This window comes from Monodon monoceros, unplaced genomic scaffold (genome assembly GCF_005190385.1).
Source record: "Monodon monoceros isolate NGI ecotype Baffin Bay Population unplaced genomic scaffold, NGI_Narwhal_1 Super_Scaffold_13, whole genome shotgun sequence".
NCBI classification, from domain to species: Eukaryota; Metazoa; Chordata; class Mammalia; order Artiodactyla; family Monodontidae; genus Monodon; species Monodon monoceros.
Window position 1 is genome coordinate 85,920,776 of NW_021703769.1, and position 69,535 is coordinate 85,990,310.

At 58.1% G+C, this 69,535-nt stretch overlaps 2 protein-coding genes across 2 annotated transcripts in view; both read right to left on the reverse strand.

The window, feature by feature from the left end:
* The window catches only part of LOC114894354 (forkhead box protein C1-like), a 6,614-nt gene extending 5,092 nt beyond the window's left edge, over positions 1 to 1,522 (reverse strand). Inside the window, exons 1-3 of the mRNA XM_029220887.1 lie at positions 1,416 to 1,522; positions 953 to 1,121; positions 291 to 697 (exon numbers count right to left, since the gene is read on the reverse strand). Of these exons, the coding sequence (XP_029076720.1) occupies positions 291 to 697; positions 953 to 1,121; positions 1,416 to 1,522 (683 nt within the window). The remainder of the gene's footprint in view (positions 1 to 290; positions 698 to 952; positions 1,122 to 1,415) is intronic.
* Positions 1,523 to 9,386: 7,864 nt separating this feature from the next.
* On the reverse strand, positions 9,387 to 46,691 carry FAM20C (FAM20C golgi associated secretory pathway kinase). The gene is made up of 10 exons (XM_029220164.1): positions 45,985 to 46,691; positions 44,109 to 44,284; positions 38,366 to 38,444; positions 18,407 to 18,499; positions 17,882 to 17,997; positions 12,394 to 12,574; positions 11,743 to 11,852; positions 11,505 to 11,586; positions 10,848 to 10,907; positions 9,387 to 10,301 (listed from the first exon to the last, which is right to left on the reverse strand). Exons 1-10 carry the CDS (start codon positions 46,593 to 46,595, stop codon positions 10,052 to 10,054), a joined length of 1,758 nt encoding a protein of 585 aa, XP_029075997.1. The 5' UTR covers positions 46,596 to 46,691; the 3' UTR covers positions 9,387 to 10,051.
* Between the last annotated feature and the right edge of the window lie 22,844 nt (positions 46,692 to 69,535).

Genomic DNA, 69,535 nt, shown 5'->3' on the forward strand with positions numbered 1-69,535 from the left:
TCAAGCAGGATCACCCGGTGAGTCTAGAGCAAACCCTTAAGTCGACAAACGGGAACCCGATGGGTTTCATCTGAAGGGATAAAGCCACAATATGGAAATGAGTGCCTTTCATCAGATCGCCTTCTTTCCCTCCAACCTAGGCTGGTTTCAGCGTTGAGCCTGAGTCTGTGGAAGTTTGTGGGATGTGGCAGAACCTCACTTCTCCACTTGAGGTGGGCCAAAACCACCCAGAAGACCCCAGACTGATTGGCTGCCAGCCCCGGAGGCGGAGCAGCCTCAGCCCCTCTCACATCGTCCAAAGGTGAAGGTTCATTTGCTGGGCCTCCAGCCGGGGGTATCTGCCCTCCTGCGCGTAGGGCGACCTGAGCCCGGGAAAGGGGTCAGGGGTGGAGAGGATGTAGTCGATGCTGAACTTGATGTCCCTGTGTGCCTCCCTCCCCAGGGCGGCGGGGCTGGCTGGAGTTGGGGCCTCGCGGCGGGGGACGGGGTTCCCCCTCGCAGTGGCCGGCTCAGGGGGACCCCGGGGCGCTTCCGCTTCTGCCGCGCGCGTCCCCCTCGCCTCCTCGAGTTTGAGGCCGCGCCGCCGCCGCCTCCGCCTGTAGTTGCCGTTCTCGAAAAGGTCCAGTAGCGACTCGCAGCCGCCGGCGAAGGTCCAGTAGTTGCCTTTGCCCTTCTCGTGGCCGTGGGTCCGCGGCACCTGTGCGAGCGAGGGGCTCAGCGCCCGGCTGGCTCCCAGGTGCGACCCGCCCGCCGCGAGCGCTCATTCAGGGCCGCTTAGGGTGAGCCCTGGGCAGCCCTGGAACGACGCGCCCGGACCTGGGGCTTGGGGGTGTCGCCCGGTGAGCCGGTACACCCCCGCTCCCCCCGCCAATCAGGGATGACTTGGTCCAGGTGTCGCAAGACCTGGGACCCTCAGGGGCCGCTCGGGGGCGGGGGAGGCGAAGGGGCTCACCTTGACGAAGCAGCTGTTGAGGGACAGGTTGTGGCGGATGGAGTTCTGCCAGGCGCGCTGGTTGGCGCGGTAATAGGGGAACTTGCGCATGATGAAGTCGTAGATGCCCGACAGGGTCACCTTGCCTGTCGGGCTCTGCTGAATGGCCATGGCGATCAGCGCGATGTAGCTGCAAACAGGGGCGCTCAGGCCAGGCGGGCACCGGAGGCGGGACCCCGGAGCGAGTCTGGAGCCTCCCCCGCCTGCCCTTCCCGGCCGGACCCGCTCTGCTCTGCCTTCCCCCAGGGCGCTGAGAACTCCCAGCGCCGCTCTGCGCAGACCCCAGAAGCTCTGCCTCACACCTGGGGGTTCCCCGGGGAGGGTGGAGAACCTTCTCGGCTACCTCCAGACGTGCGGACGAGAAGAGACCCCTCCCTCATCCCAGGCGGGTCTTGGCCCCCTCGCGGAGGAAGGCCGCGGTCACCTGTACGCCGGCCTCGTGAGCCGCTTCTCCTCGTCCGAGCTGCCCGCGGGGTAGTCGTCGGCGTCGTAATTGAAGCAATTGTAGGGATACTGCGAGCTGTCAAACATCGTGGTGCGCCGGACGCCTGCGGGGCCGCCGCTGCTGCCACCTCCTCCGCGCCGCCCGCCGGCGCTCCAGGTCTGCGCGGAGGTTCTCGCTGGCGCGGCGCAGCAGCGTCTGAACTGCCGGCTGCTCTCCTCCTGAGCTGGGAACCCGGGTTTCTGGGGTCCCCCCGCCCGCCCCCACCCCGTCCTCTCGCATCCAATCCCGGAGCGGGGGAGGCCCCAGTCACCGGTAGAGCGTCCGAGGGGAGCGGAGCGGGCTCGCGGTGGGCCTCTGACCGGCGGCAGGAGGAGGGAGCCGCGCGCTGGGTGGATCGACGGGCGGGGCGCCCACCGTCACCACTCTGGCCTGATGCACCTCGCACTTCCTGCGCCGGCCCCAGACTTCAGGGCAGAGCTCGCTGGGTCCCCCAAGCCTGGGCGCACCCCGAGACATGTAGGTTCTTCCCTGGCTCCTGGATCCCCATAGTGGGCTCCTGCGCTGCCAGGAGCCAGGCCACAGAGAGGGCGGGGCTACCGCCCCTCCCCACCAGGCTCTGCACCTCCGGCCTGCAGCCCCAGAGCAGCGGTGGTCCAGGGTGTGTCCTGCCTGGACACTGGATCAGAGCCAGGCCAGAGACACAGGGTCCAACACATCCTCCAGCGCCCTGTGTCCCCGATGCACTGTCTCTCACTGTCCCCTCCTCCAGTGGCCCGGTGCGGGGCTCTGAGCCCAGTGGCCACCTGCCCTGTACCCGGCACCTGCGGCCTGGGGTGAAGAGCTTGCTCTTCTCATCAGCCAAGCCACTGCTTCACCGGCCCCTTCTGGTGGGAGTGGGCCACTGGTGGGGGCACGCGGGAGAGCAGACAGGGGGAGGACGCTTTAGGAAGAAGTGAGGTGGGATCTTAAGGGGGCCCCTTTGTTTCAAGTTGGACGTGCCACCCAAAGGCATTTCCGTGAATAATCTACAGAATTCCGGCCATGAGCCCTGTCTGTGAGTCTGCCCAAGGCCAGGACACCTGGATCGTCTTCCAGAAGATTTCGCCTTCAAAGCTGCACCTGTAGCTCTGAAATGACCTGTGCTCAGTCCAGCCCATTGGCCCAGGAGGGCCTGCTGCTGCCCACCTTGCTGAAGAAGAGTGGTCGCCTGCTGGGGTGGGGCGTGTCCAGGACCCGGGGCCACCGGGGCAGCTACGCCCACGCCCTTCCTGCTCTGGCTCCTGTCCGGGTGGGATCTGAGGTGCACTCGGGCTCAGATGCATTCATTGGCTCCAGCTTCCTCTCTGCCAGGTGTCAAAATTTAAAATGCTGGAACGTGGGAACGTAAACCGGTACAGCCCTTGGGAAGACATTTTGGTTGTTTCTTTAAAACTAAACTTGCAACTACCATGTGACCCAGCAGTTGCACTCTTGGGCGTTTATCCCAAGTGAAGACTCAACTTCACACAAGCACTTGTGACACATGTGCATAGTGGCTTTATCCCTCTTTTCCCCAAACTGGAATCAGCCCAGATGTCCTTCAACAGGGAAGCATTGGACAAGCTGCCGTCCAGCCACATCACGGACACCACCAGCAGCACAGAGGGACCAGCGGCTGATACAGCTGAGACCTGGGTGAAGCTCTGACAGAGGCAGGTCTGCACAGTGAAAGTAGCAGGACTCCTGCCCTCACAGCAGTAAAACCAGAGCTCTGCACAATCATGACTCTTCTTGAATCTGTCAGAGAACTAAGGTTTCAGGGCAACCGGCTCAAGCCCAGGGGAACAGGCCCGTCAGAGGAGAGTGGGTCTGAACGCCCACTTACCTGCAGCAGGTGGGGGGACAGGATGGTGAGTTGCTGAAGCCATGCGACTGCTGGCGGGAGAGCCCAGAGCCCTGGACAGGACAGGTGGAAGCACGTTCTGCTCTCTCGCGGACCTCACTGGATGCACGGGAGGAAGAGAGAGAGCAGGGGACCGTCTGGAAAGGTCTCCTGTGGGCCAGGCCTGGGGGTGTGGAATCGCACAGCTCCCTCTCGGAACAAAACAGAGTCTGCCCAGGGAAGGTGGCAGCCAGCTGTCGCCCTGTCCCAGAGGTGCTGCAGGTCCTGAGACAGGGAGGGGCCTCTGAAGCATTAAAGAGCGGATGGTGGAGGAAACAGCTCCATTTGTTCACTGGTTTAATTGAATAGAAAATGAAGTCTGGTTGGTTAGAAAACCTTCCGAATGTGTTTTGGTTTCTCAGGCTTCTGAAGCCTGCTTGACTTACTTCTGAAAATAACATTAATTTGGGGCCCGGCAGTGAGAAGGAAGGTTTCTCTGGTCTTTAAGCCAAAAATTCCCTCCCAATACCACTAATACTGGCGGCACCAGCTGCAGTCATAGGCCAGCGGTGTTCTAAGGTTCTTTTCGCTTTTTATGCTCACTCACTTCTCAGGACCATCCTGTGAGTCAGGCCTTTTGTTTAGTCCCCTTTACCCGGACGGAGAGGGCAAACAGCTCACCCGAAATCACAGCACTCGTGTGGGGGTAGAGCAGGATTTGAACCCAGGCCCTTCAGGAAAGGATGTGACTGCAGTTCCAGGGCTCGGGAGGTGGCCTGCGGGAGCTTGCACGCCTGTCCACCGGGAGGCCTATACGCAGACGTGGGAGACCAGCCAGAGGGGGCTGCAGCCTCTTTGGGGACAGTCCTGGACCCCAGCAGCCCTCACCCAGCATGTCTGACGCAGAAACGTCACAAACGGTACAAGAGGAGGGTGTGGGGGAAGACAGGACTCACGTGATCGCTATAGTGTCTTATAAGTTACTCATACGCTTTTTTTTTTTACATCTTTATTGGCGTATAATTGCTTTACAATGGTGTGTTAGTTTCTGCTTTATAACAAAGTGAATCAGTTATACATATACGTATGTTCCCATATCTCTTCCCTCTTGCGTCTCCCTCCCTCCCAACTCATACGCTTTTGTGTTTTGTAGTTAAAAGCTGTGTTTGTTACAGAAAGTTTATAAAGTAGGGAAAGGTGAAAAAATAAAAATCCTCACACGTGGCCGCTCTCCCCCTTCACAATAGGTCCAGAGAGAGGGGCAGGAGCCCGGGGTGTCCTGTAGCCCAGGTTTGGCCGTGACCGGCTACCACCCACGTATCCTATTGGCCTCAAAGACAATTTGGGCACCAGGCGGCGGGGGCGCACCTGGCGTGAATAGCAGGAGGTGTGGACCCCTGGGGGCCTGCCTGGGGGCTGCTACCACACACGGAGAATTGGGAACCCTCGACCCCAACGGCGGGGACTGCGTGGGGTCTGCAGAGGTTCAGAAAGGCTGGAACGATGGACCGGGCCAGCATGGATGCAGGGCTGGGAGGGCTGTGCCTCTGTGGAAGCTGACCGTTTCCGTGGCAGGGGAGCAGGCCAGGGCGGAGGGGGCCGAACCAGGCCGAGCTGCCGGCCCGTACGTGCTGGAGCTGTGCTCCTTTTTGTCCTCACGTGGCTCCCAGTCTAGTGAGAAGTGGACACTGGCCAGATGACCTCAGAAACACATGATCTGACATGGGGGGGGGTGTCCATGGGATAATGCACTTCAGTCACCCAGGCTAAAGGCTAGGAAACCTTCCAGGATGAGATGTTTCAGCAGCACTTGGAATAAGAATGAATGAAATAAGGGTGGAGCGGGGGCAGACAGCTCCAGGGTGGAAGGCTACGCCAAGACCCAGGGGCACCATGGAGATGGTGCTTCTAGAAGCTTCCGGAAGGCCAGAGCACTTCAACCCTCCAGATGAATTCCATATTCTTCTTCTTCTTTGGTGTTGGAAGTATGTATCAGTGTACAGAACTTGTATTCAGCACTCACTGAAGAACGACCCACTGACTCTACAGGTATTTTTGGGCCCAGGCACTGTGCTAGGTCCTGGAAAACAGGGGACCAAGGTCGACAGCCCCCTCACCCGGGCTCCGAGCCTGGCCTGGGGGGCTGGTGGGGCCACCCTGAGCCCCTGGACACTGAAAGGACAGGCTGGCCTGGTTGGGGCCTGGGTAGCCACTGGCAGGCCTTGCTGATGGTCTCGCTGGCTGAGGGACCCATCTGCCAGGAAGCTGAGGGTCTTTGTACCCCCTCTGCTTCTGAGGTGTTGGATTCTGATCCTGAGGACCTAGGGGACTTCTGAGGCCAGACTGGTCATCTCTGCCCTGGGGAGGCTGGTCTTGCTTTTCTCAGGTTCTCCTCTAGATGGTGCAAGGGGACCAGACATGGGCTGTGTCCCCAGAGCAGGCCTCCCAGGGGCCCCCAGGACGGCAGTGACCACAGGAATACATCCAGCTTAGTGTAGCTGGGGTGCTGCGACCTGCAGCAGGGATGGGACAGAGCACAGGCCTTGGGCAGGGCTGGTTGCCTGGAGCCGCCACAGCAGCCTAGCGGGGCTGCCCTGGGCCTGGTGTGCACCCCACAGACCCCGCACTGCAGCCGGCCCCGAGGCCCCCTCATCCGGTGTCCTCTCCCCGCTTATCCCATCAAAGCCAAGAGGCCAGGAGCTGCCCCTCCCCTTGGAGATGGGATGGACACTGTTCCCAGGCCCTGGCCAGCCCACACCCCGGTTCCCAAAAGCCAGCTCCGAGAAGAGTAAGAAAGACCCCTCTGTGCGGGTGGGGACCCCTCCCACAGGGGCTTTGGAACTCTGCTCTCCTGATGAAGGTGAGGTTCATTCAAGCCCCCTCCGGTCCCCCAGGCCAAGGCTCCTGAGGCGTCTCTGCTCACCTGCTTTTGTCATGGTCCCTTTGGGTGGGGGGGACATTGACTTGAGGGAGAGTTTCCTGTGAGGGCTGAGCAGGACCTCAGAGGGTGCCTGGGGGCCGCTGCGTCCGGCCTCCTGGGGAGCCTGCACCTCTGGGCATGGCGTCTGGGGAACTGGCCCCAGGAATGTGCACATTTGATTTGCTCCCAGGTTGGGAGGCAGCGGGGAGGGCCAGGGCCCTCTGCCAGCCCCCTCCTCGGGCCTCCCTGCCCTTCATCCGTCTCAGGCTTGTGGGTGGGGCCCGGGAGTGAGGGTGAGCCCACCACCTGAATGCCCAGAGCCCCACTGACACACTCCGTCCCTCAGGCCCACAGGGCAGGGTCGTGCACGCGCCCCCATCTATATAGTGATTTATTTGTTCATTTACTTGTTTGAATTCAGGAAGTGGTCTCTGCCCTCAGAGGGGTTGCCTCCTGCCTCTTGATTCTCCACAACCAGGCCCCAGGCCGACTGAAGGAGGGTTTTTGTTTTGATTTCCCCCCAGTCTGTCTTTTTAATCATGTTTGAATTCTTAACCCTTTCTCCTCAGCCCTGTGGCAGGTGCTGTCCTACTGTGGACCAAGCAGGCTGCCTAACTCTTGTGGGGAAGCAGCCTTTCACCTGGAGGAATTTAACCTAAAACCTTTTCTTTCGTCCTGTTCCAGGCTTCCTCCACCACCCTCGCCCCCTCAGCCCCTCCCTCTGCAGATCTGGGTCCCGAACACCACACGCTCCTGCGTTCATTCAGGAAAGTCCCTTTACCTGTCTGGGCCTCGGTTTAGATGGTGAAAATGGGCACAATGGAATTCGGATTTTACCTGCACAGCTGTCATGAGTAGCACACGGGACAAGGCAGGAGGGCCCTGGGCTGGTGGCGTGTGGTCTCGCAGGGCTCACAGCTCAGGCCCTGCCCCCATCTCTCCTCCCATCCAGCCCCTTTACCTGCTGTTTGAATTTGTATCAAAGTAATAGATAAACACAGTTTTAAAAGTCAAACAACACTACAGGTCAGATCATGGACAAGAGCAGACCCCTGCCCACCTCACCCCTGTTCCCGAAGCAAAGACCCAGAGAAATCACTTTCTGTAGGTCTCCCTGGCTGTGCTGTCTTTGGTCTCGTTTGCGCATCACCTCCATGTTTCTAAATGACAGGCTTTTTAAGTTTTACAAAATACCTACTAACTTCCTACCTGAGAGAGGACCAGCCCCTCCCAATTCAGTTGCATCACATTTTCCTTTGGGGAAACATGCTGACTGCTGACAGGGCCATGTCTGTGAACCTCATCACGGCCGAGCCAGACTGTCCTGGACTGCGCTTCCTTCCTTGTGTGACTGTCTCCCGGAGGTAGCCTATCTCACAGCTGCCGCTCTAGGCCTGTCCTCACCCTGACGAGGCCACGGCCTTCCCCACAGGAGGACCGGCTCCTCTTGGCTTCCGTTTTCCTGGGGACTCTGTACTCCGAGCCGTTTGGCAACTTTCAGCATCACGCCAGGGGTCCCACCCCTCCTCCCGTTTTCCCTTTTCTGGACTCATTCCTGGTCCCACACCCCGCGGCAGCGTCCTTGAGGCCTCGAGGTGTGCGTGCACAGTCTGTTTGCTTCATGTCTGTCTGTCTCTCCCAGGCTCACCTCCCGGCTTCCCACTGGTGTCTCAGCCGCTGCCCCAGCTCTGGAGCCTCTGAGAGCACTGCTTGCTGTGTGCTAAGGGGACGAGACCCTGTGCTACCCGAGAGGTGTCAGTCAGGCTTCTCCGAAGCCCCTCCCAGCGAGGCCTCGACTCCCGTGTCTGGCTTTGCATCACCCAATTTTAGCAAGAATCCTGTTAGCTCAGTTGGACGAGAGACCCCTGGCCCGCCATTACCGAGAACCCTGGTTTAGCCAGAACCCTGATGCAGTGATTTCCCATCCCCCACCTCACCTGTTCCTTGGCTGTCAATCCCTACCTTCCAGGCTGCATTGGGAATTTGGCCAGTTCTGTACTGAGGCCTTTTTTTGTCCCCATTGCAATGGTGCTGAACGAACCTGTCTCCATGGCTTTAACTGCTGTCCAGCTCTGGGCCTCTTGGGCAGCTCTGCAGAGCTCGGAACCTCCTTTGTGACACTGCTTGGCCTTTGAGGGGAAGCCGATGTCACCTAACGTGTGCCTCTTTGGCGTAACGATTATTTTGAGCTGATTATTTTGAGAAACAATGGAGCAGAAATTGCCCTTTTGGGAGGGACGTTCGCACTGTTAAGGAAATCTCCCCCTGTACGTGTCTCTCTCTCTGTACCTGAATGGGGGTGGCTCTGGATCAGGAGAGACTCTTACTGGGGAGAAGCCCAGATTGAAATCCACGTAACCACCACACCCCCCTTTCTGCTCTTCTTTGTCACCCCCATAACTGGCTTCCCCCACACCCTTCTTCTTTTGTCTTTAGCTCAGGGAATTCTGAGGGACTGAGAAGCTTTGTGTCAGCAACACGGGGCAAAGACCACATGTGTTTCTAATCATGCCCTGGGTGCCGCACCAGGACGCCACAGAGGGCGCAGCTGAAACACAGACTCTTCTCTCTGTTCTGGGGTTGTTTCTGGTGAGGCCTCTCTCCCGGATTGCAGACGGCCGTGTCCTCCCCGCATCCGCACGTGGTCTCCCCTCCCGTGCGCACGGGGAGACCTGTGGGGTGACAGCTGAGGGAACCCCCAGTAAAAGGCACAGGGGCTGTGATTTCTCTGCTTCATGAACCGGGGTTCACGCGAGTCCTCACGTGAGTCCTCAGGGTTGGGCCCCGCCCACAAGCCCCAGCCTCCGGGCCAGGAGGAGGCCAGTGTCCCCTCCCTCCAGCAGGGCGTTGGGGAGCTGGCTCTCCCAGGCCACCCCTGGCTCAGCCCCTCCCTCGCCGTCCCCGTGGCCAGTCCAGCCACCACTGTCCTGGCTCCTGCTGGGTAAACACGGTGCCCACGTGTTGCCAGGCCTGTAGAGACTCTGGGGCGCACCTTCAGGGATCTCCACTCAGCTCCCCGGGAGCAGCTGCAGCAACAGTGGGACAGGCCGTCTCCGCCACACCAAGGCCCACCTCAGGCCTTGCGTCAAGCCCCTCCTTCCAGCCCGGACACTGGGCCACACCTGGTTCTAGGACTCACTCTTTTGGTGGGCGGGTGGACAGGCAGCTAAGCACCACGGAGTGAGGGACCCAGACCCCAGCGAGGCCCCAGCACACACTTGCTGAATCTTTATTGCACCTTTACCACATTGCAAACTATTCCACGAAAATGCCGTGAAAGTAACCAGCTGCCCGGCCACATGACTGTGTCACACACGTGCACAGGCTTGCGAAGCAAGTCAGCAGGTGCTCCGAGGCAGCCTGGGCAGCCAGGTAACGACTGGTCCTTCACGTCGCCCAAAAGCTACGCGGTGTTCATCTGTCGACGGGAGTCCGTGACAGCCTCAGGAGCCTCCTGCAGCCCCAGACACCTCAGCCCCGGGCAGGGAGGAGAGTTTTTACTGTACGTTCGGTCCAGAGGGGGAGCCCTTCGCAGGGGCACTTGGCCCTGCCGGGTGGCCCTCCGTGTGACTTGCTGGGTGGTCGGGGTCTGCATAGACGTCTCTATTTATGTACATTTACACCAGGTATAAATACAAAATAGTAAGTAAAGCCTTCCTTTCCATACAAAAGGGTGGTGGGCCGCCGCCAGGCCGCCTCTGTCCACGGGGGCGGAGTGCGCTCCCGCCGGCCCGCCCTGGTCTGGAAAGTGAGGACACGCGTCCCCGGGCAGCCCGTCCGCTCTTGCGTTGGCCCGTGTGCCCCGGCAGCTGGCCTGGCCACGGCTCGCGGTCACTACCTCCCGGCAGAGGCTCTGTGCTCGGGGCTGAGGTCGTCCTCCACGACAGCGGGCAGCCCGTTCTTCTCCACGCAGTCCCTGACCGCCTGCAGCACGACGCGCAGCCGCCGGTCCAGAGCCTCCAGGTGCGGCCGGTACAGGACGGGGGCCACGCGGTCCCTACGCAGGGACTCGGCCATCAGCAGACTCAGCTTGTACTCCTCCTTGGCCAGGAGCTGCAGCCGCAGGTGCGTGGACCTCCTGACCCTGCGGGGAGAATGGCGTCAGGCCGGCACTGGGAGGAAGAGCCTGGCCGTCGCTGCAGCCGCCCGGAGCGCGGTGCCGGCCCAGCCCTTGGCCCACTCCAGCCCCGGCCTCTCAGAAGCACGCGGTGAGGGTCCTGCCTCCAGGAGGGGCCCGGGTGGGCCCAGCGGTGTCCAACGGGCCCCTGTTACTCCCGGCAGACGGTAGCGGGGAGGGAGGCAGCCCCGGCTTGGCTTGCTCGTTGTCTGGGCCAGGCGACACGGAGCTGCCCCGGGGCCGAGCAGATGTTTAGCCCCACAGCCTGTTTCCCCAACTGCTAAAGGAGGGGCCGGGCTGGGAGCCCCGAGAAAGGTGGCAGAGTGGGAGCCGGGGCTTCGGTGTCTCCTGCTGCAAGGTGGGCTGTTGCGGTGACAAGGAGCTGGGTCCCGGAGGAGCTCTGGGAACTGCCGGGGTGGGACAGGAAGGCCGCGGCTGCAGCAGCATCCGGCCTCCTGTGCAGTGACAGGGCCAGCCCAGGGGTGGGGCCCTCGGGGAGGGGCAGAGCCGCACCTGCAGCACTGCTGTAAAGGCACCAGGATGGAAAGCTCGTCGTGGGAGTATTTTCCAAACCTACGGGAAGAAGAACAGAGCTATGGAGAGGCCACTCGCAGGGGGACACCGTGCGCAGAGCCCGGGCACTGGGACGGGAGCATCAGAGCAGGCGGTGCCCGCGTGGGCCCTGCCTGGCGTTGCGGGGGCCTGGCCCCTGCTCTCCAGCCTTGGGTGCAGGGCCTGGGACGAGGCAGGTGCCTGAAAGCGGCCTGACCTTCTGGCCACTGGACTGAGCAGAGGTTCGAAGGGGTGAGTCCTGGGCAGGCTGAGTGGAGAAGGCTCGAGGGCGGGTCAGCCGAGAGTCTAGCTGCAGGGCTGTCTTCTACAGCTGGGAACGAGTGACCCACAGACGTAACTGCCCAGGTGCCCAGAGCTGATTCCCCTGAGGCGTCTGAGAACTTGCAGCTCTGACCGCTGGAGTGGTCTGTCCCCTGCACACACACCCACTGCAGGCCTCAGTCTCCCCAGCTCACAGGCTCACAGGAGTCCTGGCCAGAACCCTGCGTCACATAGGGGGGCCTTTGGGGGCTGTGCCGTCCCTCCCCACAGAGCGCCTGCTCCCCCAGGTCTGGGTGGGGACACGGCCAGCCCTTCGCTGCGTCTGGAAGGACTCACCCTCTCCCATTGTCCAAGTGAATGATAAACGTTTTGTTCCCAAACTTCTCGAAGGTCTCGTAGTGATGGCGGTCCATGTTTCCTGTAGGGACAAGCCTGCTGGGAGCCTGTGCAGCTCAGAGGCGTCCCCTCCCTCCCCCGTCTGGCCTCCAAGCTGGCAGAACCGAGTACAAGCAGGACCACGGTGGCTGGATCTGTGTCAGGCGTTCCCAGGGCAGGCCGGTGGCCCCGGACATACCCATGAGGAAGTCGAAGATGGTCATGTCCATGATGTCCAGGATGCGGTGGCTGCTGTCGTAGGGGGGCGTCTGCTTCACCTCCTCGCAGTAGTCAGGGTCTACTTCCCACCTGCAGGGGAGCTGGCATGAGAAGAGCGGGCTCCCCTGTAGACAGGAGGACCCAACCAACCTCTGGGGCTGCCCAGCTCAGTACACCGGGTTCACGGGGCAGCAAGAGGCACCGGGTGAGAAAAGGTGTCACCGCAGAACAGACTGTGGGAAGATGATACTGACCAGCGGTGGGCTGAGGCTGCATTAACAGGAGCATGGGGCTGGGAGGTGATGGAGCCACAGCACGCGGATGCCACGTATTTGGGGGGGGGCCTGGACAGCACACTTGCAAGGACGTCTCCGTGGCTGGAGGGACTGTGTCTCTCTTGCAAGAAGAGCAGAGGTCTGAAGCCTCGTCTTAACACGGACAGATCCCAGCGGCCAGTGAGCACCCAGTTCCCAAGTGAGGGGCCCTTTCTGGTCATCTGCTCCCACACACTTGGCCCTGCCACTCCTCACACCGAGCTTGTTCCCTGCTGCAGGTCGGGCAGAAGCCAGCCCTCCGGAGACCCCGGGGAGTCAGGATCCTGGAGTCCCCGCCCAACGTGCCCCCGACTCACTCTGCCTTCTTGCGCTTGTGGTATGAGCGTCGCCAGGGGTTCCGCCAGGTCTTCCTCTTGGCCAGGGCCAGGTCAGGCAGAAAGGCGGCCAGCGAGCCCTCGATCTGGTCTGGCCGCCCGCACAGGGCATGCTCCGTGGAGCAGTAGTAAGAGCATTCCCCGTAGAAGCAGATGTTGTTGGCTGTGGGTGGGGGACACGCAGGCAGTGGGGCCACTCGGGCAGCGTCCCCGTGCCGGCCCCTCCCGGACATCCACCCTGGGCCAGCATGTCTGCGCCACATCCGACTCGTCCCTCCCCTGGGCAGGGCTCACCCACACTCTCACGCCTGACCTCAGCCGCCTGCTCCAACCCCGCATCACAGACCCTGGGGCCACACAGCTCGGGACTCAGAGCTCGGACCTGAACCCGGGCTCTTCCTCGTTACCCTCGAAACTAAGTCTGGAGTCTGTGGGGATTCTGTCCAGTGGCTTGAAAAAGGCCCTCATACCAAGAAAAAAAAGTGACTCAGCCGGGGGGGAGAGGCTTGCAAACTGTAAGCTAATAAGCATCCAGTATTTGCACACAGAAGAGCTCTTACGTCTCAGTAATGAGGAGATGAACAACCCAGTCAATAAATGGGCAAAGGAATTCAAAGGGTATTTCTCCAAAGAAAATATAGAAATGGCCAACAAGGACACGAAAAGATGCTCGACAGCGTTAGTTACCAGGGAAATGCAAACCAAATCCACAATTTCTCAACCAGTAGGATAGTTTTGATCAAAAGAACAGATAATAACTAGTGTGTTGAGGGTGTGGAGAAGTTGGATCCCTAACACAGTGCTGGTGGGAATGTCAAATGGTGCAGCCGCTGCGAAAAACAGTCAGTAAGTTGGACCCAGAACTACCACATGACCCGGCCATCCCACTCCCAGGCGCACGCCCGAGAGGAATGGAGACACATCCACACACACACTTGCACACAGATGTTCACAGCAGGCCATTCCGGCAGTCAGAGTGGAACCAACCCACGTGCTCGTCAAGGGATGGGCAGATAAACACAGCGCGGTTCATCCATAAAGTGGAACAGTATTAAACCACAGAAGGAATGAAGTGTAACACCTGCTACCACGTGGATGAACCGTGAGCATTACGCCCAGTGGATGAAGCCAGACACCGCTCACGTGAAACACCGGGAACAGGCAAACCCATGGGGAGACAATGGCAGCTGCCGGGCAGAGCGGGGGTGACTTTGAATAGGGGAGGGGTTTCTGTGGGGTGAGCAAATGTCCTGGAACCAGATAGTAGTGACTTGCACAGCACTGAGGATGTACTAAAAACCACTGAGCGGCACACTTCAAATGTTGGCTTGACGACGTGTGGATTATACCCCCACAGAGAAGAGTGATTTGAGAAGCACTGGGCGGGGAGCAGGCCGCAGCCACACCTCAGTGCTGGGCGCTGTGGGTCTGTCCGTGCAGTTACCAACCGAACCATGTCCTCAGGGTCAACCACTTCCTTCCTTTGCTGGGGAAACAAACCCCAAGCCTGGGGTGTGCAGAAATACAGGGCCAGGGCCCCAGGCACCACTGCAGGCCCCCTTCCCTCCCTGTGCGAACAGCTGGTTCCAGGGCCAGGGGTCCCCCCTCCTGCTGCACAGCCTGCCCGAGTGACACTTGTGACCTTCTCTGGCTACAGACAGCAGTCACACCCCCTGGAATGGAAGCGCAGGCTCGGTGGCTCCTCTGAACACGCAGAGTCTCAGCCAGGTCGGGACACGGGGATGGGAGCAGCTCCCACACACCCCCTGCCCCCCCCCCCCCCCCCCCCCCCCCCCCCCCCCCCCCCCCCCCCCCCCACCTCAGGATCTCGCAGCTGCTGCTGAGTGATGACTGTCAGGCGATCAAAGAAAGATCAGCCTGAGGTCTCGTCTGTGGAGACACAGTTCAATCTCAGCCCATTGTCAGGAGGAAAATACTTTTCTGAGCCCTGGAATCGGTCCCTCTAACAGCCTACACTGGCTTTAGATGGACTCATGTGAAAAGACAGGCAGTCCCTTGGGCCCACGGCCTCTTCTTCATCAGAGACCCAAATCCAGTCTCTAAAGGGACGTCCAGGGTGGGGCTCCGATAGCCCATAGCCTCTAGCTTCTCAGCTGGGCAGCCTCGGGGAAGGCCCTTCACCTCTCTGTGCCTCGGTCTCCCCTGAACGGGGGCTGCAGCAGTTTTGAGGCTGAGTGTTAAACTTGTGACCCGAGGGAGGAGTGAGGGGCCGGTCACGGCAGTGCCCTGCATGTGGAGAGGAGGGCGCTTGAGGAGGCAGTCCTGGCTCATCTTATAATGACACTCCAGACAGACAGCTGGGGGTGGCCGGGGCCAGGTAGCCAGGAGGGCCTGCCTGCTCCAGCCCCAGAGGACTTGGATGAGATGCGCTGCCTGTGCAGGGAGCCTCGTCTCTGCGAGGATCAGTGTCGATCAGAGGACCAACACCTGCCAGCCTGAGGGTCCCGGACGGTCTAGGTGCGCCGTTCTCTGAATGTTTCAGGGGTTTGCCGGCTGGAGGCTGCCAAGATGTCACGTGGGGCAGGGCTTCTGAGGGGGGTGCTGAGGATGCCCGGGTGCAGTTCTGGGAACCCCTCTGGCCCTCAGTGGGACACTGACTGGGCACTGACCACAGTGTGTGGACAGAGGCCCAGTGACCACCCAGCCAGACCGCGGCCGACATGGCAGGAAAAGGGCCGATTTAAAGGTGGGGCTGAGTGGCTGGGAGGGGGCAGGAGAGGCTCCTGGGGGGTTCACACGGGGCCCCTGTAGAAGCCCACAGAATTTGCACAGGAGGACGGGCTGATCCCAGGATATGAGGCACGTCCATAGGAATCTGCTGGGAAAGCACGAGGAACGTGTTCCGTAGAAGACGTGGGCTCCGGCCGCTGGCCTCCGCGCAGCCCCACGGTGGCAGGCACTCGGCTGTCCCACAGTCCAACGTAGCCCTGCACCTCCGGCCGCTCACTGCTGCCCTGGGCCCGCCGGCAGGAGGGCCGCCTCCACCTCTCACCCCCCGGGCTCCCTGCCCCCCCCCACCCCCCCAGGCCCCTGGAGGTGGAAGGGAGCTGGCGTGGATTAAAGTCTACAGGGAAGCTCGGCATCTATGGCGAGTTTGGCCTCCGATGGGTGCAGGAGTGCAAGCAGAGCCAAAGTGGTCCAAATGAATCCCGACAGATTTCATTTTCCAAAATGAGGTCAAAGCTGGCTGCTTAAGAGAAAAGCAAACCTCTGCCAGGGCTTTCAGGAAGAGATCTGGCTGACAGAGCAGGGGCGGTGGGGACACAAACAGTCTGGTCAGAGAGGGTGGGTGTCAGGAGTGGCAGGCCAAGCTGAGCCTGCAGCCAGCTGCTCCGAGGAGAGTGTTCAGGAGCGCGACCCAGGCGGGGAACTCGGGCGCCAAGCAGGATTCTCGGAGAAACCCGCGGGGCCTGGGAGAGCAGCTGGGAGCTGGGAACCCAAGTGGGTCCAGCTGTCAGGACCGACCACAGTCAGAGTGACGGCTCTGCTCAGGGTGAGGACGGGTGTCGGCATGAGGCTGTGTACTCGGGGACAACCAGGGAGACCGACAGTCATGATTCGTGCGGAGGACAGGGTGGGACGCCAGCATCTCAGCTCATCTGCTTAGGCTAACAACTGACTCCATCTTCTGGTTGTAGAAAGGAGTCCCCACTCAAAGCCCAGGCTAAGGCTGCCTTTCCCCAGAAGAACACGGAGCGGACATCAACTCGGAGGCCCCTCTGCCCCAGAGGAAGTGGAATCCAGCGCAGAAACCCCTTGATTTGTGTCCCTTTCTCAAGATTTCAAACTTCAATCCCTCCCTTTCCTTGTGGCAGGTTACATCATCCCTTCCGCTCAGGGCCCTCAACTGTCGGGGCAGAGCTCAGAAATGAAAGAGAAAATGCTGGGACAGGCAACAGTGTGGGTGACTCTCAAAATAACCACGTCGAGGGAAAGACAAAGAACAGGCCCAAGGCCACCCAGCCTCCACTGGCAGAAGCAACCCAATCCACAGATAGAAGGTGGGCCCCAGGCCATCTGGGGGGACGCAGGGGCGGGAGGGGACTCTGGGGGACGGACACGGTCACCATCTCGAACGTGGGGATAGTTCAGACTCCAAACGTCAGTTAAACCATTTAAAAATGGGGATGTGGAAACGATGGGCCACCCCAGGGCCTGAGAGAGGAATCCCACGCAGGTGCTCGGCGAGGCTGGGGCGCCTGCCGCTGTGGCTGCGTCACCTGAACCTTCCCACCTGTGCCATGACAGAGGCAGGGGCACACGCCCCCGGACAGGCCTGTCCCACCCAACCACGCGGCTCGGGCACAGGCAAGGCGACCCCGGAAAGCCCTCAAAGACCCCTCCCGACGCACAGGCTCTCACTTTGCCCTTTGGTTTCTGGTCACATGGGTGAGACACTGACACAAAAGGGAATGAGAACCCTCCTGCCTTGGGCGGGTGGGTGGGTTTCTGCCCTACTTTCCTCTCTTTATGGGCTCTGAGGAGCCAGACGAGGCTCTCGGTGAGCAATGGATGGCAAACATGGAGCTTCATGAAATTAAGGACGTGTGGGCCTCAGTTCTGATGAATTTATGAATGCAGCTGAGAAGCGTGCCGAGCATGTCAATCTGAACATCAGTCTACAAGAAAGGAGTTTCTAGGCCGGGCTTTTATTCGCCAGCAGGTCTTCAGACACAGACAATCCAGGGCCTTATGTGGCTTCTGTTGGCATGAACTAACTGGGGTGGGTGCCAGGCATGGCCGAGGCATTCCTGCAGGGGAGCGGGGGGCGAGGTCCACTCTGTGGATCTCGGTGTCCCAGCTGGGCCACTCCACTCTGCTTGCCGGCATCACTGGGACAACTCAAAATGTTCCAAGATGAAATACAAGAGAGTTCTCCATGGCTCAAGCCTAGTGAGCGTGGGCGCCTGGAACAGCTCAGCGCAGGGCCTGGCGCAAAGGAAGTGCTTGGGAAAGGGATGGGCGGATCGTGGAGCCCCAAGTACCACATCTGAAACAGGCTGGGGCAGGTAACTCAGCAGAGCGTGACTTACATTTAAGGTTTATAATATGAAGTCTTGAAGGTTTTCATAAACGTCAGCACCTCCTGGTACATGGAGCGTGCAGGGTACCCGAGTGCAAGGGGAACCAGTGTCAACCCTCCAGGGGACCAGGTGAAGTCGCTGCTCCCCGCCGGCACTTGGTGGAAGAGGGGGGCGCAGCACAGCCCCTGCCACTATGGGAGGGTCTTGCTGGGGTGTTTTAAATCTGGGGGAGTCCAAAGAACGGAGTTCCCCTCTGGCCGGACCACCTGAAGGAGACCCCCGAAGAGGTGACGAATTTCCTTTTGCCTTTGGTAGAAACAACATCTATGCCAGCCCGGGGGGCGGAGTCAGGAACGATCAAGACTTTTAGACTTAGGGTGTGTGGCACGCGGTGCAGGGGCAGGTTACCTGGGGAATGAGGTTACCTGGGGAAATGAAGAAGGTTCTCCACAGCTTCTTGTCCCGCGTGACGTCCCGGATCTCCTTGGTCATGTTGACCATCCTACCAGCCACGGGAGGGACCCGGCGGAAGTCCAGGATCCTGGCAGAAGGACAGGGAAAGGAGTCCTCACCTCCGTACCCTCCAGCCGCTCCCACCGGAGCTGAGTGGACACCTCACTCTCCTCCATTAGGCCCAGACCCCTCACGTCGGCTGCCCACCCTCCTCCCCAGCAGCAAGGGGCCTGTGAGGCCAGAAAGAATTTGCATTCTGCTGGCAGAGCTGCCCTGAGACAGGTGATCACGGAGGGAAGGAGCCCAGTTTTGCGAGACTCATGACCTTTGGTCTTGCCAGAGAGGCTGATGCCCTGTGAGTCTCCTCTTTTCTCCCCTTTATTCCCGACGGCTGGCTCTCTACCCTGGGTTACCTGGGCAACTCCTGTCGGCCAGGCACACAGCAGGGCACGGCCATGGGGTGACAATGCCACGAGGGTGCCGGCGGGAGGGCTCACCTGTCCAGGTGGAAGGCAGCGATCTCTGCGTTGTGCCTCTCGTAATCGGAGAAATAGAAGAAGTCAGGGGGTGTCTCCTGCTCCCTCATTTGCCTGGAGAAAATGGAACAAAACAGAAGTTTATCAAAGAGAAGTCCTCCCAGTGGAAGGGGGCGTGTGGATCGTACCAACTCCGGGGAGCTGACTGTCGAATTCCCAAGGATTCTGGGAACAAGTTGTTAAATGTAGTCATTGTTAAAAATTAAATTATATAGGGAATTCCCCGGTGGTCCAATGGTTACAACTCCAAGCTTTCACTGCCGAAGGTGCGGATTCAATCCCTGGTTGGGGAAGTGAGATCCCACAAGCTGTATGGCACGGCCAAAAAAAAAATAAAAATAAATAAAATTATATAAACCTACAGCTAAATAAGTTGCATTTAAGAATAACCACTTAGGGCTTCCCTGGTGGCGCAGTGGTTGAGAGTCCGCCTGCCGATGCAGGGGACACGGGTTCGTGCCCCGGTCCGGGAAGATCCCACATGCCGTGGAGCGGCTGGGCCCGTGAACCATGGCCGCTGAGCCTGCGCATCCGGAGCCTGTGCTCCGCAACGGGAGAGGCCACAGCAGTGAGAGGCCCGCCTACCGCAAAAAAAACAAAAAAAAAGAATAACCACTTAGATCTCACGATGTCCCAGCTATTTCCTGAGCTGAGGCTGCTCCTCTTGTCTGCAGGTGGAAACCCGTGCTGGGACACCTGTTCCCAGCCCACCTCGGCGACCTCGTGCGGGGAGCCTGAAGCCTGGAAGTGTCTGCACTGTGGAAATCGGCAGACTCTGCCCATCAGGCTTTAATAACCACAGGGGCTGGTTATTAAATGATGATCAACACCCCCCCCCCCCACCGCCCACCATATGCAGATTCTCGTGAGAGGCTGCTGGTGAGGATGGCCAGGCAGCAGAGGACCCGCCCTGAGCAAGCGACTTCCCCGGGTGTGAGCCGGGGCCCGGGTCAGGTTGTGCAAACTGACCCCAACCTGCTGTCGCTGCCCGGCCGCTGCCTGGACAGAGGGCTCCCCGGGGGTGTGCAGGAGGCACGAGGACTGCAGAACCCGTCTCTGAAGCCCACAAGGTGACCGCCGTCCGTGTCCCCAGGGCACCAGTGGCCTGCCTCCGCCCCTGCCCTGGGTCTTACCATGTCCCTGAGTGGAGCTGAGATCGCCACACTGTCTCCTGGGCCTCTGCTCTGAGGCCTCCGCTCTGCTGTTCCATCTTCCTGGAAAAGCCTTCCCTCCATGTCTCCCAGTGGCTCAGTCGGCATTCCCAAATGTGTGTCCCACCCCACCAGGCCCTCAGGCTCCCAGCACAAAAGGGGTCCTCAGTCAAAGGAGTTTGGAGTCTGGGTAACGGCCCCACTGGAGCGCACGTGAGCACCGCGAAGGCTCGCAAGTGCTGCAGCCTTGTCCACGGGGTTCGCGGCACAGCGCCACTCTCTGCAACTGTGAGGACTGCTGGCTAAGCTCTCAGCTCTCAGCGCAGTCCCCCTGCCGCCTGAGGCAGCTCCTTCACAAGCCTTCCACGCTGCCACAGTGAGCACGGCCACTGCTGGTCCCTCCCCTCCCAGGCTGGTGAGCAGACAGCAGCGTGCTCCACCCCACACCACCTCCGGGAAGCCCTGCCGGGCCGCCGGCTGCTCCTGCGCTGCGCTGGGCGCCCCCATCGCAGTGTGTGGGGCGAGGGGAGCACCGCCTGGCCCTCCGCGGACTCCACATCCCCCCAGGATGTGAGGACTAAGGGGCTCCAGGAGCCTGTCGGCTCTAACGCGCCGAGCCCCACCGTGAGCGGCAGACAGCCCCTCCACCTGGCCAAGGGACAGGAGGCCACGTGCAGGACTCTGCTGAAGGGTGGACGTCACCCTGCAGACATCAGTGCTTAGCAGGCGGCTGGGGGCAAACACGGTGAGGGCCAGGCTTTGACCTCACATTTTGGGGCGTTTGCCCACTGTCCAAAGTCATGTGGGAGCAAACACACTCCCTGCATGAGATCCAGGTCCGTTCCGGGCCCCGCCTCCACCGCTGGGGACAATTTCCCCAGGAGGCCACCTGGCGGCACCCAGGGAGGAAACCCAACCCTCAGCCTAATAAGAATTTACCAAATGCCAGCGATCTTCTCTGAGCTGGGAAACACAGATCGGGCGAGAGTCAAGGGCCTCCCATGATCTGGCCCACACCTCCCACTCAAGGCGGAGGCTGTCCAGTACGGGCTTGAATGCGCCAGCGACAGGAGACTCACCACATTTCCCCAGGTAACTCTCCCAGCCTGGCTTCCCTGAGTCCTTACTCCCCAAAATGCAGCTTGAGTTGGCCAGAGACCACCTGACCCCAAGCATCTGGACCCAACCGCCAGCCGACATCACTGCTAAGCACCCAGGCACACGCACAGGTATTGAGTGCTGGAGAGCCACCCTCAGGAAACTGAGGCCACGTGGGGAGGACCAGACCCAGGCCTCAGTCCAGTGGGTTGCACATCCACTGGGGGCTCCCTCGCTCCCTGTGCTCTCAGAGCTCCTGACGGGACTCGCCCCTTTCCCCGTGCTTCCCCAAATGTCACCTGAATCAGCCTTTCCAGAACCAGCTTGTGACTCTGGGAACAGACCAGTGTTCACGATTCCAGCTGGTGTTAACTCTGGCCTGGGCAGGACTCTGACTGGGGACAACCCTGGCCTTGCACCAGTCCCTTTGTGAGCCACTTAGGGATACCCTGCAGACGGCTGCTGGTGACCGAGGCACAGGCCACCTAGTCACCTGGCTGAGCTGGAGGTGGCTGGCGTGCATTTCCCAGTCACAGACCCTGCAGGGGGCTGGCACCCAGGGTGGGGACTGCTCAGCACCCGGGAGAAGGCAAGGCCACGCTGGCCAGGGCTCCTGAGACATCAAGGAAACCAAGTTCAGGCTTCCTGGTGGAATCTCCTGACTTTTAAATGCTGGCAAGTAAATTTCCTTTTTTGAAAAACACTGTGGGTCGAATTAAATATGTGAGCCTCCCTCACTGGAAGCCACCCATGCTCTGGGTCTGCAGCGGCTGGAGGACTGGGTATTTCTGAGATTGAAGGTGGTGGTTGACTCAACTGAGAACCCCTGGCCGAGCCCAGCACTGTCTACACAACACTGGTTCTACGGACTTTGATGTTTAAACTGGAAGAGAGCTGGTGCAGATTTAAGTCAGATTTCTTCCCTGCAGACCCCAGAACAGCCCTCCCCGCAAGGCAGCGTCTCCCAGTTGCACAGCCTGCAAACCCCACCCGATACGTCCCCGGCCTTTTATTTTTTCAGTCTGTCGTGGAATTAAGAATTATTTTCGTTGGAAAATACATCAGAACTCACCACCAGCTCCTAGGGCAGAGCCCCTCAAAGAGAGCCCTACAAAAACGTACGAAGCTGTGGGCCCTCAGAGTCCCCGGGGCCATGCCTGGGGCTGGCGGCACAGCTCTCGCCCGTGCTGCCAGGGGATCGGCCATTCTCACCCCACCCAGGGGCTCCGGGTCACTGACTCTGCTTCTCAGCGTGGCCTGCACTGCCCTCCCCAGCCCAGCAGGACTTTCCTCGGTGATGGACATGCTCTACACCTCACAGGCACACCCAGATGTTGGACACAGGACCCAACCTTCACATTTTATTTTAATTAACTTACACATAAACAGGCACATGTGGCTGGTGGCTACTGTCCTGGACAGTGCAGATCTAGAGGACGGCCTTTCTGAGGCCTCTCTGCTCCCTCCGACTGTCCCTCTGCCCGTATATCCTCACCCCTGGGTCCTCCTCTGCCCTCTGTCTCCCAGGCTCTGCCTCTCCACTCAGCTCGTGGCTCCCCTGACCCAACAGGGCTCTCTGCCTGCCCTCCCAGTGGACCTTCCTTCTTCCACTTTCTCGGCCAGGCCATCATCACCATCACCAGTGCTTCAGCCTTTGTTCCCTCTCCCTCACCCTGGCCCACCCCTCTGAGCAGGTCACACACGTGGAATGCAGGTGGCTCTGAGCCCTGCTGCTCTGGGAAAAGCCCAGCCACTTCCTGAAGGCACTGTGACCAGGCTCCGGAACAGTTCCTGGTACCTTCCCATCTCCCGCCTTGGGGTTTTCCGGTGACCTCTGTCCCCAGGCCATTTACAGGAAGGCAGCTCTGCTCACCTCCTGGCGTCCTTACCAGCCAGTTCACGCCTGGGAGAACTCAGGGAGTCTTGGAGTTCCATTTATCTGCTGTGGGGAGGATGCTGGCACATCTCAGGGCGCAGGTGCTGAGCAAGGGATAACCTGGGAGCGTCTATGGGATACCAGGGGCCAGGGGCACCGGTCCCACTGTAGAGACTGGGATTTCTTTCCTTGCACTGAGTAGGGAGAAGGTGGACCATGGTCCCCTCCATGGGGGGCCGGCCACCTTCCTGCCACTTCCTGGGCTGCACTGGGGAACAGCAGGTACTTTGGAAAACTACTGAACCCAAAGCACCAGGCAGGAGACTGGACTTGGCTGAACAGGGTCACCTGGCAGCCTCTTCTTCCTCCAGGTGTCCCGGCGGAAGGTGTGCTCAGGTGCAGGAGGGCAGGTGTGGGGTGCGGCCCGCCCCAGGCTTCTTCCTGGGAGGGAAGCATGGAGATGTGAAAAGGAGATGCTATCGGACCCTCTGGAGTTGGCTGAGCACCGAGGGCTGGCCCTGACGAGGGGCGGAGAGCCCAGGGGCCAGGGACCAGCATTTCCTGGAAGGGCACCTGCAGCCCAGGAGTCACGGCCCTCCCCCACCCTGGCCTCGGGACTGCAAGGCAGGGAAATGAAAAGGTGTTAAGGCTGATGACTTCCTGGTCAAACAGCAGCTGAGGAACGAGGCAAACCACGGATTTAGGTGTCTGTTGAAGTGAAAGATGGCCTTGGCAATGGCGACTGGGGTTGAAAAGGGAAGAAAGGTAGAAACTGGTGGAAGTGGGAAGGGCCAGGGTCCGAGGAAGGTCCGGGTCCGCTCCTCCTGTCAGGAAGACCCTGGAACTTCACACTCCACCTGGCTCAGACAGTCCGATGGAGCCCCAAGGCCACCAGAAAGCAGGCCCTGGAGGGCGGTCCCTGATACCCTCAAAGCCCAGACCCGCTAAACCCTAGTGAGAGGCTGCTTGGGACCAGTTCTCGGGGCCTCCTGCATGTCCCTCTCTCCTTCCTCTCCAGAGCTGACCACACCCAAACCCCCTTCCTTTAGAGGGACTTCCCTTAGCTCGGAAGGAAGCACAATACTACGTGATTGTGGTTATTCATACTAAAGTGAGAACGACTGCTATGTGGACCTCTCCCAGGAAATCTGTGATCTAAATCCCCAGAATCTGTGAATACGGCTACCTTAAATGGCAAGAGGAACTTTGCAGATGTGACTTAGTTAAGGATCTTGAGATGAGGAGATTATCCTGGATTATCTGCACGGGCCCTAAGTCATCAAAAGGGTCCTTATTAGAGGGAAGCACAGGGAGATCTGAAGCCAGAAGAGGCTACACTGGCGGCCCTGAAGATGGAGGCTCTGGCGGGGGGGGGGGGGTGTGCGGAAATCTGTTTCCTTCTCTAGCTTCTAGAGGCGCCTGCATTCCTCGGCAGAAAGCCAACTCCAGAGGCTCCAGAAGCCCACAGCCCACAGATCCATTTTAGATTTCGGACCTCCAGAACCGTAAGAGACCAAGCTTGTGTTGCTTTAAGCCACTAAATTTGTGGTAATTTTTTACCACAGGAACAGGGAAGGCGTATGGAATCTTTGGCAACACCAAAGCAGCACAAAGGACACGGTGATTTAGCAACCTTGGAGAGGTTGTGAAATTCCGTCTGCTTCCTCCAGATCTGGTCACGCTGAAATGCATTACACTTTTAAGAAGTGACGCAGAACGTTTCGAGAGAAGTACCTCTGTTTTCACATAAGCTGAGGGGGCAGAATCCGACGCGCATCGTGTGCCCTCCCTGGGCTGCACGATTTGTGCTTGGGGCGCCCCTCAAGGCTCTGATCTTTGCCCCTGTTTTAATGACACAGACGTCTGAGGTTGGGAAAGGGTGAGTGACGTCTGCAGAGTCACATGGCTGGAAATGGCCGGCCCTGGGTCAGGACCCGGGTGTCTGACCCAGTCCTAGGCTCTTTCTTTAGGCCCCAAAGTCAGACATGGCTCCGGGTGTGGGTCTCGAAAGCCTGCGTTTCCTCTGGGATCAGAACTGCCTCTGGGCACAGCGAGGCCGGAAGACGCTGGCTGCCAGCCGCCAGGTCAGGTGCCTAGGCTCACAGGGGACAAGGGGCTGCAGCCCCAGAGGTTTGGCTGCAAGAACCGTCCCCATGTCCCCAAGAAAGGTCCTGGTTCCTGGTGGGAGGAAGGGCCCACCAGTGCGTCCAGTTCCTGCCAGACGCTTGGCCCAGCTCCCAGCAGGTCTGCACCGCTGCACCCCTCTTAACAGCTGTCAGACCCCTCGTCCCCTCCCACAGACCAACAGCCCCCGTGCTGACCTCACTGCTACTGTCAACATCTCAGCATTCTTGAACTTGTGGGAAAACAGAGAACTTTTGCTTTGATTGAAAGCAGAGTAAATTGGCAGCTTATGACCCAAACCCACGAAGGAATAAAAGCCAACATTTATCCAGCTCTTACTCTGAGCTGAGCGCCCTGCTAAGCGCTTTCCGTGCGTTCACTCTCTCAGTCCTCACGACCCCTGTGAAGGGCCCCCGTCCTACAGACAAGGACACAGCCAGTGAGAGGTTTCAGCTCACCAACAGAGGGGTCCCGATACAGGGCCCAGCGCTGAGGTCCAATGCCCTGCGTTAGTCCAAGGGGACCCCCGGATTGAGATGGGGGGACTGGGGTGGGGAGTGGGCTGGACCATATTCTCTTCACTGGACACCTGGGGAGGACAACTGGTGGGGAAGGGTCTGCTCACACAGGCCTGCCCGGGCTGCCACCCTCTCCATGCTGACGGAGCAGGTGCGCCCTTGGTGCCTCTGTGAAGTGGGGCAGGTAAGACGGCTCAGGGGTGATGCCACCAGGGGGAGCAGAGCCCCGCCGTGCCCCTGCTGCTGGCTGCCCCACCAACCCGTGCTGAGTTGTACATGGCGAGCCAAGGCCAGTTGAACGGGGATGCGGGAGCCAGGAGAGAGAACGGCAAACCGTTGGGTGAAACTTTGGAAAAAGGGCAACGGTGCAATTTGCCCAGGGCACACACAGCTGTCACAAGGCTTTTCCGTGTCCTTGTCAGAGCTAAGGGTCCCCGAGATCCCTGAGCCCAGATGGGAAACTGAGGCCCAGAGAGAGGTGGGCCACACATACACCTCTTGTGTGTCGTGCAGAAGGACCGGCATCCCAGGCCCAGCAAGAGAGGCAGAACGAACAAGTGTCTCCAAGGCCACGTGAGAATCGCGAAAGGCACCCCTTCAGGTGTCACTGCAGGTACCCGCTCAGCCCCGGAGATGCTCACAGACGGACGGCGGTGCTCCCGGGGGTCCTCCCCTGGGTCTCCGTGCACCCAGCCTCCTCTGACCCTCTTCTATCCATTAGTCAGTAAGCTACTGATGACAGCAAACCCTCCTGTAGAACTTTCTAGCACTGACGCAGGCAGGTCAGGACTCTGGGGGGCAGGCAGTGTGACTAGACCCACCTCACATGTGAGGCACTGTAGCCGGGTCACGTGCTGGGAAGCGGCAAAGCCGGGCGAGGCACGTGGACCGGAGATCCTGGCGGCGTCTGTATCCGCACCACCTCCTCCTAGTTCCAGGAGCTGGGGGCCCAGGAGGCGCGTGGATGGGTGTCCTGCAGCTGCTGTAACAGATGCCCACAGACGTGCTTCACACAACAGGAGTTCACCCCTCACGGTTCTGAGGACCGGGGTCCAAAATCAGGGCGTGGGCGGGTCACACTCCCCCCAGGGGCTCCGGGGGTGGCGGGTCCCTCCAGCCTCTTCCAGCTTCCTCGGCCCCAGCTCTGCCTCCATCACCATATCCCTCCTCTGATTTCTCTGTGTCCAAACCAAGGACACACGTGACTGCATTTCGGGCCCATCCAGGGGTCCAAGGTGACCACCTCGCCCCAAGATCCTGACTCCATCACTTCTGCAAAGACCCTTGTCCTAACCAGGTGGCCTGATGTCCTGGGGGCAGAGGCCACCGCAGGGACGAGGCTCTGGCTCCCGTCCCCGGGCCAACCTCAGGGGCAAAACACCCAACGAGACAGACGCTTGCTCGTTCCTCCAAAATGCGCAGTGGATCCGGGCTCACCCGGCGCAGGCGAGGAGGCAGAAATCAGCCTTTCTTTCTCGGACAATCTTCCCATCACTCACACGGCAGCAAGCGAGCACCCTGTCATTAAGGAGACACACTAAGCTGTTTAGCATCAGGTTTTCGGCTGGTAGACATTCTGGAAGGGAGAGGAGCCTGCTCCCTGGCAGCTACCTCGGCGAGACCTTTCCGTCAGTATCTCCTGCCAGTTGTGGCAACGCTTGTCCTGGCCCCTGCGGGGGTGGGGGTCTGTTTGGTAAAACACGCTCTTCCTACTGAGAACCTCCAGCACCTGTTGTCCACTCCTACCAACCTATTTTCTTTGGGGGGGAGGATTTCCCTGAAGGCTATGGGCCTCATAATGACCACACCCAGGGACGGGTTCCCCCAGCATCTTGTTACTCGCCCACAGACCTGCCCATGCCTCGACCGGCCACGCCGTGAGCCACAGCCGGAGCATCAGGACCAATCAGCGATTTGCCGCCATCAGGTGATCACGAGGGGCCTTCACACCCGCTGACCCCCTCCCCTTGGGTCTCCAAGAGACATGGCGACAGCTCTTCAAAGTAGGACAGAGGGGACAAGTTGCTCACTTATGGTTGGGTGGAAAAATTAACTCAGAAGAGACTCAAACCTCTTATGGTCAATTTCATGAAAACCAATTAAAAAACAATTCAAAGATCTGTAACTGCAAAGAAAGTCTGAAGTCGTTTCCATTTAAAAATAATTGCAGTGACTCAGACTTGCGTTCCAAAGCAAAGGGTCGGGGTGGGGGGTGGGGTGGGGTGGGGGAAGAGATTTGCTTGAAAGTTTAAGATCTATTGTGTTTTAAATACTTTTCTGTCAGCTCATCTGGAATTTGGGGACGTGACTAAGGAATGACATTAGAGTGCAAATGAATGCTCTGTCCCTGGCAACCATGAACACAGGCCCCTAGTTCTTCTTTCCGTACTTAAGCCTCCGTTGCTCATCTTTTTATTCAAGGTAAAAAAAGATGTTCAAATCTACTAAACCGTGTATTAAATATTTAGCACCAAGGCTACTGCCGTGATGTTGTTTTTCCTGCTGAAGGAAAAACAAAGTCAATCCCGAGCGTAGGGTCGATTCCAGCTTATTTTCGAGGCTTTTTAAGGAGATGTCAGGTCTGCAAAATTTCCTTTTACGGTGTAAAACACAACCAGCTGACCAAACTGCTCTTGAGATGCCCGACTCGGTTTCTTCTCTGGCATGTGGGAATGAAGACCAGAGTTTCTTTCCTTCTTCTCACCTTCTGCCCCTTTCACGATAGCCCAGTGACGGCCCCCAGAGACCCTAACACCAGGGAGAATCTCCACGCTGCCGCTCAGGAGGATGTTTTCAGAAAAAATGACTTGCTTACTTTGATTTGAGCAAAGGGGATAATCTTTTCCAGAAGCTTCCAAGGAAACATTTGTCATGGTCAGCTGGGGTGGGCGTCCTGACGAGGCTGGGGGGACTGGGAGACGGCACAGCCCCCCACCTGCTCGACAGCGGCCGGAACTGCGCCCTCTGCAGGTTGTACTAACTTCTTACCTTTACCCACTTCCCTGCCTGCCTGCAGTAGCTTCCTTTTTCTTTTCTTTCGTCAAGCAAAGGAACTCCCAGCTGCAGGAACAGCCGTGGTCGCCCGAATCAGGGAGTTGTGGCCGCTGGTGAAACAGCAGGGTGTTTGGGGAGCCGCAGTGACCGTGCCCTGGCCACTCGAGCCCACGCACAGTAGCGGCCCAGCATAATGGCCAGGCCAGCCACATGGAGCCACCCGGGAACCTGGGGCGGGCGGTCCCCTTGGCCACGACGTTGGCCTCGCAGCTCTGCGGGCAGCCATTCCCTCCCTGGGCCTCTGGGTCCTGTCTGAACGGGCTAGGATGACGAGCCCCCGGGGGCTGCAGTGGGGACCAACTCAATGAATCCTCCCAGCGCTCAAGCATGCCAGCGCCCAGGGCACGTGGGAGGCGGTGGTGCTGTGCTGCCTCGGACCCTTGGGAGCCTCTGACTGGGCAGCATCAGGCCAGCCCTTCCTGGGGACCTAGGAGCTCAGCTGGTCGGGGCAACCATGTCCTCCACATGGGGACACGGGGACGCTTGGACCCCGGGGAGAAGGCTTGCAGTGGACCCTGGAAGCGAAGCAAAGATTGGAGCGGGAGAAGCCCCTTCTCCAGAGACCCTTCCCCGAGGCCCGGCACCATGCTCCTCAGGCAACAACCCGCACGTCTCAGGTGAGCCCCTCTGTCCCCCAGAGTCTTCTCCTGCCCTCTCGTTTCCTCAAGACACTCACTCGCAGTGGTGGTGGATCTCGAAGGCGGACAGCTGACTCCCCAATGTGCTGTCGGGCAGAGAGCCCAGGGTGGCTGTGCAGGCTCAGCTGGGGTCCTGGCTGCTCTGCCCCGAGCCTCCACTGGGCCAACAGCTCTGCTCTGCTGCTGACAAGCTCGGGAGAGTCTCTCAAAAGCCTGTAATGGGTTGTTACTAGTTTTTCAATTAATAAAGTCCACGGCTTTCTGACTATAAAAATAACCCATGAAATTGGAGACAACCTAAGTGCCCTACAACTGGGGGCCTGTAAGGTGATCAACCACGTGAGACATGGTGTCTGTTCATCACTCCCAGTGGCATGGGGAGGGCACCGTGGAGATGCACCAAAGACCAAGGACTGGACCTGGAATAGCTGCTGGAGAGCCCCCTGCATGCTCAGACCCTCACAGGCTAACCGCAGGACCCGTCCACCCACCCCCGTCACAGGGCCTGTGCTGGCCGAGGAGGCCCCCCTGGGCCTGGTACACTGGGCTCTGCAGCTCTGGACGTCTTCTGTTTGCACCACCCGCAGAGGCCAGGACGGGCCTCAGAGCTCCCGCTCCTTCCTGCAGGGGCCACGTGGGGACACCAGGTGCTGCTCTGAGCCCGCGGGAGCCCCGCACAGTGCCCCTGCCGGGCTGTACACGTTAACTGCAGGAGTTTGGAGCCCGAAGCTCCCCTGAGTCCACTAGGCCCTGTGCTTACTGGAGACATAGATGGGTCACACCCAGGGCTCAGTGGGGAGTCAACTGAGGTTGTGGACAAACTGCAGGGCACTGGGCAGCCCCGGATATGGAGCGCAGGTGGGGCCCTCCCCCAAGGTAAGTGCAGGAAGGGGACTCTGGGTGCCAGCAACCAGCTGAGGTAATGAGACCAGGCCAGTGGGGTGCAGAGTTCCAGAACGACCCAGCGACCCCATCTGTACTTAAATCCCACAGTGGCTCAGAGAGGAAGCGGCCAGCCCGGCTGCCCTGCTGTGCTCCTAGTGTGGCCCCTGTTACCGGCAAGGACGCCGAGGCCCAGGGGAGCTCAGGGCCCCCAGGAGGTGGCACTTGCCTCTCTCAGCAAAGGAGGCAGCTCTGTGGCTCGCAGCCCAGCCCCCGCTGTACAGGATCCATACGGCATGTCTGACGGGAGCATCAAAAGAGATTAAATATAGGAGAGGCGCTGTCTGACTCATATATAAATCGGTCCTGGAGACCAACACGCAGTACGGGGTCGTGGACAACAAAACTGCATTTTACACATTAATCTGGGATAGCCGCTAAGCGTGCAAGGCTGTAGCGGCACCTGTGTTGCAGTATAAACGCGGCCATGGCTCCCGCTCTGGCAGCCAGGGGAGCCTCTTTAAATCCTCTCCTCGTAAAAGTGATGAGTGGAAATAGCGTGCAATGGTTTCATGCTTTGATAACGAGGCACGGAGCCCCAGGTCCACGGACGCGGTGACCACGTGGGGACCACGGAGAACGCCACCGTAGCCCCTCTGCCTGCCAGCCCTGGAGGGAGGGGGGAGGGAGGAGGTGTCAGGGGAGAGCCAGCCCCTCCAGTCGCCTCCCACATAACTGTTCCAGGGACAGATAACCTCACAGAGTCAAGCCCCTTGCGACTCCTGCCCTGTGTTGCCCCAGAGAAGCTCGCCCCACGAGGTTGTAGCAAGTGGGCTCCCCCGGGCCTGTGCTCACGACAGCTGGATGCGGTCCTACTGGGGAGGCGCCCCAGCAAGGGGCAGGGCCTGCTCAGGGCCAGGCGGTGGGTCTGGACCACCGTGTCACTAACCCAGAGGCAGTGCAAACACTGGGAAGACAGCCGAGAGGGCGCCCGTCTGAGCACCGCACCCCGCTGGACGCACCGGTCATCGGGAGGCCCTGGCGGGGCCTGGAGGGCAGGCGGTTCAGTGAGGCTGCCTGCTCGCGCCCCTGGGCCCCAGCGCGGGCCTGAGCAGGGCTCAGCAGGCTGAGGTGCAAGTCACCACGGGAGGCCCTGCCCTCCAGCACTTCCTGTTCTCAGGCCCGCGCTGCCCCCCGGCGGGCCAGGCTGGGGGTGGGGGGCGGCTCACGTTTCTGCGGTGAGAAGGGCTGGCTGGCCAGAAGGCGTTTTTGCAGCTGCCTCTGTGTGTGCACCTTGGCTACGAGGAGCTCCTGGGCCTCAAAGAGCTGCTCAGGGATGGTTTCTCCCGGAGATGCGCGCATGCACACACACACACACACACACACACACACACCCCTACCTGTTCTTTGCAAAAGTAATGCAGGTACTTAGAGCCTCTTCACGTGCGATGCCTCTGGGAGGAGTGGGCAGCATGGGCGCCTCCCCAGCAGAGACCCCGGGTCCAGGGTCCCCGGACGGCCGAGCCTCGGCCTGACGGTGCCTGACAGGCCTGGGACCTGACGTCCAAGACCCTGGAACCAAGCCCTGGCCGGCCTCCCACGCCCGATTCACGTTTAAACCCCCTGAGCCTCAATTTCCTCCTCCTTGAAGGAGGGCTGGTGATAAAATTAAAACATGACGTGTCAGCTACAGGGGCACTGGCTTCGCCGGCCAGAGTGGAGGCTGTCAAACCCTAACAGACCTGAGAAGGTGAGGGAACGGGTCTCACTGGCGTGGACAGCGCGGCCGAGCGTGGTAGCCTCAGGGAGACCAGCCGTGGCACAAACAAGGAGCGCGTGGTGGGCAGAGGCGGCCATGTGTCCCTGCAGGGCGGGCAGCAGCCCCCGGATGGACGTGCAGACACAGGCCCCTCCGCCCACAAAGCCACACACGCGGCTGTCCCTCCAGACCAAGGCTCCCAGAGCAGGACAGAGGGGAGCTGCTGCCCGCAAACAAAGGGAGTGAGGCCCCAGGGGCCAGAAGTGGGGTTAGGTCTGGCCTGGTCCAGAGGGACAGGGCATTCACAGCCTGTGACCTGTCCAGGCTCTGTGTACGGCCATCACAGACACTGGCATCAAGCCTGGGTGCCACACCCTGCCCTGGAATGAGCTGCTGGAGTGTAGACCACAGGATGGCTGCCCTGGACAGCAGCTCTACTGAAGCCAAGCTGAACAGAGCCCGACCCTGCCACCCAGCACTGTGCTCCTGGCACAGCCCTGCCCCCAGACGAGCCCTCAGAAGTACGAGAGCCGTCAGGGCAGCTCCACTAACAACATTCTTTAACTGAAACCGCCCACAAGTCCATCAACAGGAGAGGGATGAAGAAACCGGAGGTTTTCACACAGTGGAATGTAACTTGGCCACGAGAACGAGCCATGGGAGAGGCATCTCTCAGACGCACGGGCAGCATGGGTGGGGGCAGGGGGGCGGGGATTCACTCGCTGGGAACCAGGGGGCAGGAGCCACCCTGGGAGGAGGAAACTGCAGCGGCCACAGGGGTCTGGGGGCTGTCAGTTGGTCCTGACCTGGTGCTGGTTTGCTGGTTACCTGGTCACCTGGTTACTGGCGTGTGCTGTAAACACCCGCTTACCATCTTTGTGCATTTCCATGTGAACGTTCTAACTCAACAGAAACGTGCATTTTAAGAAGGTGGGAAAGTGGGGAATTACAAGTGTCGGTAAAGCTAAAATTGTATTGGATTTTACCAGCACTGATAGTATTTGCCCTTGATCTAACTGACCCTCCTCATACAACATACAGAGGAGACCCAGGCAGGCGGGGCGGCGGGTGAATCCATCAGCCATGAAGATGAAAACTCTTTCCTACCTTCGTCACCCAGGCACTGGGAAGAGGTGTGGGTATACACGGAATATAGTCTTACCTGGATGTTGGAAAGGGTTGAATTGTGTTCCCCAAAAATGGTATGTTTAAGTCCTAACCCTGGGGACCTGTGACTGTGGCCTTATTTGGAAATAGGGACTTGGCAGATGGGATTCATTAAGAAAAGGTCATAGTGGATCAGGGTGGCCCTGAGTCCAGTGACTGGTGTCCTTATAAGAAGAGGGGAATTTGGACACAGACCCGCAGGAGAGGCCATGCGACAACAGAGGCAGAAAAGGGAGTGACCTGGCCACAAGCCACAGAACGCCAAGGATCGACAGCCACGCCCAGAAGCTGGAAGAGGCAGGAAGGACCCTCCAGAAGCCTTTGGGGGAGGCGGTCCTGCGACACTGTGGTTTCTGCCTCTGGCCTCCGGAACTGAGGAAGAAGAGCTTCCTGACTCTCTAAGCTGCCCGGGTCGTGATGCTTCCCGACGGCAGCCTGGGACACTCACACAGTGTGGACGCATAGGGTTAGAGCTCAGCTGTTGTTATAAATTAAGGAACCAGAAATGAACCCACACGTTAACGACATCAAAGACGATGATGGCCACTGCTCTGAGATCTGAGTAGGGACAGTGCAGTGGTCACTCCAGCCACATCTACTGCTGGCCAGTGCCCTTGGGTGCCCTCGGGCACTCTGAGCCTCAGTCTCCTTGTCCACAAGGTCTGTGGGGTAACAGTGGCCTCCCTGTCTGGGTCCGTGAGGCACTGTGTCTGGCGAGGCGCCCTTTCCTGCACCCACGACCTCGGCCCCATCTGCCTCCAGGCTGTGGGGGTGGTGCCTTCTTTGGGGGCGCCTTCCACTGTCGCTCCAGCTCCTCAGCCCTGCATGACAAGTGCTCAGTGAGCCAGACTCGACCCATTTCAGACTCACTGAGCCTGGCCCGTGGGGTTTTTCTCTTCTTCTGCTTTGCAAGTGATGCTGGGTCTGTGGAACACCAGCGACCGGCTCGTCTGTACTGGAGGTGTCGTCTTGCTGTTGGAGCTATTTTCCCCTGAAAGCTACCACGGGGGCAGGTGTGCTTTCCTTCCCTCCCTGCGTCTGAACACGCTTTGGATCCCAAAACACACACAGCACAGAGGGCGCTGTAGCTCCGGATTCCAAACGCTCAGGAGGCGGCCTGCTGTTTTGGTGAAAGCGGACCCGTTAAAGCAGCCTCGCCAGGCCGCGGGGAGCGACAGGTCGCCTGCTGGCAAGTGACCTGAGCAGAAGCGCGGCTGCAGCTCCGTTTCCAGCCTGCATTCGGCTGTTGTGCCCTAAATAGCCACTGTTCAAGTGCACCAAATATTCATCATCCCTCGAATGTTTGCAAGTCACAATTGCAAACTCCAGCACACCCAGACAATCAAAGAGCAAGGACTGACTCGGGGAGGGGACTGCAGTGGCTCCGGGAGCCCCACCGGTGCTGAGTTTACTGTCTTCCTTACTAGAGATACAGAGGTCCCAGAAGGGCAGGGGCCCGAAGCCTCCTGTAATCCAGCCTCATGCAGCGTAAGGCAACCAAGGCCCAGAGAGGGGAGGGAGTGTTGCAAGGTCACACAGCAAGGATACTCTCTATGGATAGGCCTCACCTTCTAGGTGCCTCCACGTGCACCTGCTCCCTGCCTGGACCCGCCCCCCCCCCCCACGGCCCCGCAGGCCACTGGCACCTAGGTTGGAAGCCTTCACTCTCTCAGCCCCGACCACGTCCGTCACTGTGCCCAGGGGGTCTTCCTCTCCCAAGTGTCTCTAAGAGCCACGCTCATCCCCCATCCTCACGCCTCCTCAGGCGCAGACACCAGCACCTCCCATCTGACACCCGATAAGCCCTCCCACCCTCCCCGTATAACGTAGCTGACTGACACTCCTGGAAAAAATCCAAACATCCAGGCCCAGATGCCCTGCAGAGTCTGACCGCTGCCCCTCTCCAGCTGCCTGGACCCGTCTCCCCTCGGGTTCTGTGCTCAAACACAGAACCATCCCACAGAACTTTCTGTGATGCTGGGCGTGTCCAACACGGCACCACCAGTTATGTGCAGCCACTGACGCCTCAGGTGTGGCTGGTGTGACGAGAGCCCAGGTTGTAACTTCATCTCACTTAAATGAACCTTAGTATAAACGGCCCTGTGATGTGCTCCTCTGCACAGCAGCACTGGTCCTCCAGGCTGTAGAAGCCACCCGGTCCTGGACTGTGCTGCCTCCTCCAGGCTGTCCTCCTGACCGTCACACTTGTGCTCAGGCCTCAGCTGGAGGTCACTTCTGAGAAACCTTCCAGCTGCCTCCCAAGGGCTCACCAGCCCTCAGTCTCCCGTCTGCCGTCAGTGGCTCGTTCTCTTGTTCGTTCTGCAGACGTATGTGTGGCACTCACCGAGGACCAGGCCCTGCGCAGTGGAGCAGACACACCGCTCTCCGTCCCGCCCTAAGCAGCAGCAGTGCCAGGCCTGAGTCATGCCCGCATTCCCTGCACCTGGCAGGAGGCCAGGCCGGGCTCAGTGCTTGTGGGGTGACTGAACGCGTACCTCTGCCAGCAGGTGGTCACAGCTAGTGTTACGGGCACACCTGGACGCTTCCTTTCCAAGAAGCAGGTTGAATCCTGTTGCAAAGCCCGTACACTCTGGTGCATCTGCCCAGCCCCACCCCAACTTGCCAAATACCAGCTCCTCCTGGCTTCCTTCTATAAACTTGGTGCCCTGTCTCCTAAACCAATCCAATAGAGTTTAGACCTCAAACCTCTTCCTACAATGCCTTTGTTGACAGATGGATAAACTGAGTCCCAGTAAGGAGGAATGAATTTACTGGAGGTCACACAACAATGGCCTTGCCAGGCCTGTTGTCTCTGTGGATACACCAATGCTTCTGAACTTCAGCCACACACAATCACCTGCACCACTATTACCTAGCATGTACATTTTTCGATATTACAATTTAAATACTACACCAAAAGCACGAGCTACAACAACATAATAGTTAAATCCAACATCCTCAAAATGAGAAACTTGTGCCTCAAAGGACACCACGTATGTGGTAAGGGTCTTATATCCAAAATATATAAAGAATTCTTACAATTTACTAATGGAAAGACAACGAACTAAACAACAGCAAAAGATCTGAACAGACATTTCTCCAAAGAAGATCTAAATGACCAACAAGGACATGAAAAGACACTCGACACCACTCGTCAGTAGACAACTATGAATCAGAACCTCAAGGAGACACCACGTCACACACCCACCAAGATGGCGAGGACCAAAAAGGCGGATAAAGACAAGTACTGACGAGCAGCACGTGGAGGTGGCTGGTGGGACCACACGATACGTAGCCGCCGAGGAAAAGCGTCTGCAGCTCTTCAAACAGTCACACTTAGTTATTATGTGACCCAGCAATTCCACTCCCAGGCATACAGCCGGGAGAAATGAAAACATGTCCACCCAAAACTCTGTACATGAATGTTCATACAGCGTTATTCATACAGCCAATAAGTGGAAATAACTCCAACGCCCGTTAACGGATGAAAGTACAAGTAACATGTGGCCCATCCACACTGGGGAGCGTTGTTCGGCCACAGAAAGGAAGGAAGCTGTGGCACCGGCCACAACATGGATGAACCTTGAACACATGATGCTCAGTGAGAGACGCAGACACAAAGAATCAGACAGTGTGTGAGTCTGTTTACATGAAACTCCAAGCTGGCCAAGTCCACAGAGGCAGAGAGTAGCCTAGTGGCTGTCCAGGCCTGGAGGGAGGGCAGCATAGGACAGGTTTTTTCTGGAGTAACGAAAAGGTTCTAAAATTGTGGTGATGGATGCACAGTTCCGTGAATATACTGAAAGCTATTGAATTGTAGACTTTAAGTGGCTGAATTATGAAATATGTAAATTACATCTTGATAAAGGTGTTAAAAAATCTTACTTTAACACTAAAGCAAGAATACTCAGCAACTCATGGGCTAATGCCCTATTTAAATATTTTTCAATGTCTATTAAAAATATATACCCATTAAACTTTAAATGGTGGGGCTTCCCTGGTTAAGAATCCGCCTGCCAATGCAGGGGACACAGGTTCAAACCCTGGCCCGGGAAGATCCCACACGCTGCGGAACAACTAGGCCCGCGCACCACAACTACCGAAGCCCGCACTCTAGAGCCCGTGAGCCACAGCTACTGAAGCCCGCACGTGCCTAGAGCCCGTGCACAGCAACAAAGACCCAACGCAGCCAAAAATAAAAATAAATTAAATAAATAAATTAAAAAAAAAAAACAACTTTAAATGGTCGTGCACAAACCACGTAAATTACACTTTGCGGGGCCCCCCCCAGGCTCTACCTCCCACCTCAGGGCTGTTCCTCTCTAGACCCTCTCAGCATACATCCTTCAAGATCTCAGAGGAAAAATACTACCACCTAATTAATTCAGAATCTTCAACTTACAAAGCTCTGGGCGCACCTGGAGACGACTTACTGGACTGTGGACAATACACCACCGAGACGGGGGGCCTGTGTGGCCGACGGGGCGACAAAGACATTGTGGTTTTCAGCTATCGTCCCGGCTTCCTGCCAGGGAGGGGTCCAGGCCCACCTGTCACCTAGCCGTCAATGCAACATCTGAGCTCGACCCCGCCTGGCACATCCTCCTCCCTGCACAGTTCCATACTCACTGTTGTGACATCAAGAGGCCTGGAAGGGGCCCCTCTACTCAAGCTCCAATCTGAGAGGGCACAGAGGAGCCCACGGTGGCCAGAAAGTTCTATGAGGAGCCCCCTCCCCTCCAGAACCTTCCCCAAGGAGCCCACATGCAGCCTAGGCCTCACCTCGCCCACATCACCCCTCATGAACGTTGGGGTTCTGTCCTGTGTGAACCAGGCTGGCCGGCCGCCCTGGTCACGGATAGCTGCTCCTTCTTGGGGGGCCCATGCCCTGGACCTTTGCCACAGTCCCCACCCAGCCCAGCAGCCCCACATGACCTGAATGGCCTCATGGGCTTTCGGGGGTGCAACCCATGCTTTAAAAACAATGAACCGTCTCAACAGTGCAAAAAGGGCCCTGTTTGGTAAGGTAGATAGCTTGTGGGAAGCAGCCACATAGCACAGGGAGATCAGCTCAGTGCTTTGTGATCGCCTGGAGGAGTGGGATAGGGAGGGTGGGAGGGAGGGAGACGCAAGAGGGAAGAGACATGGGAACATATGTATATGTATAACTGATTCACTTTGTTATAAAGCAGAAACTAACACACCATTGTAAAGCAATTATACGCCAATAAAGATGTTAAAAAAAAAAAAACAAGGCCCTGTTTGAAAGTAACCAAAGATGGCAAACAACTGGGCCCATGCGGGACAAGCAAGCCCCAGGACCACCAGAGTAGATGCTGCTCATTTCCGGGGTAGTCTGGCTTCCAAGTGTTCCTTCTCCGCCATCCCCAGTTTTCAGGTGCCACTGAGGGGCTCATTCTGATTTTGGTAGCAGTTTCTATTTTATCTAGAATAGGGATCAGGGGTCAAATCAGCTGACCCACTAGTTTTAGAAACAAAGTTTTACGGGCACGGCTATGCGCATTCACAGACATAGAGTCTGGCTGCTCTCGGGCGAGGAGAGCAGAGCTGAGAGGCTGAGACACAGATCACACGACCTGCGCACTCCCGACCACAGCCCCTCGCACCTGACCCCCACCGGCCCAGCACTTACTTCATGGGTTTGAACAGTGCTTGCCCGTAGTTCTGGAAGGTCATGATGAGCTTGAGTTGTGTGCCCCCCGACTTCATGGCTGCAACAGGAGGGAAAGAATACAGGGTCACCTGCTGCCTTGGGGCAGGCCCGTGAGCTTGATGATGCACTGCTCCAGGCTCTGGGGGGACCCCCGGGTAGCGGTGGCCTGAGGCTGTGGGGTTAGGTCAGGGTATGGGTGCAAATGTGAGGGTCGTGGCGGTGGAGTGGGGAGGGTCCGGGACCAAGGCCCGGGGCAGGCAGATGTTTCAGGGTCAGGAAGCACCAACCAGGGGCTGGAGGAGCCGTGCTGAGGAGGGTGGACGGGGCCTGGGGAAATGGGCCAACGGCAGAGGTGGCGGGAGGTTGCCACACTGGAGGGTTGGGTGTGCGGTGGCCCCAGCTGGCGCCCTAGACGGTGTCTCCGCTTGCCCCGACCTCGGCCCCCTCTGTTGAAGGGGGCTAACCACACCCACCCAGCCTCCCCCATGGGGCTGGGGGCAGGGCTGAGACCCACTCGTCGGTGCCTCAGGGGACTCAGGTGAGCACGGGGACGCCTTGCACCCTCTCCCGGGGTTGCTCTCGTGGTGACCGGGGTCACGCTAGTGAAGCACCTGGAACAGCGTCAGGCATGTTCAGGTCAGCGGACTTCAGGGGCGAGAGAGGCAGGACCTCAAGGTCCAAGTTCCCATATGCTTCAGGGGCTGCAGGGCTCCATGGGCGCCGAGGCCAGACCTGTCCTCCAGGTCCCCGGCCACCTGCCTGACTCCTGCTGCCAGGTCAGCAGCTCCATCTGAAGGGGACCTGGACCCAGCATCGGAGACAGAGTGACCCAGGTCTGTGGGTGAAGGTCCCCGAGCCTGTGCCCTCCCCATTCCTAACAAGATCCCTGACCCGTATTTGGATGGGCCACCCTGACTTTAAATGAATGAACTCTGTCTTCTGGAGACTGGTGGACCACATAGACACCTCCATGTGGGAGGTGCTGCCAGGTGCCAGCAGGGCCACTGACGTTGTGCCCTCGGCCTCAGCCAGTTCATCTGTGAAGTAGGACCAACGTCTGTCCTTAGGGGTCACGGTCAGGACGCTGGTCCAGCTGTTTTCACAGCCCCTGCCTTGATTTAAGGGTCAGAAGAAGTGAGGCCTGGCCCAAGGATGGCTCAAGTTTGGAGAATGTGACACCGGAAGCCACTGGGTTCTCTGTTCTCCCCGCCCACCCCATAGCCACGGAGAAAGGCGAGAGCGCATCCATTTACAGGCACTGAGGGGCCAGCCCCGTGGGCACCTGCCCCACGTAAGCCTGTGCCCCGGCCTGGGTCCTCGGCCCAACTTGGGGGTGCAGCCCAGACTTCAGTCCATGACACAGGCCCCAGGACGTTCGAGAAGCAACAGCTTCCGGCCTGGACTACGCCTGACGCCGTGATTTGCTACCATCCAGCTCACCCTTATCGGGGGAGTTCTGCTTACTTGAGAGGGAAACCACAGCACTGCCCCAGGTGGAAACCAGCTCCCGCCCTGGACTTAGACGGAACCCAGTCGGAACACACGCCTGCTGGATTCCGGGGCCGTGGCTGCCAACGGTTCAAAATGGAGAAAGCAAGCGCTGGGGGGTGCAGCTGGGCCAGCAACGCATAGGCTTTGTTTTTGACCTTCAACCCGACAGCGAAGAGACACGAGGAGGACCTCAGCTATTCACCGCCTTCTCCGGGTTCCCTGGGGCGGCCTTTGTCCCTCCTCTAGGATGACTGAAGGCCCCTCCGGCCCTGGGCATGGGCGTCCAGCTTACTGGGCATTTTCAGTTCCCTTCCTCCGGGTCAGTCGAGCCAGGCTCTGGGGACTGACGCGGAGCACGACGCGGTGGTTTCCCCAGGGAAGGAGGGGGACTGTAGCCCTTCTGGGCCCAGAGCCACCTTCCTGAGCAGCCCGCTCATTAGGCAGGGCGGCCCTACGGCCCCCCGGGATGCTGTCCTAGCAGGTGAGTGAGCACCCAGGACTTCTGTCCCGTGGAGCCGCGTCTCCACTGCTCGGCACCACCCAGGGCTTTGTCCTGATCTGGATGAGCAACTGTGGGGTCTGTGCTTCAGGCCAGAGGCTGCCCGAATCCTCTCCTGCTGAGTGACTTCTTTTTAAGTAACTCCAAGTACAGGTAGTTAATTTGTCATTTATTCTTTGCATCCATGATTGTGCACAATAGTGATTTAATTATCAACACTATCACTGGCCCAGCCAAAGCCTCTGCAGGCCTGGCTTCAGGGTCCTGAGCCTCTTTAAAGGCGGCTAATAGCCATTGCTAAGCAGCCGGGAGCCCAGCTCTAAAGAAATCTCCGCTGGCCACATGTGCTTTGTGAGTGGATCAAGGGGTTCTGAACGGGGAGCCTTGACAGAGCTGTTCTGAGGGAAAGCATCGGGGCCCTCGCAGGACCTGTTCTCATCGCCACACCACTTCTGGGCTCACGTTCCAAGACTGAAGTGACCATCTGGGTCCAGACACAGCCCAGAGCTGGGGGCAGAGATGTGCTGACCATGGGCAAGCCTGCCCTCCCGGAGGCCTGTCCCCCAATTTGCAGGGTGGGGTCGGGAGATGGGCTGGATTTCTAGCTCTTCTTCCACTTTAAGCTCAAAAGGACGGACGGCGCTGTTGAACCCTGACTCCCAAGGCAGGTTCCCGGCTCCCATGGGGCCTCCGAGGGCTGCACCCCCCCAGGTCACAGCAGTGGCAGGGGCAGGGCCTCCAGCAGCAGACAGCTCTTGTCCAGGGACCCCGGTCTGCAAACCCACCCAGTGGCTCTGCTAAGCCAAGGGCCCAGTCAGAGGCTGCTGTCTCAGCAGCTGGGTGTCCAACAAAAACGACCAGCTGGATGGGGGGGCAGACACCCCCGGGGAGGTGTGCATTCCCCGGGGATGCCTGCAGCCTGGCCGGGCCAGCCCTCCCCTGCTCCCCGCCCAGCAGGAGCCTGGGCCTGGACACTTGCAGCCATGCTCCCGGAGGCTCCACTGGGCTCCAGGTGAGAAGATGTCCTGCTTCCTCAGGAAGAGGGGCCTCCTCTCAAGTGTGAACTTGCTGGGAGCACCTCCAGGCACAAAGCCGCACACAGTGGGGCTGAGCGTCCGGTGGAGGCCTTCAGCAGGCTCCAGCTTGCCCAGTGCTGGCCGCCCCATGCAGAGGTAACGAGCGGGGACGCTGCCTAGCCTCTGCTCCCACCTCTTCCTCACCAACACCTCTCAACAGCCCTGTGAGGCAGGTTTCATGGGTCCACACTCGTCTTCAAAATCTCTGGGGCAGAAGTGTTCAGGGGTTTTGAAAATTTCAGATGACAAGAGTTGCAGGTGGTGTATCCATCCCACAGATCCTGTAGCCCTGAGCGGGCAGGGGGAGAATCCCGGAATTAAATGCACTCCATGGGAACATTCACTCCAAGTGAGAAAAACAAGGGTTTATAAACAGTCTCTCATTTTAGGCTTTGCCTCCATGTCCGTTCATGTTGGGTCGGGTTTTGCTGTCAAATGGGTTATGATTTCAGATTTGCAAGCTGGAGATTACAGGGTCGAGGATATGACCGCGTCTGTGATCCACAGGAGACACGGGGAGGCCCACAGAAGTTAACCCATCTGCCCAGAGTCACACTGACTCGTGACTGGGGGAGCCGGGACACACCAGGCCTGCTGTTCGCTGTGGGTGATGATACCCGGGGTCCCACCAAGTCAACCTTCCCATGCTCGTCAGGCACCTGTGAATGCCAGCCTGGGCTCTGACCGGCCCACGGCCCCAAGGAACATGCTGGGTTAGGACCACCTAGGCCAGGGTAGTCCAACGGGTGAGATCAGCTCAAACAGCCCACAGGACACAGATGGGCAGGCACTCACCCCAGGTCACCCTGCCAGGCGCAGAGCAAGCCAGAACTCCGGGACGTCAGGCAGCCTAGGCGCCACCGCCCAGGACAGTCGGACCAAAGGGGCGGGGGTGCCCCAAGGCCAGGCCCCCGGGAGAATGAGGGAGGAGGGTGCCCAGGGCGGGCAAAGCTGCCTGTGAGCCCCCGAGGGCTGTCCTCGGCCTCCGGCGGCTCCCTGGACTCCTGCGCTCTGCTCTCTACACAGGGCAACGTCCAGTGAGAGCTGGGAGGCTGTCTGTCCCCTGAGTGGTATGGCGAGCCTGGCTGGCCTGTGGGATCCTTGCAGCCCTGCCTCTAACCAAGACCCTGCACAAAGCCTGAGTTAATACTGTACAAGCCTGGGTGCACTGTCCATCTTCTTGAAATAAGATGCAACGTGCCTGAGCCCACTTGACAGATGGGAGACTGGGGCGGACAGCAGCCTGCAAACATGAATGCTGCACTTCCCTAAACCCCAACTTTAAAATGCTGTTGTCATTTTCCCGAAAGGCCCACGCTCCCTGCCGCCTTCCATCATGGAAGCCTTCGCCCCATTCAAGACCTGGTCCTCCCAGGTGGAGGTCGCCGCCTCGTAATCACTCTCGATTTTATCTGTCCATTGGCATGTGCAGGTCAGGACGCAGCAGAAGCTTGTTGAGGCTGGATTCACCCCCAACTCCCACGGCCCAGAAAGGGGCCCTGAGATGCAGGAGGTGCTCAAGAGAATCCGCTGAACAGACGACAAACAGTCATTGCATTGGATGTTTCTCGAACAACCTCGTCTACTCAGGAGAGAAGGGGACACCCCGGCTGTGGCCTCTCCCATGCAGTCCTCTTCGTCCGCACGGATTGCCTTCCAGCACAGGAGGAGGGCTGGGTGGGGCTGGGGGCCGGGAGGCACTCAGATTCCTCCTGGGCAGCAAGAAGGAGGGGAGACCACCATCGTGCCCCGGCGAGTTCTCTCTCAGGGTGAACAGCCATATGCTAGGGAGAAGGGTGCTGCCAAACAGCTCAGCACCACCGGGCGGAGACACCCAACACAGCCTCTAAAGAGCTCTGGAAACCCAGGCGCCAGCCTCACAGGCAACTCCCAGCTCCCTGGCATCAGCCCAGGTTAGCAGAGCCCCTTCAGCCTCAGGATGGCCCAGACACCAGTAAAACAGTGCCTGGAACCCCCTGCCCCCAGCACGCATGCTCCTGGGGCCTCCCTCCACCCTTCGCGACTCCTGGGACTGTCCCTCCCACCCAGGGCCTCTGCCCACCCGCTCTGCCCTTGGAGCTATTAGTGACTCATCGGGACCTTCACAAACAGTTGCCTACAGGCCTGAGAACAATGGCGTCAAACCTCCACGCTCAGAAACCACTGCCGACACACTTGCCTGAAACCAGTAACTGGATGCCCTGAAACTTCTGATTCAGCAGATCCCAAAGAACTCAGAGATGTCTCCTCCAAACTACTCCGTGTATGGGGCTCTGCCCTGGATAGAGCTGAGCCCTTGTCACTCCCCGCCCACACGAACCCCAGCAGCACCAGGTGGGCTCTGAGGCAGAGCCTCCCCAGACAACCAGAAGATGCCGAGCTCTCCAAGGCGTCTCCCTGCAGCTGCCAGGGGGGCCTCTTCTTAACCCGCGGGGGGGACCCGTGGGGCACCCCCTGCAGCCGAACAACAGGACTGGGGGCGGCATATTGCCCCGCCATGCTCATCTTGCAACAGCAGAAGGCAGCCTCCCGCTGCCCCCAAATACTGACAGCATCGAAGGCCTGCGGGCGCCTCCTCTGGGAAGGCTGCCAGTATAACTCGCCCACGAGGTGATGCTCCAGCAAGGAGAGCTGGCCGGGCAGGGAGGTCACCTACCAACACTGGTGATCTTCTGGGTGCCGAGGTCACGCAGCAGGGCCTCCACAGCTGGGTTGTGTCGAGAGTACAACTCATAGCGGTTGATGCCGATGTGGAATTTGAGCCAGTTGGGATAGGAGTCCACGGCCGTGCCCCCTGTGGGTAGGAATTCATCCTCAGGACCTTCGTGTGGCCTGCACAAATGAAGGTGACCCAGGTCAACAGGGAAAGAACAGAACAGCAAGGTCTCGAGATGGATGGGGGAGTTGGCATCGATGCCAAGGTTTTCACTTTGGAGCCAAGCAAACATGGATTTACTCAGAGGTGCCTCTACTCAAACAGGGCCCTGCGGCGTCCGCACTTTCTCTGTGGCTGTTGTTCCACCAACTAATAATATACTTGAAGGCCTGTAATTCTCACTTACCCTTGGGAGACGCCACAGACAGCTCTAACTAAAGCAGACCAAACCCAGACCGTCAGCGCGAAGACCCGCCGCGTCTGTGCCAGGGTCACTGAAACAGCCTGACGAGCATGATGTCAGCCCGGGGTGCGAGGGCTGCCGGCTTCCTGGGGGCAGATGAGCCCAGCCTGGCGGAAGCCTTCGCTGGGTGCTCTGCTTTGGGACAGCAATGATTCAAGAGGCTAAATTTGATTTTCAGGAAGCAGCCGTGGGTGGGGAGGGAGGAAAGTGGCACTCACTCCAGCCGAGGCCCAAATCGAGGACCTGCTGCCAACGTGGCCCATCCTTGTCTCTTGAGCCAAAGGGCCAGTCTGGGGGAGGACAGGCCCTGTTTGCCGCCGGAGGGAAAAGTGGAACTTGTCTAAGTGCTAATTCACCTGCAAGTGAGGCCTTTTCAGCCCCATAATGGACACGATGGGTTACGAGAAGCTGCCCAAGGGCCCCATCACTGACTGGCTCTGGGCTCTGTCTCTCCTACGAAGAGGCCCAGGCCCAAATTTCTGAGTGTTTCCGTGAACCTGGCCAGCGGACAAAGCTCAGAGGTCAATAAACACCTTGGTGTGTTTAGACAGAAAACACTGGGTCTGGTCCAACTGCAAAGGAGAAAGGATTTTATGAGATGCTTCGGAAACCTGGCCTTTCGCCTCTGTTGCCTGTGTAGCCTGTGCAGGTACTTGTTTATCGTGGCCTTGCTGCTGGTTAATATTTCACCGCCCAGGGCGGCAGCATCTGCTTATTTTGATCTGTGTGGCTGAGGAGGGCCTTGGGGGGAGGGGTTAAAGCAGGACAGTTTAAAGAGATACTCCTGGGGGATGCTACTCACCTTTTAGGAAGCTGTCACCCCCCTGCAGCCTGGGCAGGGGGAGAACCCCTTGGTTATGCCTCATGGGGGCCAGCATGCCCCTCTGCTAATGTTTTCTCAGGGACTGGTTTACAAGGCTCATGAGGCCTCTCCAGACCTTCCCGACAGGTCCAGCAGAGCGGTGTTGCCAAAAGCACCGGCAGGCAGCGGCTTCCCAAGGAAGCGCCTTCACTCACTGCCTGAGTCCCTTTGTAAGCCAGTGACCAGGGCCCTGCAGGCCAGCACTGCTTTCCTGTAAATGCAGAACTCACTCTTCCCGGCTCCTGCCTGCCATGTCTGCCTCCCAGGTCAGTGGCCACAGGAAACAGCTCCCAAAGCACCCAGCAGCCCTTCTCAGGGAGGCAGTCATTCTGGAGACAAAGGCAGTGCCCAGAGCCTGCACGCTGCCCGCCCCACAAAGCTCCCCTTCCTGGGGCCTCTGCCTTGGGGTCCACGCCCTCTGCGAGTCTCTGACCCTGAGCCTCTTTACACAGCGCCTTGGATGTGCAAGGATCTTTATTCTCAAGGGGCGCGTGGCTACCCCGGGTGTCGGGCCTGCCAGCACGGGCCTCAGCAGCGGCAGCCCCACTCACCAGTCTGGCTTCTCCGCTGCCGCCGCCTTGGGGTTGAACCTGATGTCGCTGTTCACGTTGAAGAGGACATCGTCCTCCGTTAGCGGCGGAATGGCTACCTGGTACAGTGGGTGCTGGAACAGCCTGGCCAGGAGGGAGCCGTCCCCGCTCGGGCCGGGGGGCGGCACAGGTCCACGCGTCCCGTGGTCTCTGAGCAGCGGCCGGTGACCGGGGTCTAAGGGTCGCAGGGCGCCGGGATCCTGCCCCGGCAAGGCGCCCTCGACCGGTTCGGCTGCGGGTGGCAGTTTCTCAAGCGAGTGGGACGTGAGGTTGGAGGAAGGGTCGGAGCTGAAGTCCTGCAGGATGCGCAGTGTGTGCTTGTTGGGCCAGCCCGCGTCGCCGGCGGCGGAGGCTGCTGCCGGGGGCTCCCCCGGGCGTCCGCGCGCCTGGGCCCAGCCGGGTGCCGCCGCCTCGGCCGCGGGCTGCGCGCAGGAGCAGCCGGGTTCCCCCGAGGGCTGCGCTCCGCTCCGCTCCAGCTTGGGCAGCAGATCCAGCACGATGTGCAGCGCGCAGGCCACCAGGAACGCCATCAGGATGAGCACGCGGAATCTGCGCACCAGGATCATCTTCATGGCCCGGCGGGCGAGCGGGGCCTGGAACTCCGGGCGCCCCCAGAGCGCGCTCCGCCCGTGCCCTTCTAGTCTTGGCTTGGCACGAACGCGGTGCCGCGGCGCGGATCAAGGTCCATCTGGCGTCGGCCAGCTACTCGTCCCGGGGCTGTCCCACGCGTAGGGCGCCCACCGCCAAAGCGCCCGCTCGCCGGGCCATTTCGGGGCCGCTCCCTCTCGCCTCTCCGGAGCGGCCGCGCCCTCAGCCGGCCGGGCCCTGCGGCCCTCGTCCGCGAAGTTGGGGGCGCAGCTCGGGGAGGCCCCGCGCACGTAGCGGCCCGCTTGGGTCTCCGGGGCCGCGGCCGCGCTCATCAGGCGCGCAGCGGCCGTACACTTAGGCCCATCCCGGCCAAGGCGCGGCGGCCTGGGGTGGGGGGTGGAGGCGACCGCGCGGCGCAATCCGATCCGAGGCTCGGCGCAGTCTCTTGCGCTGCTCCGTGGGCCGCGCTAGGCGCCGAGCCGGCCGGGCGGAGAAGGGGCGGCTCCTTCGGGCAGGGCTCGGTTCTCTCACGCTGCGGCCCGCAGGCGGGGACCTGGAGGGGAATGAGGGCTAAGGGCCGCGGGGACCGAGGAGGGGGCGGGAGCGGGGGGGGGGTGGCGCACGGAGCGTCCGGCGAAGTCCCCGGGCAGGTGCACCGGCCGTCCCCGGAGCGCAGCCCCCGCACAGCCGAGCCTCTCCCCGGGCGGTCAGATATCCGAGCGCCGCGGAGCCGCCCCCCCGCGTCAGCGCCCGCAGATTGGCGGAGCCGCAGCCCCGCGAGCCCGGGCCTACGCTGCTCCCTCTGTTTTCTCCTCCCCTCGGCCGCGCCCCGCGATGCTCTGCAGCTCCCGGCCCGCTAAAGAGAGGGCGCTTTCTTCCCGCGGTTTGCCCAGAGAAGACAGAGAGGAAAGCAGACGGCGCTGATCCCGCGCTGCGGGTTCTGCCGAGAAGGGCTCCCCGGCCTGGCTGCCGCGCCCAGGACCTCGGCCCACCCGGGGCAGGCCGCCGCCAGCTGCAGCCTCTCGGCTCCTAGCCTCTAGCCGAGGGCCAGAACCCAGGCCAAGTCCCTCCCCGGAGGCGCTGGGCGTCTGCGCCGCCGGATGAGCTCCCTCTGGGCGGCGACCTTATGCCCCACGCCCTCGCCTTGGGCGGGTGCCGCGCCCCAGGCTGCCGGCGAAGGGGAGGAGGAGGGGGCGTTGGGGTCGACACCGCGGGAGACGATGAGAGGAGCGGAGTGTTGGCCCAAATCCGGAGGGGAGGCCCGCACCGGGGCGAAGCTCCTGCACGCTGGGGCCCCATCCCACCTCGAGGGGACCACGCCTGCGCCTTAACTATGGCGGCGCCGGTGCCCCAGTTAGAATTCGCTTGGCACAGAGAGGTGCCCGGCGTGTGCGGGAGGTGGCACCTCCCTCGTTTTGGGCGGGACTTTGTGTGTGTGTGTGTGTGTGTGTGTGTGTGTGTGTGTGTGTGTGTTGGCCTCGCCAGACGCGCAAAATTGGCCACCTACAGCCAGGGGCGTGGTACTTCTGTGCCCATACAGCTTCTGGACCCCCAGCCCGCAATAGGGAATTTTTTAAAAATTAATTGATTTTATTTATTTATTTTTGACTGCGTTATGTCTTTGTTGCTGCGTGCGGGCTTTCTCCAGTTACGGAGAGCGGGGGCTACTCTTTGTTGTGGTGCGCGGGCTTCTCATTGCGGTGGCTTCTCTTGTTGCCGAGTTCGGGCTCTAGGCGCACGTGCTTCAGGAGTTGTGGCTCACAGGCTTAGTTGCTCCGTGGCATGTGAGGTCTTCGCGGACCAGGGCTGGAACCCGTGTCCCCTGCATTGGCAGGCGGATTCTTAACCACTGCACCACCAGGGAAGCCCCCCAGTAGGGAATACTAATGTGCATTTCGGCCTAAAGTCATAGTTGGGAAGGTAAGTGAACCTGGACAAAGGAGACGTCACAAACACACCTACCACCAGGCTTACTGCCCCCTGCCCTTCAGGGGCTGAAGTTTCCAAGGACGAAGCCTCTCTGGCAGGACTGAGGGGAGCCAGTCTCTGGTGGGAGCCCTGGGGTGGGACCCCTAGTCTCCCATTGACTCACTGTACTGCCTTCTCAGGACTGCAGTTTTCTCTTGCATGGATTCAGGGTCCATTTTCCCTGAGACTCACCATTGAATCTCAGTGCCTGGCCCAGTGCCTGAGATTCAGAAGGCGCCCATTAGATACTTGGGGTGAAGGAGGGGAGTCCCAGCCCAGCAAGTCAGTGAAATAGATGTTTCTGAGGCCATCTGAAGTAAGTGAAGGGCTGGGCCCTCCTGGAACTGGATCTGGAGGATGTGTTGGGGCCAGGGCTGGGGGTGGGTGGGGACGAGAGAGTGAAGGTGGACTTGACTGGAAATGGAGCATTTGGGGGCATTTTCATCCCCTGGAGATGGAGCTCCTCCCTCCCGCCCTCTCACACTGACAGCACCATTTGTGTGCAGAAGAGGTAACTTTGGACAAGGGTTACTCAGAGAGGCCAAGGAGATGCTGTGCAAACTGAGATGGAGGTTGAGAAGCACCAACCCCCATCTGGGGGAGGGGGAACCCGGCAGGAAGGAGCTTAGGTCTGTGGTCACCACGGCGTCTGCCTCAGCCTGGGGATTCTATAGGCTCCAGCGCCCCAACTACCCACCCAGGCCTCCCATGTTCAGTGTCCGTGGGGTGGGCGGATCCCATGGACCGTGGACATTAAGAGTGGGGGCCTCACTGGGGCCCCCTGTGCACTTAGGTTACCTCTCCCCCCACCCCCATCATTCTCTTGGGACATATATTATTTGGACCCCACCCCTGGATGGCTCCCGTGCACAGTTCTTGCTTTATCTCAACTATCACCTTGGAAAATCATTGTCTCACTAGCCTCACCCCACTTCCTCTCATCCCGCCACTCTAATTATTTTCCCAGCAACGCCATCACCGTGTGAAGATACTGTACCGTCTTCTGTTCTCATTTATGGTTCGTATCCCCTAAAAAGATCAGTGCCTTGTTCACACCCGTGCCCTGGTCAGATGTAGGGCGTGTGTCAAAGAAGGGACCACAAGCCACCATCCAACTTGGGGTCAGGTGTCAACAGGCGAAGGCGAGTGAAAAAAGCCTTTGAAAACAGAGCACTCACCACAGGAGGTCAGAGTATGGAAAACTCTTGGCCAGGTCTTTCTGCCTAACAGTTCCTTATATTTTGCTCTGAGAAGTAATTTGATTTGGCTTAATGGACTCAGCCAAGGAAATATACACATACACACACAGACGTGCACAGACACACACACATGCACACACAGAGAGGCACAGCCACAGACAAATACACACACACACTCAGAGACATACACACAGGTACACACACATGCCCGCAAATGCACAGGGTCCGAGGCTCCCTTAGGCCTCTGCTGTACTGTCCCTGGGCAGAGGCCAGGACAGGTGGGGTTACTCCCGGAAGGGCACCAGGAGGTTAGATGCAGCCTCATCCAAGGCTGAGGAGTAGTAGCAATGGGAGCTTTTTCCTCCCAAAGGCTGGCGCTCCAATAAACCAGTGTTAAATATGTCAGGTGGTGCCAGGAATTACGTAGAAAAATAAAGTTGGTACCACAGAGAGGGAATAATGCATGTTCTGGGTGAGGGGACTGCTATTTACACGGAGACGGCCCCTGAGAAAAGGACATTTGACGAGAAACCTGCATGGGAGGGAACAAGCAACTTGGAGGTCTGTGGGGCTGGAGTCCTCGGCAGGACCGGCCCTGGTCCTGAGTGGGGTCACCTGGATGCCGAGCCTGGTGTTTGTTGAGGATCCTGGACAGGAGCCACCTTCTCCACTGTGTGACCTCACCTGGGCTTATCCAAGGAAATCCAGCGTGAGGCCCCGGCTCGAGGCTCAGCAGCTGCCCTGCAAGGACAGGGGTAGGGTACTGGGGCTGCAGGGGTGGGTGCACCTCACAGGAGGTGCTGGGACTGGGCCAGAGGACAGATGGGGGTTCCCAGTGAGGAGTGTTCCAGGCAGAGAGAGGTGAGGTCCCTGGGGACAGACACAGGGGACACGCCACCTGCCTCTTCCCCGTCTAGGGCCCCTGGTTCTCCCACGTGCCAGGGGCTCCTTCCACCCACAATCTCCCCAGGGTGTGGGGAGCCGCCAGTGGGCCTGGCTCAGGGGGCTCTGTTAGTCTTTTCAAGCAGAAAGGGCTGCCGGTGGCGACTGGAGACGGGAGAACAGGGCAGGGGCCGCCTTTGTGCAGAAGGGGAGAAGTGCACACACTCGCTTGCGGGTGTCATGGGAGGGGTGCGGGACCACACTGGAGCCTAATCCAGTGTCACCTGTGAAGTGGCACCTGGAAACCTGGGACAGGCTGGGAAGAGACTTGCGCCGTGAAGTTCGAGCGTGCGTTGGGGCGGGAGGGGGACGACCGTCCCAGGACCTGTGGGCTGACAGCTGCAGGGTGACAGTTGTCCTGCAGGGCTGGGCAACATTCCAGGAGGGCCCAGGACCCTCCTTCCTGAGTTGCGGGGGTAGAAAGGGGAGCAGCATAGCCTGCAAGCTGCCATACCTCCTCCTTCTGGGACACCAAGCCTGCCTTCCCCACTGCCGCCCCTCTGTACCCGGCTGGCCCGTGTCCAGCCTGGAGTGGAGGAAGGAGACCTGGAGGGACCTGCCCACCAGCTCAGGTCCCAGTCCCACCCCTGTGTTTTCCTAAGGATGACTCATCCCAGACCCACCAGGGAGGCTCCTGGGCTGTTTACCACAGGCCAGCCCTGGCCGCAGGCTATTCTGGGAGCTGGGGGTTGGGCTAGCTGGGCTGGTGGAGGAGGTTTGTCTCTGGGCAGTGGGCGGGGTGTGGGGGTGTGCGGGCATCCACGGGTGCTCAGGTGTCACGGGGTTTGGGGTTTTAACCCTTGTCAGGGGGAAATAGAAAACATGGAAAGATTCTTGCCCTCCCCCGCCTGCCTGGGACTTGGGGCCGTTGGGGTAATAGGCCTGGAGAGAGGGATTTACACTGACCACTAGCAGGCGGGACGCCTCCGTAGGAGAGGGGGACAATAAGACCAGTGTTATCTGTGCTGGGCTTGGGGGGGACTCTGAGGGGCGGCCGCAGTGGGGTTAGCATCCTGTGGACAAACGCGGCCCCGCCAGCCAGCCCACTGAGTGCCTCCTGCTGGGGCTGTGGCCCATTCATTCTCCTGTCCTGGTCCTCACAGCCACAGCCTGAGGGGTCTTTGGAAAATAGAGCCCCTTTGTTCTAATTAAAAATGACAGATCAAGATGCCAAAGAAATGAGCAAATTAAACAATAAAAAAGCTTGACTTTATTTTGCACATTTTGTATCACTCAAATACATAATATGTTATTTTCTATCATATATGGAATAGCCACCAAAAACTGACCATCTACTGACTATAAGGAAAATTGTCAAGAAATTCCAAAGGAAGAAAATCTACAGTCTGTTCACTGAGTATGTGTGTGTGTCTGTGTGTGTATGTGCACAGACACATGTACATACGGATACGTAAGCATATATAATCTACAGTTGGTTCATGGAGTATGTACGTATATATACCATATACATATATACAGATACTTATGCATACGTCATCTACAGTCTGTTCACTGAGCACAGTGCAGTTTAATTTAAAAAAAAGAGCTAAGCTTTAAAAATATTTCTACCTGGAAATTAATACCACAAATAAAAGCACTGCTCTATATAATTTGGGGGTTATGAAGGAAACCAAAAGGCAAATTAGACCATTTAAAAATGAACACAGGGCTTCCCTGGTGGCACAGTGGTTGAGAGTCCGCCTGCCAATGCAGGGGACGCGGGTTCGTGCCCCGGTCCGGGAAGCGTGATCCATGGCCGCTGAGCCTCTGCTCTGCAACGAGAGAGGCCACAACAGTGAGAGGCCCGTGTACCGCAAAAAAAAAAAAAAAAAAAAAAAAGAACACAAATGAGAACGGCACCTATTAAAACCTGTAGGATGCCACCAAAGGGGTACTCAGAGGAAACTTGGAGTGATGACCGCATTTGTTAAAAAATGATAATGACTAAAAATAAGCGAACTAAGCTTTCAGTTAGAGAAACTAGGAAAAGAACAGTAAAATAAGCCCAAATAAAGAAGGAATGGATTCCTACAGAACAAACCAAAAACAAATGCCATAGAAAACAAACAACCGTGGAGATGGCAAATAAAACAAGAAGACATTTCTTTGAAAAGACCAGTGGAAGAGTCAAAATGCTGTGAAATCTGATGGAGAGAAAAGAGAAGAAAAAGAGGCCTCTAAGCTAAGAGGTGGTGTGGCTAGAGGAGTGAGTTCTGGTCCTGCAAATCTCTGGCCTCAGGACAAGCAGGGGAGAAGGCGGAGTGGTAAGAATCTGGTGGTGTAACATCTCCCGAGCCCAGGGAGCGTGGTGGGGCGGGGCGGGGGAGCTCCACGAGGGCCCCGTAGGGTGGGGGATCTGGCAGATTGAGAGGAAGGGGACAGTTACTGGGCAGAGCGTCCAGAGTGCCTGGGGCAGAAATGGACCTCATGAGGGCGTCAGCAGCACCCATCTCCCAGAAGCTCTGGTGCAGGTCTTGGGGGTCTGGGTGCTGGCTGGGCACTGTTTGCTGTATTGGCCCAGCTGTGGTGTCCAGCTGGCACCATAGTGCACTCTGTTCTGTGAACATAGAGATATCACAACGCAGGTGCCTTCAGATCCAAATGGAAAGGCATGCAGGAGTATTTGGGGTGCTGCTTTGGGACCGCCTGAATCATCCAGGGCCATGGCCCCCAGGATGGGAGGGTCTGGGCAGGATGAGGACACAGTAATTAGAGACATTATTAATTTAGTTGTCTCTTTCCTTTCAATAATTGAGGGATAATAGATGTCCACTGCTAACCTGAACAGCAAAAGCCAAAACTGATAAGACTTACTAAATATTTTTGTCTCCAAGTTACCAGTGACACCATTTTGTCTTTTCTGGGGTGTAGGGGAATAGTTTTAGAAGGAGGCATTTTGTAAAATTAAAAGGCATTCACCAAACATTATGCATGAATGTAATTTACAGGTTTAATGATTAGAGATGAAAATGCAGATATCAGACAAATAAGATTTGATATTTAAAGGCAAATGCAAGATTCAAGTGAGAGAATAAATTACAGCAAAAATTCTTATTCAGAGCTACCAAATTTCTGGATCTGGAGCAAAAACCTCATGCTGACAAGCTGCATGGTGGGATGTCAGGTTCTCCCCGGGGGAACAGCCTGCTGTGGGGTCCATTGACCGTGCCCCAGCTTGAGGTCCACCCTGGTGGCCCCATCCAACAGCCCTGTTGCCACAGTGATGGCTTCCAGTAATCAGCCCTTTCTGAGAACTCCATCTCCTCTGCCAACCCATGAAGATTCCACGTCTCCTCTGGTGTCGGGGGGCAAGCCCCAGGCTCTGCCCTTGGAGGGGCATGGCCAGAGGGGTCCCCTCACAGCCCTGGCCAGGGAGGACCCCCTGAGTTAGGGTTTCACGTCCAACCCAGACAAAACCCGCTGTTCTTTATGGTACCATAGAAACAGACACAGGACAGAGCTCAGCTCGTCCTCCTGGCAAATGGGAGATTGCTGGCATTTCTGGCCCTGCCTGCCAATACGTCTGGGGGCAAAGGGCACAGGAGCACAGCTCTGCCACTTGTCACTCAGAGGGACAGTGGCCTGTGCTCCCGAGACTGCTTGCAGGACCACAGGGGAGGGTTTAGGAAGGGTCAGACAGTGAACACGGTAAAAGTTCAGGGGTGTAAAATGGTTTCACATAAATAATCTGGAAACAGCTGCCTAGAATGTTCTTTACGTTGGAAAGTATGCTTTGAGATGATTACTCAGGATTTTATAGGCCATTGCTTGCCTGAGCCCCAGGCTGGCTTCTGGCTTTGCAGGAAAGTGATGTCATGTTTTACGAGTGGCAGATGGCTTTTATCACAGCTCTGCATCATCGCCTTGGTGACAGGGCTGTGCGCTGCCCTGGGATGGGATACCGCATGGCTGCACTCGGGCCGGCTCTGCAGATCGGGCCTCGAGCAGGGGCCCCTGGACGAGGCCTGACCAAGTGCGTTCCTTTCTGCAGCTTCCCGGCAGCAAGGACAGCACCCGTGCCCCCTGCCCCACCCCCTCAGGGATGGCGTCCACTCCAGGGCCCACGGAGGCCTCTGGCCTCCTTTATCCCCGCCTTGCTCTGCAGTCACCTGCACAACCTTCCTTGGCCAAACCCCGTTCTCTTTATCAGAAGACAACAAAAGCAGCTCTTCTTCTTCATCGGCGCCCCTCCAGTCCAGGCCCTCCTCGAGGGGGAAAGGCCAAAGTCTCACTCCCCTCTACTCGCTCCCACCGGGCGCGAGGGCGACGGACGCCTGCCTCCCAAGGGCTCCCGTAAGCTTGAGCTGCCGCAGCCTCCCAAGCGCTGCAACAGAATTTGGAAAGAAGGACTGGGTTCACTCCAGGGAAATCACTGCGTTTGATCCAAAGAGGCAACAGCTTCAACTTCCCCTCAAAGCTCTGGCTCGTCTCCACTCTCTCCAGAGATTAAAGGAAAACTTGGGCCCACCAGAGGGGGCCCAGCACCCAGGACCCCAGCTGGGCCTCCAGAATGAGGAGTCAGAGGAAGGCTCAGAAGCATCGGCCAGGGCAGGTGAGGCAGGGCGGAGCCCCGGGTAAAGAATGGTCCAAAGCCAGGGGCAGAGGGACTGAGACGGCAGAGATGTGAGTAGGGGGTCCAGAACCTTCTCTAAAGGATCCCAACAGCCCAAGCCCATGTCTCCAGCTCACAGGAGGGAGGAGAAGCGGGCGTCAAGCTGGCCCACTTCTCTCGGGCACTCTGTGATCTGAGTCAGCACAGCATGGACCCTGTGCCTTCCAGGACACACTCCCCACCCCACCCCGTCCCTCTGAGCAGACCTCACTACAGGGTGCTGTGGTCAGACAGGATCTGACTGTGGTCCATGCTGGTGCCATGCAGAGTGGTCTTTATTTTCTCAGAGGAGCCAGGGAGGGGCCCCTGAGAGGCTGTGGGGACGCTGAGTTCTCTTTAGAAACCCGCCCCCCCACTGGCCCTAGGCCTCAGGGGACTTGGAGGGGATGGGACCCCTCCCTGGGACTCAGCCTCTGCAATGGTCTGTGTTCCCGCATCATGTCTGACTCTCAGCCTGGCCTCTCACTTCAGAAGGCAGGTGTGGAGGAGACCTGATGATGTTTTCAGACGCTTCAGCAGTTTGGACTAAAAATAGGGTTAATGAGAAGCGTAGAAGGAGGTGCCGCGCCCACAATGATGCGAAGCGACGGTGACCTCCCAGAAATCCCACCCTGCAGTCCTGGAGCCTTCGGCCCCAGTGCTGACATCCCCTACCCAATCCATATCCTTCACTCTGCAGAATGGTCGGGGCAGCCCCCAGGATTGGGGTTCCCCCAGCAGCCTCCCAAGGCCTCACATTGCCTACAGTGGGGTGTGGCCTCCCTGGAACACAGGAATCTGGAATTGCTCTCCCGGACTCTGGGCACAAGGCCAGCACTACCAGGCAGCAGGGGGCCAGGTGTGACTTGGGGGACGTTGCTCAATCCCGAGTCCCTGGGAAGTGACCTCCTGGACAGTCACTAGGCTCCCGAAGGGCTGACGCTGCCCTTGGAGGCCTGGGGGCCTGCAGCCACGCCCGCTGTGAACCCAATCCAGTGTCTTAGGACCAAGAACAAAGTGACCATCTGGGGTGTGGCTAATGTTATTTTAAATACCTATGGAACCTGCTGATCTAAAAACAAAACCGTTTTCTGAAAGCACTGAGCTCAGAGCAGCAGAGTTTTCCTTCCCCTCCCACCAGGGCGCCCGGCTCCGCCTCCCTCATGGTCGCTGCCGGGGGCGGGAGGGGTGGGGTGGGCTGGGGGCCTGTGTCCACCTCCCTTCAGCTCCCTCCGTCCACACAGGTCTCAGGGCGGTCAGGCGACTTTATCAGAAACACCACAGCCGGGGCGGCTTAAGTAACATCTATTTGTCAGTCAGGAGGCTGGACGTGGAGATCAAGGCGCCGGCATATTTGGCATCTGGTGACGCCTCACTTTCTGGTCACTAGCCGGCTGCCTTCTCACTGTATCCTTGCTCCACCCGCGGGACCTCATCACCCCCCAAAGGCCCACCTCCTGCAATAGTCACGTTGGACATCAGGTTTCAATACATGAATTTTGGCAGGGACCCAAATGTTCAGTCTACAGCAGAAGTGGTGCAGGACCTGCCTGGGTCTCATCTCATCCCAGAGTCCAAATCCACTGGCAGAACAGAAGGGGAACTGACCCCTGCCTGGACCAGCCACCTGCCCGTCTGCCCTCCCTGTGAACAGCAGAACAGGGTGGGAGGTGCCTGGAACACAAAGAAGCGCCCGGTGGACAGCACAGGACTTGGGAAGAGCTGGGACGGGAGGCTGGAGGGGAGGGGACAGCCAGCAAGGTCCTCTCCCAGCAGAGAGACCCTGAGAGGCCCTGGAGGACCCCTGCCAGCCCAGCTGTTGGCCCAGCCCCTGTCCACCTGAGGCCCAACCTCCACCCTCTGCCCCCAGCCTGCATGCCCGGCCCGGCCCAAGGAGAGCACGGCCACTGCACTCACGCTCACACCATCTGTAGCCCCTTGGCCATTTCTTCATCCACGTGGGGGCCGTCCAGCTGGCCTCAGGCCTCGGTGCTCAAAGCAGTGTCTGCCGCAGCCATGATGCAGCGGCTCCTGGGCGCGTCGTTCCCAGTGCCTGGGATCCATCACCTCTCTTCTGCCAGGAGGACCTGGAGAACCAAGGATGCTTGGCTTCCCAGCCTCGTCGGGCTCTGCCCCAGCCCTCCATGCAAGCCCAACACAGGAAGTCGGGGTGTCTGGAGCGGAAGAGGGCGCAGTCTGTGACACGGAACATTTTAGCCTCTGCGGTGTAGCTGGTGGGAGACTGGGCCCAATAACACTTTATTATGGACACTGAAATTTAAATTTCATATAATTTGCACGTCAAGAAATATTCTTCTTTATATTTTTCCCCAACCACTTAAAAATACAAAAATCATTTCAGTTTGCTGGTAAGTGAAGATGGAGGCAGAACAGGGCCTCAGATCTGCAGTTTTCTGCCCTGGCCTTAGATGGTTCTTTTTAAAGAGACCCTTTGAAAGAGACACTTTCGTTTCCATATTTTAAATACAGAATATTTTATAAAGTTTCCATTTATACACATTTTTTAAAAATGTTACTCTAGGACCACAATTGCCACTTGGTTTGGAATTCGTAGATTCTGTCCTAGACTTCTGGGCCTGAGGCCCTGCCCCAGGCAGCCAGTCCCAAGAGCCTTGGGGAGGCAGCTCCTGAGACCACGCAGTCCCCGGCTCACACGTATACGTGGGGCAGGGCACCCCCCCGCATCCACCCTCCCGCAGCTCGTTCCATCCGAAGGACCCAGGATGCCTGGAACCTCGCAGCAACCCCCAAGGCCAAGGGGGTGTCCACCAGCTGAGGGAGGCCAGCGGTTGCCCAGGCTCCAAGTGAGGTTCAGAAACCTCGGTTTTCCGGGTCAGCCTCTGCTCGCTCTGGACCTTGTATATAGAGGTGTGCATACACCTCAGAAGCACAGGGCCTGGGCTGGGGGCCGGTACACAGCCATACGCAGGTGTGGGGACCAGAAGACAGTCCCAGGCCTTGGTCCCGGGTCCTTGCAGACTTCCATCTGATTCAGGAGCCCAGTGGGGCCTCGGGAGCATGGGGAAGGGCCAGTGTGTCCCACATCGCAAATTTCAAATGGACACCAAAGCAAGGCTGGGAGGACGGTAGGTATTACGACCATGCCTGAGTGTCCCACTGACACACGGCCTCCCATGGGTGCTGGAGGATCCCCGGCCTTCTCGGTCCCTGTGCAGGGGGATGGGTGCAGCTTGGGGGCAGGGAAGTGGGGGGTCGTTCCCCGAATACCCCCAGATATGTGGTAGGGACACACCGGCTTCTGGCCAGCATAGGAGGGGTGAGACCCCCGATCCCCTGGGACGGGATCTGCACAACGTTTCCAGGCAGAGAACCGCCACAAAAGACCGGACACAGAGGTTAGGCCTGAAGCACTTTTCCAGCCTCCCCCCACAAAGAGAAAAAGAGGCAGAAACTTTCTCTCTAGGCCAAGGATAAATTAGCCGAGGGCAAACACAGCACAATGATCATTTATCATCTTGAGCCAGAGAGGGTACTGGGAATCCTGTCCTGGCCTCAGGACTCAAGGTCAGAGCTTCTGCTTTCCCTCATTATTTCTATTTTTAAAAACTGTGCTCAGGCCTCTTGCAAAAATAGCAAGAGGTGAGGACATGTCAGGCGCTAACATGCCCCCCTTTGTCAGAAAACCGCAGGGATGCAGGAAAAACCAGCCAGGATCTGGGCAAGTGGCATCAAGTCGTCCACCACCAGGGTTGGTGGTCCCCCTGCTGGCTGCATGAGTGAGTAAACTGAGGTCCCCCAGGGCAGGCACACACCAGGGTCAGTCCAGGAGTAAGGCCCTGGAGCCATGGGTACTGGTCCCTCTGAAACGCTGGCCCAGGCGGCCAGAAGGCCCAGGTCCTGGGCTCCTGATGGCAGGGGAGCAGCGAGAGCAGGGCTGCCCCCCGTAGGGCCCCAACCTCTCTGCTCTGACCACAGGGGAGGGCCTTCCCAGGCGGTACCTGAGAGCTTGGATGCTGGACGTTCAGTCCCGTCAGCAGGAAGTTAGGGTGTGCCCCTCTGTGCTCGCTCACAGATGTGGGCGAGCGCGCACATGTGCACATGCGTTCGTGTGCGCACACGCGTGTGCGATGCGTGCACACGCGCCTTCGAGTGCGTGTGCACACACGTGCGTGTTAGTATGCGTGTGCGTGGCACGGCCCCCTTCCAGGCCTGGAGGAGCAGGGATTCCTGCAAAGGCCAGGAAGCCCCCACTCTTCCCCACCCAGAAGGCTAGGCATCGGCCCCCATCTGGGAGCAGCTGCGCGGAGGTGAGTAAACCCAGGGCAGCGGGCCCTGCTGTACCTGACGTTAGAATCACCAGAGCAGGTCCAAGTCCGCTGGGCCCTGCGAGTCTGGAAAGGGTCACCCTCAGTTGACTCTCCGGGGCCACACTCCACCTCTCCTCTTCTGTCTCCATGTAGAATGCAGCATCTGGCTCCAGGCCTGGAGCCAGACGGGTGGCCCTGGAAAGAGAACAGAGAAGCAGCAGCAGGACAGCCGTCTGCTCTGTCCTCCCGCCAGCCCCCCGAAGGCCCCCGACCCACCAACTCGGAGCCACGATGGCAGGCTGGGGCTCCTTGGAAAGGACCCTCTGGGGCTGACCGGGGACCTGCCCTTACACAGAGGCCTTGTTTAACCTTCTGATCTACTCACCCCTTCGTTAACTGAACACACATCCCAAAGTGCCCACAGGGAGCCAGGCTCTGCCCTCAGCCCTCGCGTGTGGTGCGTCCAGGGCGAAGAGTAGGAGGGACGGGGCTCCCGCTCATCGCCGGGGACCAGCGGCATCGCACACCTTCCCTGGGGGTGAGGGGGAGCCCCAGGGTCGCTTTCCCAAAGGCCTCATGACCCGCCTGCAGGACAGAGGCTGCTTCCCACACCAGAGCCCTGGGGAGTTGGTGTGCAGACAGCGCTCGGCCAACACGGCCTTGCAGAGAAAGGGGTGGCTGCAGGGCAGGCTGACGGGGGAGATGGCTGTGTGGACCCCTGACAAAGGGAAAGGCACTGCACCATAAAGCGGTCCAAAGCCGGTGCTACTTACCAAATTGCCCAGGGCCCAGCATCATAATATGACAGCATTTCGCTTCTCATGTTTTCTGTGGTCAGGGGATCTGGCGGCCTGGCTGTGTCTTCAGCCTTGAGGGCTGTCAGGGGGTGGGTTAGGGGTGCCATGGGTGTCCCCAGTCCATGTCACGTGGGCGCCTCTGCGTCTTCATTGGCTGCTCACAGCAGGGCAGCAGCCTTTCTAGAGGGAGAGAGAGAGTGAGAGAGGTCAGAGTCCTTATTCCCTGATCTCTGAGGAAGAGCCCTCTATCCCCACACTCTCCCATTAGAACCTAGACCTGGGTCCTGGCTACACACACAGTGAGGGGGTTGCACAAGGGTGGCTACTGTCTGGGATGATAACACTGAGACGTGACACCTTAAGGGGAGGGGACCCCACCTGACCCCAGAGCTGGGCCTGCCCCTTGTGCCAAGTGTCCTGCCTGCCATGGCTCAGTTCTGAGGACCCACCCAGGTCTCCACCGAGTACAAGTGTCGCACAACCTTTTTTAAAGTCAAGACCCTTAAAGCTAGGGACTTCCCTGGTGGCGCAGTGGTTAAGAATCCGCCTGCCAGTGTAGGGGACACAGGTTCGATCTCTGGTCCGGGAAGATCCCACATGCCACGGAGCAGCTAAGCCCGTGCGCCACGACTACTGAGCCTGCGCTCTAGAGCCCGCAAGCCACAACTACTGAAGCCCGTGTGCCTAGAGCCCGTACTCCGCAACAGGAGAAGCCACCACAACGAGAAGCATGCACACCGCAAGGAAGAGTAACCCCCGCTGTCAGCAACAAGAGAAAGCCTGTGCGCAGCAATGAAGACCCAATGCAGCAAAAAATAAATAAATAAAATATAAATAAATTTATATAAAAGAAAAGACCCTTAAAGCTATTCATCCCATCGACCCAGAAGGAAATTACTCAGCTGAAGGACAAACAAATAAAAACATAATAGCAACAAAAAAAAGGCTTCCAGGGCTTCCCTGGTGGTGCAGTGGTTGAGAGTCTGCCTGCCAATGCAGGGGACACAGGTTCGAGCCCTGGTCTGGGAAGATCCCACATGCCGCGGAGCAACCGGGCCCGTGAGCCACAACTACTGAGCTTGCGCGTCCGGAGCCTGTGCTCCACAACAAGAGAGGCCACGATAGTGAGAGGCCCGCGCACCGCGATGAAGAGTGGCCCCCGCTTTCTGCAACTGGAGAAAGCCCTCGCACAGAAACGAAGACCCGATGCAGCCAAAAAAAAAAAAAAGGCTTCCATTCCTAAAGATATTTGTGACATTACATGTAAAATATACACGTGGAGGAAAAGAACATTTCAGCATTCAAGGGATGGGAGGTGAATCATGGCTGATGAAGTTACTGGAATATGATTGAGTTACGACAGGTTTCAGCATGACTTAGACCCTGAGAAAATAGTGCCAATTATGGGTTAAAACAGGGTGGTTTGTGCACTGAGACAGAGGCCACGTGGAATGTCCACATTAGTGCTGAAAATGGTAGTAGGTGTGAGCAAATGTGAAAAAGAATGTGTTAAAGTAACAGGATTAAGGGTGTGTGTTTTCCTCAAGTTTCTCTTTAACAGAATGATGCAGGTTTTGCTAACATAGAGGAGATGAGAGGTCAGGGCATGGGGTCCTTGCTGAGCTGGAAGAGCCTGGGGGGGGTTGGGGCCCAGGGGCGTGGGAGGTGGAACAGGTGGGTCTGAGGAGGAAGAGGCGGGGAGAGGGTCCGGGTGAGTCCCCGCCTCTGGGAACCTCTCACTCAGGCTCATCGTAATTAAAGAAAGGAAGATTAATGGTGTTAACATTCTCCCAAAATGATGATGGAGAAACTAAGTACTGAAAAAAAATTTAAGCTAATGGGAAATGAGGTGTGTGCATATAAATATTTTCCCTCTAGTCAGTTGTGATCAAGGAAGGCAGTGCCTCGGGCTTTTGTGACAAGATACGTCCCACCCCCACAGTCCTGGCGGTTGTCACTCAAGCTGGGGCTCGACAGTGAGAAGCAATTGCCCAGCGGCCCATTTTATGGCTCATTAAGCAAAGCACAGCAGATGCCTAGTCCTGCTTTCAGCCCTGAGGGGAGTTTGAATGTCTGCACCGCTAATGATGCTGGACTTAGCAAAGGTCAGAGCGAACATTCATGGAGTCCGAATCTGCACAGAGTCAGGGGCCTGTTTCTCCTCCTGCAATCCTGTGGGTGTGACTAAAAGCCAGGCTGGAACCCACACAATGAGGAAATTGCACGACTACCTAAGGCACTGGGGAGGGAGTGGCAGGAGTCTCCAAGCGACAGACACACCTGTGTCCTGGGCATCAGGACAGGAGCGGCCCGACTTCATGAGTCTTTTTTTCAGCCAAGGCCACATTTAAGGATTTCCTAGGAGGCGGGGTCTTCCCCTGAGGCAGGGAGCAGCTCAAGTCCATTTTCCTTTGGAAATAGTCCTCTTGATTTTTAACATACAAGTGGTTTAGATTCAATGATTTTATACTTGTTAAAAAACATACGGGGGCCTGTAAATAAAAGTGGATAAAGGGATTGGTCTCTGAAATTTACAAACAGCTCATTTGGCTCAATATAAAAAAAAAAAACACACAACCCAATCAAAAAATGGGCAGATGACCTAAATAGACATTTCTCCAAAGGAGACATACAGATGGCCAAGAAGCACATGAAAAGATGCTCAACATTGCTAATTATCAGAGAAATGCAAATCAAAACTACAATGAGATATCACCCCACACCAGTCAGAATGGGCATCATCAAAAAAATCTACAAACAACAAATGCTGGAGAGGGTGTGGAGAAAAGGGAGCCCTCCTACACTGTTGATGGGAATGTAAATTGGTGCAGCCACTATGGAGGACAGTACGGAGGTTCCTTAGGAAACTAAAAATAGAGCCACTGTAGGATCCAGCAATCCCACTCCTGGGCATGTATCCAGAGAAAAACATGGTTCGAAAGGATACATGCACCCCAATGTTCATAGCAGTGCTGTTACAATAGCCAAGACATGGAATCAACCTAAATGTCCATTGAGAGATGAATGGATAAAGAATGTGTGGTACATATATACAGTGAAATACTATTCAACCATTAAAAAGAATGACATAATGCCATTTGCAGCAACATAGGTGGACCTGAAGATTATCCTACTAAGTGAAGTAAGTCAGACAGAGAAAGACACATATCATATGATATTGCTTATATGCAGAACCTTTAAAAAACGATACAAATGAACTTATTTACGAAACAGAAACTGACTCACAGACTTAGAGAACGAACTTATAGTTACTGGGGAGAAGGGTGGGAGGGAGGGATAGATTGGGAGGTTGGGATGGACACGTACACACTGCTATTTATAAAATAGATAACCAACAAGGACCTACTGTATAGCACAGGGAACGCTGCTCAATATTCTCTAATAACCTAAACGGGAAAAGAATTTGAAAAAGAATAGATACATGTATATGTATAACTGAATCACTTTGCTGTACACCTGAAACTAACACAACATTGTTAATCAACTATGCTCAGATATATAATAAAAAAAATAAAGTTCAGCCCTTGATTAATTGAGTGAATAAATAAATAACAAAAAATATGAGGATATGTAAATAAAAGTGGATAAAACATCAAAATGCAGCTGCTGAAGGCGTTGCAAGGGGTTAGGGGACCTGGAATCCCTCGACCCTGGTCTTGGAGGGGCCGGGGACACCCCTACAGCTCTGCAGGATCTGAGGAACCCCACTGGAGACCCTGGATCCTTTAGAATGGGAGCAGCCAGGCCGGCCACGCAGGCGGCTCCACAGGGGTGCTCCCTGCAAGCAGACTCCAGTTTGGGAGGCTGACTGGTCTGGCTAGGAGCATGGTACCCACGACCAAGAGGACTGTGCTGCTTGAGGGATCGCTGAACCACGGACAGTGTGTGGCCAGAGAGACAGCTGTCGGTGGTGGGTGGTGAATGAGTGATTCTCACACACAGACCGGAGGGCGGCACCTGAGGCCACGGAGAGATCCTCTAGAACTTGCTTCTTCGGCCAGTGCTTGCTCCTGTCAGGGAGGCTAGGACACCTCTGCCTGCCCCCAGAGTCCAAGGGAAAGGTGGCCAGTCACAGAGATCCCACTGGTCTGGCCCCCCGGTCTCCGGGAACTGAAGAGTCCAGGAACCGAATAGCCCCACTGATGCCTGCAGGGCAGCGGGGGCCAGACGGCCACATCCGCGGAGATGCTGCGCCCACCACCCCCTGCCCCGTGCTGGCGTCATGGGGACCCACGTGGCCGCGGAGACCATGTCCGAGCAGCCGGTCCACAAGATGACACTTGGATTGGGAAGACTGTGTGAAGCTTGTGATGACGTGACATGAAGCCATCCGCTTTCGAGAAGAGAGAGTTGGGAACGGTGGGCGCCATCAAAAGCGGCTGTGCGTTTGCAGGTGGCTTGGGAACTTTACTGCAAACATTTCTGTGGCAGAGTAGGCCAGTGTGTGTAGGCCAGGGTGGGAGTGAGGACCTGTAGGCTTGACTTAGCCCTTCCTGGAATGCCCACCAGAACTCCTGGGATATGAAGCTTGTTCTGAGCCCCGCAGTTTGAAAACCCCCGCTTGTCCTCCGGGCTGGAGGGCAGCTGCTGTGGCCCTGGATGTTCACCCCAGCAACTGCCCTGAGGACCGCTCACCCTCCAGGGTGGCGCTGAGAGGACCCCCTCAGGGCCTTGAGCAGCCTTCCACAGTGGCGGGGACAACCCTGCTAGCATCTGGCTGGGGGACATTCAGCCTGTCTGGGGTAGAGGGCACAGCAGTGGTGAGAGCTGAGGCCGGAAGCTCGTCCTTCCTGCTGGCATTTCTCTCGAGTAAGCGGGCTCAGGAGGTGCAGGGGGAAGATGGCAGGGTCATGAGAGGCACTTGGCGACTGGCCAGAAGCAATATCTGGCCTCATCCGTCCAGCTCCTCAGAGAAGCACATGCTGTCTGGGGGGCAAGGGAAGTTGTCTGGTCACAGGCTGCAGGTCCTGATGGCCGTGTCTGCCAGGCCCTGTTGCCCAGAGTCCCTCCACAATTTAACCTCACAGCTCAGGAACCCACTGTCGTCTCTTACCAGGATGGAAAAGCACCGTTTCCTCTAAGAAAGCCTACCGTTCAGACCCATGATTTTTATCAGATGGTTAAACTGGGAGCTGACGAGGAACTTTTGGTCCACCTCACCTTTACTGCTGAGACCTGGCCCCCGGGTGTCACACCGTGAACCAAGGATGACGGGACGTGAGGGCACACCCTCAGGTCTGCAGGTACAACAGCATCTGCTCAGAGCTTGTAGGAGAGGGTCCTTGTCGTGGACCCAAAGCTAAGGAGAGCTCTCTGCGGGCCCCAGTGGGAATCGGGATGTTGGGCCAGCGACCGTGACGCTGTTCCCTGAGCCCCGAGGAACTGCCTTCCTAAAAGCTGAATTGGACGCGAATGAAACCAGTACTGTGTGGCCAGGTGAGGGTTGCGTCCAGGCCCCGACAGACGCCCACAGGATCAGCGCCCCTGGCTCCAGGAGAGGTTCTGGGAAGTGTGGCTCTCCTGTTCTGACCGGAGGGTTCCTTCCGTCAACACCCATTGTGTATGTGTCCCTCCGGACCTTCCTTCAAGGTAAATGTCAGCATCTTGTGGGGCCAGCCAACAAAAACAGCAGCTGAGGGAAATGTCCCTGAGACTCTTCCCTGAGGAAACCTTCAACGCTTTCAATGGGTACTTTATTCAAGCTTGAGCACCGTGGTGCTGCCCTTGACAATGGGATTTCTTTGTCTTCTGGCAAACAGCGACCAGGGGCTTTTGTTTCTACTTTCCAGAATAGAAGCCTGCTCAGGGAATCCTTCCCCAGAGCACCCAGTACAGTCTCTCCATGCGCGTGAGGAGATGCACACCCTCTGTGAGCTCTCTGCCTGACACCTGATGCCCCAGCAGGGATGGGACATCCACCTGCGGAGCCGGGAGACTTGGTATTAGATGTGAGTGTGAGAACTAAGAGGACTGTTCTGCTTTTGCTCTGACACCACCTACTCGGGTCCCGTGTCCTAGAAGTAGCCAGGGCCGTGCAGAACCGTGAATGTGACACAGGACACTTCTACCAGGAGCTGGACCGGGAGAGCCCTCATTCCGAGAGATGCAGGCCGTATCATCCACAGGCACAAGCTCACCAACTTCTTCCCGTACAGAAGGCCGGCTGTGGGTTTTGTCGGAAGCCTCACGTGAGCTCTGCTGGTGAGCTGCATTTTCTTTCCCTGGATCTGGTGGGATTTGGTGGGCAGGCACCTGGTTGAGGCTGGCCAGCCCGAGTCCCTGGTCCCTCTGATGTGTGATGGGCCCAGGGTGAGCACGACCCCACGGTCTTGGAGACCACCTTGCAGGCTGATGTGAACTCAAGGGTGGAGCAGAGAGAAGAGGTCTGTTTCTCAAGATCACCAGCTGGAGGGAGAGGTAAGCCCAGAATGGGTCTTGGTGACGTCTGTGGAGGAGCTTCTGGAGAGCGAAGCCGCACTCAGGGAGCAGCTCTGGAGACAAGCGAGGGAGGGAGGGAAGGAGGGTCCAGCGACTCTGTGGGTCTCTAAGTGCATCTGTCTGCCACAGTCTGACTCCTGGAAGTTTTCAATGACCTGAGCCAATAAAATTATGTTTAATTTTTATTTTGCCTGATTTAGTTTGGCTTTGATTTCTATTACTTTAAACAAAAAGAATCTTAGAGAGATGCTACTTCAGTCTGCAAAAGAGAAACTTGAGGCTTAGGTGATGCAATGGACTGAATGTTTGTGTCCTCCCCAGATTCATATGGGGAAATCCTAATGCCCAATGGGATGGCGTTTGGGGTTGGAGCCTTCGGGAGGCGACTAGGTCATGAGGGCAGAGCCCTCATGAAAGGGATTAGCGCCCTTGTAAGAAGAGACTGGGGTCCCCTCAGCCTGTTCCACCAAGTGAGGCCATGGCAAGGAGATGGCCATCCCCGAACCAGGAAGTGGGCCCTCTCCCGACCGTGCTGGCACCCTGATCTTGGACCTGCAGAACTGTGAGAAATAAATACCAGTCTGTGGTATCTTTGGTCTGGCAGCCAGAAGGGCCCGGACAGATGGGCAGGGAGGTGTCCAGGGTCGCCTGTCTGGGAACAGGGGCAGCCTTACTCAGCTCCCATTGCTTTAATCACCAATAATTCTCAAGCTCCAATGAACATGGGATTCACTGAGGGAGCTTGTTAAATGCAGACTGAAGGGCCTCCACGACAGATTCTATTCAACAGGTCCCAGGAATCTGCATTTTCCACAAAAGTCCCAGGTGATTCTGGCGCAGACCACATCTTAGTGAAGATAAAATCTACTCTGTAGGGCTTCCCTGATGGTCCAGTGGTTAAGGCTCTGCGCTCACACTGCAGGGGGCACGGGTTTGATCCCTGGTTGGGGAAGTTCCGCATGCTGAACAGCGTGCCACCTCCCCCCCCCCCCCCCCCCAAGCTCTATTCTGTGATACTGGCTGCCCTTGTTCATCCCTGATAGCATCTGCACCCAAATCCTCACCTAGAATCACAGACTTTAGCACTGTCGTCACGTCTCAACGGGCGGAGATTAGCCCCTGAACAGGCCTGTGTGTATGACCTCGGCGCTGGCCCTGCAGACCCTGTTAGGGACACAGGTGTGCCCCCTCCTCCCGCAGGGCCTTTTGTACAGAAAGCCCAGGTGACTGGTCCGTCCGCTCTCACACTGTGGGACTTTGGTCTCGTGATGAATCGTGGACGAGATCTTAGAACCCTCACAGGCAGGCGCGTGGCTCTGGCAACCGGACAGGGATCCAGGAGGAAACTCTGCTGTGCAGACGTGTCCTCCATCGTTCTGTCTTCCTTGGGTCTGTGCCCCACGCTCTGCCGCCTATGCATTTCCTCAGGGGCCTCGGTGGGCCCAGCCTGCACCGAGCAGGGCATCAGGACAGACCAGCTTGAACCCCTCCACACACGCCCACAGAGAAGGAGTTCTGTTCAGACCTGAAAACTCTGCTGCAAGTGAACAGCCCCAATGATCAAAACTTCACCAGTGAAATTCATATTTCTTGGGCTCTTTCTGAGGAAAGGGAAATAGGCAATTAGGGTAAATTGTGACCCCTCTGTGTCACCAAGGGGTGGAGCAGGAGGCAGGAGGCCCTCCAGCGACCCCAGTGGAACCGCAGCCCTTACGTTAGGGAATTTTTGAACTATGTAGACCAGCTGGCGGCTGTTCTCACAGGGGCTGCCCACGCCGGTCTACCCAGCACCACGCTCCCTCCCGTGGCCATGGCACGGCGCGGCCCTTCCCTGTCGCCCTCTAATTCTCCTGACCAGCCGCAGATCCCACGCCTTCCTGAAACACTTCCCCATCTGGCTCCCACTCACCACATTTTCCTGTTTTCGTTGGTCCACCCGGCCTCACCAGCCTCCTTCGCACGGCGTCACCGTCCTGCCTCCATCCTGGCGCTGCTCTCCCCCGCATCGCTGCCTTGCTCGTGGCCGCGACCCCTCGGCTCTGAGCATCGGCCTCTGATCCCCAGCCTCAGCCCCAGCCCCTGGTCTGAATCCAGGTCCACGTGCCCTACAGCCTGGGGGGCCTCTCCTACGGATCGTGTGATAGGCCAACCATGTCCTCTCACACCTGCCGTGAGCCTGCCCTCTGAAGTCAAGGGCTCTGTCCATCCCCTCTGCCCTCCGTCTACCTCACACCTGTCTCAGACCCCTTCTCCCTGCCCCCACCGTTCCCCACAGTCAGAGCTGCTGCCCCTCCCGAAGGCACGACCGAGGCCGCTCCCCACTCGCCTCCTTCCTCCTTCCCCCAGTAATTGGGCCGTCACCTCCTCTCAGGGAGCTTCTACTTTCCATCAGAAGAGCAGCAAAAATAAAAAAAAGAAAGAATTTGTGAATACCTGTGACAAAGATTGCTAGTTCGAGCTGAGGTCTAGAAAAAAAGCCCTGCTTTCCTGAGTCACACTCACCCCCTGCACCAATAGAGTGGACTTTTCCCGTACCAGCTGGGTGCCCTAGGGTGCCCTCAGTTCTGACAGATGTCATGGGTGATGGCTCAACCCCTGGGATGGCCCCCACTCAGGTGCCAGGGCTAGGTTGTTACCTGTGCTTCTGACCAACCAGCTATAACACAGGGGGTCCCCTGA

Bases quoted from the DNA above. Each gene is read 5' to 3' on its own strand.
- FAM20C (XM_029220164.1), bottom strand. From the start codon at position 46,595: ATGAAGATGATCCTGGTGCGCAGATTCCGCGTGCTCATCCTGATGGCG. The intron at 11,853-12,393 runs GTGAGTCGGGGG...GCTCCCCTGCAG, and splicing joins CACAAGCGCAAGAAGGCAGA to GTGGGAAGTAGACCCTGACT. The intron at 11,587-11,742 runs GTATGTCCGGGG...TTGTCCCTACAG, and splicing joins CATCTTCGACTTCCTCATGG to GAAACATGGACCGCCATCAC.